A 72,089-nucleotide genomic window follows, 5' to 3' on the forward strand; every position below is an offset into this window, starting at 1 on the left:
CAGTCGTGTTTATTGAGCACTTACTATGTGCAGAGCACTGTACTAAGCACTTAGAATGTACAGTTCAGCAACAGATAGAGACATTGTGTGCAGAGCACTGTATTGAGCCCTTGGGAAAGTACCATACAACACTTAACTGCTGTGTGACCTCGGACCAGTCACTTCACTTCTCTGGGCCTCATCTGTAAAATGGAGATTGAGACTGGGAGCCCCATGCAGGACACGGACTGTGTCTAACCTGATTGGCTTGTATCCAGTCCAGCTTTTAGTACGGTGCCTGGCACATAGTAAGCGCTTAACAAATACCATTATAATTATTAACAATAAACAGTGGCATTCTCCGCCCACAAAAGGCTCACAGTCTAGAGTAGGGGAGACAGCCATCAAAACAAATAAATAAAATTACTGATACATAGATAAGTGCCTTGGGGCTGGGAGGTGGAAAGAGAAAAGCGATAAATAGAATTACAGATACGTAGATTAAAGTGTTTTGGGGCTGGGAGTTCTGACATAGGGAGTATTTCTCTAGACTATAAACTTGTTATGGGCAGGGATTGTGTCAGCTAATTCTGAATTCTGTTGTATTGTTCTCTCTCAAGCGCTTAGTACAGTGCTCAACATATAATAAGCGCTCAATAAATGCCATCGATGGATTGATTGATAGCTGGGCCGGAACATCCATTGAGGGCTAATTTTTTTAAATATTATTTGCTAAGTGCTTACTATGTGCCAGGCACTGTACTAAGTGCTGGGTTAGATACAATCTCACCAGGTTGGATACAGTCCATGTCCCACAGGGGGCTCACAGTCTTAATCCTCATTTTACAGATGAGGCAACTGATTCACAGAAAAGTTAAGTGACTTGTCCAGGGTCACAACACAGACAAGTGGCAAAATCAGGATTAGATCCCAGGTCCTTCTGATTGCTTGTGGGCAGGGTGTGCCTCTACCAACTCTATTGCATTATACTTTCCCAAGCACTTAATACAGAATTCTGCACCCAGGATGTGCTCAGCAAATGCCATTCATCAGTTGATAGCAATGATCGTGGTATTCGTTAAGTGCTTATTATGAGCCAAGCACCATTCTAAACACTGGGGTAGATACAAAAGAATCTGATCAGACACAGTCACCCTTCCACATGGGATTCACAGTCTAATGGGGAGAGAGAACTGGTATTTAGTTCCCATTGCGCAGATGAGAAAACCAAGGCACAGAAAAATTAAGTAACTTGCCCAAGGTCACACAGCGGGCAAGTGGCAGAATCGGGATTAGAACCTGGTCCCCTGACTCCTGACCCATTAGGCCTCACTGCTTCTCTAAAAACAATAATAATAATAATAATGTGGTATTTGTTAAGCGCTTACTATGTGCCAGACCCAGTACTAAGCGCTGGGTGGCTATGAGCAAACCGTGTTGCACCCTGTTCTACATGGGGCTCCCGTTCTTAATCCCCATTTTACAGATGAGGGCACGGAGGCCTAGAGAAGTGAAGTGACTTGCCCGAGATCGGACAGCAGACGGGTGGCAGAGTCGGGATTAGAACCCAGGTCCTTCTGACTCCCAGGCCCGTGCTCTAGCCACTAGGCCATGCTGCTTCTCTAGTGAACCGAGCACTTCCAAGGAGCATCACCGTATGCGTTTTCAGGTCCTCGGGTCAATACATTTCCGGTGGGGAGCAGCATATCTCCAAATCCCAAGACTATTTGCTCACACTGAGGTGGTTTGAGAAGCAGTGTGGCTTAGTGGAAAGATCCTGGGCTTGGGAATCAGGGGCCTTGGGTTCTAATCCTGGCTCCGCCATTTGTCAGCTGTGTGACTTTGGGCAAGTCACTTCTCCGTGCCTCAATCACCTAACCTGTAAAATGAGGATTAAGACTGTGAGCCCCACGTGGGACCACCTGTTAACTATGTATCTGCGGAGTGTGGGGCCCAGCCCAGTGAACCGCCGAGCCCCTGTCAACTGGGTCTCAGTCACAGGTAAGGTGGACTGACAGAACCCACGTCCTTCTGACTCCCAGGTCATTCACGGTTTAATTCCAGCTCCGCCACTTGTCTGCTGTGGGAACTTTGGCAAGTCACCTCACTTCTCCAGGCTTCAGTTACCTCGTCGGTAAAATGGGGATTAAGACTGGGAGCCCTACATGGGATGTGAGCTGTGCCCAACCTGATTTACCTACCCCAACGCTTATTATAGCATCTGGTGCATAATAAGTGTTTAACAAACACCATTAAAAAAAGAAGAGTTCAGCTCTGTGAACTCTGATCTTTGACTGAATTGCAAGAGCTAAGTAGGACAATCAAAACCATCAAAGATATTTTTGGAGTGCTTACTTTGTGCAGAGCACTGTACTAAGCGCTTGGGACCACCCTCTACCCTCAACCCACTATTGCCCCGTGCCGCTTCCTAATTGTGTCCCTGGCAAGTAGAACAGGGCCTGCTTGGGTCCTCACATTCCCTCAGGGGGAACAACACAACCTTCAATTATAATAATGCTATTTGTTATGTGCTTACTTATGTGCCAAGCACTGTGCTAAGCAGTGGGGCATACGTGGTTAACAGGTTGTCCCACGTAGGGCTCACAGTCTTAATCCCCATTTGACAGGTGAGGTAATTGAGGCACCGAGAAGTGAAGTGATTTGCCCAAAGTCACACAGCTGACAAGAGGCGGAGCAGGGATTAGAACCCAGGGCCCCTGACTCCCAAGCCCAGGATCTTTCCACTAAGCCACTCTGCTTCTCAATTCTCCTCAAACCAATCCAGTCCACCAACCTCAATCCAATCCACCTGTAACTACACTGAAGCCCAAGTCCATCCCAGGGAGGCCTTTGGGGGGACTCCATCTACCCAGCACCATCAGTCAATCAAGTAGATACAAGTTAATAATAATAATAATAATGTTAAGCAGATCAGATACAGTCCCTGTCCCATATGAGGCTCACACTCTCAATCCCCATTTTACAGATGAAGTAACTGAGACCCAGAAAAGTTTTGTGACTTGCCCAAGGTCACACAGCCGACATAGGGCAGAACAGGGATTAGAATGACTCCCAGGCCCTTGCTCTATCTACTAAACCACACTGCTTCTCAATCATTCAAGCCCATCCCAGGGCTGCCTTCGATAATAATTATAATAATAATAATTATAGTATTTGCTAAGCGCTTACAATGTGCCAAGCACTGTTCGAAGCACTGGGGTAGATAAAGGTTATCAGGTTCTCCCACGTTGGGCTCACAGTCTTAATCCCCACTTTACAGATGAGTTAACTGAGGCCCAAGGTCACACAGCAGACAACTTGCAGAGACAGGATTAGAACCCATGACCTCTGACTCCCATTCCTGGGCTCTTGCCACTAGACCATGCTGCTTCTCTTGGATGGACTAGGTCTGCCCATAACTATCAATCAATCAGTCAGTAGAATTGAGTGCTAACTACATGCAGAGCACTGTACTAAACACTTGGGAAGGGACACTGTCATAGAGTGATATTATACAACAGACTTCAAACATGTAACTTGATTAGCTTGTACCTATCCCAGGGTTTAGCACAGTGCCTGGCGTCTAGTAAGAGCTCAGTAAATACGACTGAATGAATGAATTAATTAAATGCCATTAAAAAGGGTGGAGGGGTTGGCAGTATTGCATGGTGGAAAGCACTTTGATCAAGGATTCAGAACCAAGTTCTAGTCCCAGCTCTGCCACTTGTCTGCTGTGCGTCACTTAATTGCTTAGGACAGTGTTTTGCACACAGTAAGCGCTCAGTCAATACAGTTGAATGGATGAATGAGCTTCTCTGGGCCTCAGTTTCCTCCTCTATAAACTGGGGATTAGATATTTGTCCTCCTTCCTGCTTTGAGTGAGACCTATATAAAGGTCTGTATCCAATCTGATTGTCTTGCACCTTCCCCAGCGCTTATCAATCGATCGATCGTATTTATTGAGCATTTGGCCCCTTTTGGGCACATAGAGGGCATTGAATAAATACAATCATTATTAGAACATTCCCATGGGGACCTAGAACTTCTTATAATAATAATAATAATGATGATGGTATTTGTTAAGCACTTACTATGTGCCAAGCACTGTTCTAAACGCTGATCTGTTTCTCCAGATGATTGAGGTTGTCAACATCACCCAGGCTCTGCTCAGGCCAAAAAGTTCTCAGCATGACAGTGTTACTTTACATTGCCCTGGACCCACACTTAGGCCACGAAGAGCAGCCTAGTGGATAGAAAACGGGCCAAGGAGTTAGAAAGACTTGAGTTCTAATCCTGGCTCTACCACTTTGCTGCTGTGTGACCTTGAGCAGTCACTTCACTTCTCTGGGCCTCTGTTGCCTCATCTTTAAAATGGATATTAAGACCATGAGCCCCATGTAGGATGTGGACTGTGATCATTCTGATTAGGTTGTATCTACCCCAGCGCTTAGTACTGTGCCTGGCACGAAGTAAGTGCTTAGAAAATACTATAAAAAAAGAAAAAAAAAACCCACACATGTGTGTGGAGGGAGTGGATGTGTGGAGGAGTTGGGGCAGGGAGGGGAGTTGGGGGGGACTCCATGTGTGTGTGTGTGTGTGTGTATGGGTGTACATAATAATAATAATAATGGTATTTAAGCACTTACTATGTGCCCAGCACTGTTCTAAATGCTGGGTAGATACAAGGTCAGCAGGTTGTCCCACATGGGGCTCACAGTCTTAATCCCCATTTTACAGATGAGGTCACTGAAGGACAGAGAAGTTAAGTGACTTGTCCAAAGTCACACAGCTGATAAATGGCAGAGCAGGGATTAAACCCCACGACCTCTGACTCCCAAGCCTGGGCTCTTTCCACTAAGCCACGCTGCTTCTCATGTTACTCTAACAATGGAAGAAGTCCAACTTGGCAGGTAAGGTGCATCATTCAGTTCAGCGAGCAGAGGGGAAGGAAGGTCAGTTCTGCTTCCGGGCTGGAAGAGCTACATTGTATCATCTGCATCCCAAATCCTGGTACTCACAGGCGGGCCGAACTCGGTGGTCCTGGAGCATGTGCGGTACATTCCGTCCTGGGCGGAACATCTTATCTGAGCACTTGTGCTGCCAGTCTCTCCACCCTCCCCTCCGCCTCATCACCCAGAGCCCGGGGAAGGACAGATAAGGAGGCCATGAACACTTTTCTCTCTTGTTACAAGAACATTTAGCGACTTCCTTGGGAAGTACAGTCCCTTCTGAGGCAGGAGGAAGGGATACAATCCCTCCCATCCTCCGCCTTGTTCTTGGCCACTTAGGAACCAGGCCAAATAGGGCAAAAACTCACCTTGCCCCCTCCTACCTCACCTCACTACTCTCCTATAACCTAGCCCGCACACTTTGCTCCTCTAATGCTAACCTTCTCACTGTACCTTGATCTCGTCTATCTCACCGCTGACCTCCCACCCCCATCCTGCCTCTGGCCTCTTACACCCTCCCTCCTCATATCGGACAGACAATGATTCTTCCCTCCCTTCAAAGCCTTATTGAAGGCACATTCCTCCAAGAAGCCTTCCCCGACTAATCTCCCGTTTCCTCTTCTCCTACTCCCTTCTGCATCTCACCCTGACTCACTCTCTTTACTAATCCCCCCTCTCAGCCCCGCAACAATTTTATACATATCTGTAATTTATCAATTTATATTAATGTCTTTCTCCCCTTCTGGACTGTGAGCTCATTGTGGGCCGGGAATGTGGCTCTATCAAGCGCTTCGTACGGTGCTCTGCACCCAGGAAGTCCTCAATGAATACGAGTGAATGAATTAATGAATGAAAGGGATAGCTTCATAGTTTCAGCTCATAGTTTCAGCGGAAAGTTGGCCCCTCTAGACTGTAATGTCCTTGTGGGCAGCGAACATGGGTAGCAACTGTGTTAGACTGTGCTCTGTCTCCCCCTTTTAGACTGTGAGTCTGTCGTTGGGCAGTGATCGTCTCTATCTGTTGCCGAACTGTACATTCCAAGCACTTGGTACTGGGTGCTCTGCACCCAGTAAGTGCTCAATAAATATGATTGAATGGATGAATGAATGCTCTGGTGCTCTGCACCACTAAGTGCTCAATAAACACCATAGATTGATTGATTGATTGGTCCAAGTATGTAGACCGATTGCTTCATCTTTATTTTTCTACCCCTCTAGTTTTTCCCCATAAGACATCTTTTCCCACCGTACAAAACTGAGATTTGGTCACCCACAAAGTTGTTCCCAACAATCTGGGATTCAAGTTCCTCCCAAGCACTAAGGGTCCCATTAGAGAGTTTATGACTACATAAAACTGTCAACGTACATTCAACTAGCCAACTATTCAACTAGTTAGAGAAACAGCCTGGCTTAGTGGAAAGAGCATGGGCCTGGAAGTCAGAGGTCGTGGATTCTAATATCGCCTTCACCATTTATCAGCTGTGTGACCTTGGGCAAGCCGCTTAACTTCTCTGGGCCTCAGTTACCTCATTTGTAAAATGGGGATTAAGACTGTGAGCACCATGAGGGACACCTGCTTACCTTGTATCTACCCCAGTGTTTAGAACACTGCTTGGCACATAGTAAGCGCTTAACAAATACCATAATTGTTAACTAGTCAATCAGCAGGATTTAATGAGTCCTTACACTGTGCAGAGCACTGTAATTAGTGCTTGGGAGAGGCCAATGGATTTGGTAGACACAATCCCTGCCCTCAAATTGTGAGAAGCAGTGTGGCTCAGTGGAAAGAGCACGGGCTTTGGAGTCAGAGGTCATGGGTTCGAATCTCAGTTCCGCCACTTGTCAGCTGTGTGACTGTGGTCTAGTCACTTAACTTCTCTGGGCCTCAGTTAGCTCATCTGTAAAATGGGGATTAAGACTGTGAGCCTCACATGAGACAACCTGATTCCCCTGTGTCTATCCCAGTGCTTAGAACAGTGCTCTGCACATAGTAAGCGTTTAACAAATACCAACATTATTATTATTATTTATAATCTAGAAGAAAAGTCTTGTCTTATGCTGTTGAGTCCTCTCCAACCTATAAGAACTCCATGCTCTCTCCCAGAACGCCCCACCTCCATCTGCATTTATTCATAGATTTTTCCTGGTAAAAATCTGGAAGTGGTTGACCGTTGCCTTCTTCCACACAGTAAACTTGAGCCTCTGCCCTCGACTCTCTCCCGTGCCGCTGCTGCCCAGCACAGGGGAGCTTTGACTTGTAGCAGATTGCCTTCCCCTCTCCAGCCACTGCCCAAGCTAGGAATGGAATGGGTAGGTCTCTGCTTGACTCTCCCTCCCGTAGCTGAGACTGGTAGAGGACTGGAAATTCCCCAGCTGCAATCCTGAGAGGAAAGCAGGGAAGATAGACACTGAAATAAATTTTAAATATGGGGAAGGAACAGAGTGCAAAGATATGTACATTAATGATAGCACAAAGGTGGGAGGAGAGTTGAATACCCAAGAGTTTGTGATAGAGAAGTGCCGGAGTGGTATCGTGAGGGGAAATAACAGTGGGGAGATGAAAGGTTACACAAGGAAGGCTTCCTGGAGGCACCTTCAGGTAAAACCCACCTTGGTCACCATCTGAAGTTTAGTCAAGATACTGTTTAGCATGAGATAATTGTAAACCCAGGGGAAGCAACTTGGTTTAGGGGAAAGAGTATGAGCCTACGAGTCAGAGGACCTGAGTTCTAATCCCGGATCAGCCACTTGTCTGTTATGTGACATTGGGCAAGTCACTTCACTTCTCTGTGCCTCAGTTCCCTCATTTGCAAAATGGGCATTCAATACCTGGTCTCCCCCTTACTTAGACTGTGATCCCCGCGGGGGAACTGATTATTTTGTATCCACCCCAGCACTTAATACAGTGGTTGGCACAAAGTAAGCGCTTAACAAATAGCAATTATCATTAATCCTGATTAGTCACTTCTAATATGCCTGAAACAGAGGGGCGGAGAAGCCTCTTCTGTCTACAGAAGAGAAATCCGTGACTTAACCCAAGGTGGTTTGCAATCAGAATGAGACCCCAGGTCATCCCCGGCCCCAAAAGCCTATCTGCTCTCCCTTTAAATGACTGAAATACAAGATGGAGTCTAACAATCAGTCAGTCAATCAATGGTCTTTATTGAGCACTTATAGTGTGAAGAACCCTTTACCAAGCACTTGGGAGAGTACAAAGTAACTGAGTTGACAGACCTATTTCCTGACCATAACGAGCTTACAGTCTAAAGAGGGAGATGCAGATTGTGTTGTGTTTCTAAATGCACTTGTGCTTCGCTGCCAGCTCAAGCAAACTCCCACGAAAAAGTCTGAGTATAGAAGATGGGTCTGGGAATCAGAACCTAGGTTCTAACTTCAGGTCTGCCACTTGTCTACTATGTGAACTTGGACTAACAGAATAGAATAGAATGTTGGTATTTGTTAAGCGCTTAATATGTGCCGAACACTGTTCTAAGCGCTGGGGTAGATACAGGGTAATCAGGTTGTCCCACGTGAGGCTCACAGTCTTCATCCCCATTTTACAAATGAGGTAACTGAGGCCAAGAGAAGTGAAGTGACTTGCCCAACATCACACAGCTGACAAGCGGCAGACCGGGAATTAGAACCCATGACTTTGACTCCCAAGCCCGGGCTCTTTCACTGAGTCACGCTGCTCCTCACTTCACTTCTGTGGGCCTCGGTTCCCTCATCTGTGAAATGGGGATTAAGATTGTGAGCCCTATGTGGAACAGAGACTGAATCCAACCTGATTATCTTGTATTTTGAGACTGTGAGCGCCACTTGGGACAACCTGATTACCTTGTATCTACCCCAGTGCTCAGAACAGTGCCTGGCACATAGTAAGTGCTTAACAAATACCACAATTGAGTAATCCCTAACTCTACTAATCAATGCACTTTAATGCCACAAGATTCAGGCTCTTTATCTGGATAAAATGTCATTTGCACAACACTGGCATAGGTATATAAAGCCCAAAGAACACAGGACCACATCTGTCTGTAAATACAGAGGCAAAAAGGGGGCTGAAAATTCAGTGCATGTGTGCAGTGATGGAGAAATGGGGCCAGAGAGAGGCCAGATTTCAAGGAGTTAACTGCGCGGAGGGGATGATCTCAGTGTTGGGCTCATCTGGGAACGAGTCATTTCTCTGCTTTTTAGGCAAAGAGGAGTTTTGGAGGTTTTATTTTCAATGATCCGGATTCTGCTCAGACGATTCGAAAGATGGGGTCAGTTTGGTGATTAAGAGTTGCCACCGTCGCCTGGACTTTCCCTCCAAGATCCTTCGCCGCGGCTCCATCCCCTGACAGAACGGATCGCAGGTGGTCGATGTACTTGATGGCGGCTCTGAGGGTTTCAACCTTGCTGAGTCTCTTCTCCAGGTACTCCTCGGGCAGGTGACGTCTCAGCTGGGCATACCCTTCGTTGACGCACTTCACTCTCTGTCTTTCCCTCTCGTTCCTTTTCCTAATGAAGGCCGGCCCGTAGGAGGACTCGTCCACCTCGAAATTAGAGTAAGGAGCTTGAAGAGCAAAGGGGCAGGGTTCGCTGTAGTTTTCAGGGAGGAGCGAGTCGTCCATCAGAGAGAGAAGTGGAAGATCGTCAGAATAAGGGGCCTGGACGGGAGCCTCTGGGTACAGGTGGAAGGCGACGATGGGGTCCAGGTAAAAAGGTTGAGTCGTGTGCAAGTGGGGAGAGTCGCCGCAGACAGGCAGCATTTCCGGGAGGTTAGAGAAACATTTACTATCCATTGTTTTCTATTTGATTCCCCTGGAAATGTAGGTAAGTTTATGTTAGTTCAGCCAATCAATCAACCAAATGAATTGGAGCGCTCTCCTGTGTGGGGAGCACTGTCCAAAGCACTTGTGAAGCAGGCATTATGAGGATTTTTCAAAGCAGCTGGTGTTTCTAAGTTCTCCCAACCCCAAAGTGCTTATGAACCTATCTGTAATTATGTTTATTAATGTCTGTCTCCCCCTCTAGACTGCAAGCTCATTGTGGGCAGGGAATGTATCTGTTATAGTGTACTCTCCCAAGAGCTTAGTACATTGTTTTCCACACAGCAAGAGCTTAATAAATACAACTGAATGAATGACAATGAATGAAAGACCTTCCGGCTCCGTTAGATGCACATCGCCTCGGTGCAAGTCGGCTCACTGGTGGAAAATCCTTAAGGCAAGGAATTAAATTTCCTGGTGGAAAAGTAGTACTAAGAAGTAGAGAATGCCCCGCTACCATTCTTTCTGTCACAAGGGGTGTTTTTATGCTGCCTTTTGGCTACAAAGAGATTAATAGCAGTAGGACTGGCAGCCTCTTGTGGGTATATGTATGGGGGCAGAGGCTCTGCCAGCCTTTGTGGTTGAGTGTTTCTCCCTCTGCCAGTTTGGGTGTGAGTGGGGCCTGCCCTCTGCCTATCCAACAGAAGATTGTGATGGGCATTTACTTTGTTGTGGGACAGCTAAAATGAGAGGGGTTTTCAGGGGGAAGCATGGAAGTAATAATAATAATAGCATTTGTTAAGCACTTACTACGTGCCAAGCACTGTTCTAAGCTCTGGGGTAGAGTCAAGGTGATCAGGTCATCCCACATGAAGCTCACATTCTTAATCCTCATTTTACAGATGAAGGTAACTAAGGCACACAGAAGTGAAGTGAGTTGCAGATATGGACTATACTTTCCCAAGTGCTTAGTTCGGGGCTCTGCACATAGAAAGTGCTCAATAAACACGATTGATTGAAATAATGGAAAAAGCAATGAGGGAAAAAAAGAGGGAATCATAATCATAAAATACATCAAAGAACCAACAACTTTTTGTAAATTAAAACTCAGTAATTTCCTCAAACTAGGGGACAGATGAATGCATAATACGTATAATACAACAAACCTATAAAGACCTTTCTCAATCGATCACATTTATTGAGAACTCAATGTGTGCAGAGCACTGAACCAAGTACTTGGGAGAGTACATTATACAGAGACGATAGACATGTTCCCCGCCACCATGAGCTTACAGTCCAGAGGAGGAGAGAGACATTAATATGTCAATAAATTAAATTATGGATATGTACATAAGTGCTATGGGACAGAGAGGGGTGAGTAAAGAGTGCAAATCTAAGTGCAAGGCCAATGCATAAAGGAGTGGGAGAAGAGGAAATGGGGGTTTAGTCAGGGAAGGCCTCTTAGAGGAGATGTGCTTTTACTAAGGCTTTGAAGGTGGGGAGCGTACTGTCAGTAATGAAGACATATCTCTCGGTATTTTTATACAGCTCGAGGCAGTAAATTATATTAACGGAGCATATTTGTCATGACGAAGTTTGACAACCAATTGCAGAGAGACAAGAAAAAGACCAAACAAAACACACCAACCTCCCCACCCCCAAAAACAATGCAGACAGTTCGATATTAAATCACCTATAGATTAGAAGGCCTGAAGAGGAATAGAACCTGGAACGTACTCTTCAACTAATTGTCTAGTTAAGGGAGCAGGAATCCGAGTTCAGGATCCTCCCAAAAAGTTAACAAGCAAAGCCAATATGACATCATGGAACGGGGTGAACAAATTAAGAGATGGCCATGGATTGTGTCCGATCTAATTATCTTGTATCTATCTGCCCTACTGCGTAGCCCAGTGCTCAGGACGTAAAGAGATAAATAAAAAAGGAGGGATCTAAACAAAACGCTGGACAACTGAAAAATAGAATGGGCAAATTCTAGTAGAATCAATCAATGGTGTTCATTGAGTCCTTACTGTGTACGGCAGACTGTACTGAGGGCTTGGGAGAATACACTACACAGAGCTGATAGACGTATTCCCTGCCTACATGAGTTTACAGTCTAGGTTAATTAATGTCATTCAATTAATGGTATTAGTGAGCATTTACTGAGGGCCAAGCACGCAGGAGACTAAAACAAAAGACATACATCCTCTGCCATCATTTCAGTCTGTTCTCCCAAGCGCTTAGTACAACATTCTGCACACAGTATGTGCTTGATAAATACCATTGACTGACTGACTAATTTGACTTATACTATAATGAGAGCGGGGAGAAGAGGGAGCTATTACATGAGTGCAAATGGGTCTAATTAAAAAATGTGGCAAGAAATTAAAGCTCAAATGTCTGACTGGTTTAAAATATCTCTAACAAGCAAAAAGATTTAAGGAGATTAGGAATGAACGAAGAGCCTGTTGAAAAAACCCAGATACCAAAAAACGTTTGGAAACTGAAAATTCCCATCAAGTTCTAGAGAACATTGGAGAATATACATTAGGAGCAAAAAGGAGCTTGGCAACAGAATTTGAGGGGGAAAAAAATAAAACAAAAAGCATAAAGTAACAAGAAAACTAATCTAGAGATTTTCTAGCCTAGGGTAATGATTCCAAAGAACAGTACAGGGGGCACAGAGACCAAGGAAATTTACATTATTCATGCTAATTGTTAAAGTAGCTGCTTTAGTTTGGAGTAAGAGTTTTACCCTAAAAAATGACTGCCATAAAATTATTTTAAGATCACAACTAAAGGAATTGGTAAAAGATGCTTGCCAAAATCTTTGAAAAAACCACTAATATCAGTAGAAACGGGAGAATCACAGGAAATGTTTCAGCATTTTCAATAAAATTTCATAATTACATATACTATTACCTCACTAAAGTCTAACTAATTTTACTTTCTTCTTTGTCTATTGTACCCTCAGGAAAACGGGTTGTTAAATGTACAAATTACAGAAGAGATGGATTAGAAATGCTAATCTCTTAAAAGCTCTCCATCCCCTTGCCCCCTCCTACCTCGCCTCCCTTCTCTCCTTCTCCATCCCAGCCCACACACTCCGCTCCCCTGCCAGTAACCTCCTCACTGGACCTCGTCCTGGCCTGTCCCACCGTCGACCCCTGGCCCATGTCCCACCACTGACCCGGAATGCCCTCCCTCCTCACATCTGCCAAACTAGCACACTTCCTTCCTTCAAAGCCCTACTGAGAGCTCACCTCCTCCAGGAGGCCTTCCCAGACTGAGCCTCCCTTGCCCTCTGCCCCTCGTCGCCCCACCCCCTCCCTCTGCTCAACCTCCTTCCCCTCCCCCCAGCACTTGTTTATATTTGCACATATTTATTATTCTATTGATTTTATCAATGATGTATATATATCTCTGATTCTATTTATCTATTTTGATAGTATTGATGCCTGGCTACTTGTTTTGTTTTGTTGTCTGTCTCCCCCCTTCTAGACTGTGAGCCCATTGTTGGGTAGGGCCAAATTGTACTTTCCAAGCGCTTAGTACAGTGCTCTGCACACAGTATGTGCCCAATAAATGCGACTGAATGAATGAAATACGGCAGACATTTGAAATTTTCACAGATTACATAGAGGTCTAGTGCAGTGCTCTGCACACAGTAAGTGCTCAATAAATACGATTGAATGAAAGTCTTAAGTTAACAAAGAATAGTTCAATGGTTAGAGCCAAGAGTCAGAGTTCAGACAGTTTAGACTACTGAATTACAGTGGGACTTTTGGCATGCCTGTTTCTGAGTCTGTGGCAAATGGGGAGCAATAATACTCATCATTTACTTCCTAGGGAATGGAAAGGAATCATAATAATAATGAATTTGTGATCAGAAAAATCCCGAGACCCTCGGCAGCAGCCTGCAGTCTATCTGTATAAAGCCTTGATTTTCATAGGTATCTCATAAGAATTGCTAGCAAAGAAAATGCATGTAAAACGAAAAATAATTTAAAATATTTACAAATTTTGATTCATTCACAATATCACTTCTATCCTTGTTTAACAAATAATACCAAATGCTACTTTTAAATGAATAAGGCAATTATATCAGCCAATAGAAGATAAAATGTGATTTATGTCCATCTGTGCCTAGAGATCTTTTTAGAATTGTAGTTTTATGAACACTCCCCAGCACGGTACTCTGGAGAAGAGTCTCTTACCTGAGTTTGGAAGTGAAAAGGCTGTATGTTTGGCCAGTGAGCCTTGTTCGATTTATAGGTGATTATTAGTGACAAAATGCAAAATAGTTTATAGTTAAACAGATCCGCTCGGTTCTGGATTAGCTTTTTGTTCCACCCACTTATGTAGATATGACAACAAACAGCACCACTGGACAGAAAAGTTAATTTGCTAAACATTGGACTTTAAAAATACCAGTAAGGACATCGTTAGCGGATCTTCGTGGGTACGTTCGGTTCCTCTAAACACTTTGATCGGCTTATCTGGTTTTTAAGTCTTGGTATTTTAGAGTTATTGAAAACGACCTAGAATTTGGCAAATTAGATTTTAATTCATTTCTGTTGAATGCCAGGAAAAGATTTTATATTTCACAGGACAAGATCTTACATTTTTTGCATGCAACTGAGTTAAGGCAGTATTTTTTTTTAACTCTATTACTCTAAAAATCCTAGAGCAGAGGGTGATTTTCAAAATCGCCCTACTCTGAACAATTCAGGAAGTTAGGTTTTTTCCACAATTAGTATTTGAAATTGAGCCAGTGAGAATTATGATCCATAGCTCCGCGGTTCATTTTAATAAAAAAATCCTCTGATGATACGCTAAGTGTATTTAATATGCAATTCTTCATTTTACGGCATATATGTGTTAATAATAATAATAATGTTGGTATTTGTTTAGCGCTTACTATGTGCCAAGCACTATTCTAAGCACTGGGGTAGATTCAAGGTAATCAGGTTGTCCCACGTGGGGCTCACAGTCTTCATCCCCATTTTCTAGATGAGGTAACTGAGGCATAGAGAAGTTAAGCGACTTGCCCAAGGTCACGCAGCTGACAAGTGGCAGAGCCAGGATTAGAACCCACGACCTCCGACTCCCAAGCCCGGGCTCTTTCCAAATAGCGCATATCCAATGCACGGTTCCTTCCCTGTTCCTCCCCCTCCCCCATCTCTCACCCCCAATGATCTGGCCACCTATTTCCTCACGAAAATCAACACGATCGGGTCTGAGCTCCCCAAAGTCACCCCTCCGCCTCTCCCCTCCCCCTCACCGACCCTCTCCCCTATTTTTCCATCCTTCCCTGCAGTCTCCTCAGAGGAGATCTCCTCCCTCCTCGCAAGTGCCACCCCCTCCACCTGCGCCTCGGACCCCATTCCCTCTCACCTTATTAAAACCATCGCCCCTGCCCTCCTACCTTCCTTAACTTCTATTTTTAACCACTCAATCTCCAAGGGCTCCTTCCCCTCTGCCTTCAAACACGCCCACGTCTCCCCCATCCTAAAAAAACCCGCTCTTGACCCCACTTCCCCCTCCAGTTATCACCCTATCTCCCTACTACCCTTCCTTTCCAAAATCCTAGAACGCGTCGTCTACAATCGATGCTTAGAATTCCTTAACTCCCATTCTCTCCTAGACCCCCTCCAATCTGGCTTCCGTCCCCTCCACTCTACCGAGACTGCTCTCTCTAAGGTCACCCGTGACCTCCTTCTTGCCAAATCCAATGGCTCCTACTCCATTCTGATCCTCCTTGACCTCTCTGCTGCCTTTGACACTGTCGACCATCCCCTCCTCCTCCATACCTTATCTCACCTTGGCTTCACGGACTCCGTCCTCTCCCGGTTCTCCTCTTACCTCTCTGGCCGGTCATTCTCGGTCTCCTTCACTGGCGCCTCCTCCCCCTCCAATCCTTTAACTGTTGGAGTTCCTCAAGGGTCAGTTCTTGGCCCTCTTCTGTTCTCCATTTACACTCACTCCCTCGGTGAACTCATTCGCTCTCACGGCTTTGACTACCATCTCTACGCAGATGACACGCAGATCTACATCTCCACCCCTGTCCTCTCCCCCTCCCTTCAGGCTCGCATCTCCTCCCGCCTCCAGAATGTCTCCACCTGGATGTCGGCCCGCCGCCTAAAACTCAACATGAGCAAGACTGAGCTCCTCATCTTCCCTCTCGAACCCGGTCCTCTCCCAGACTTCTCTATCACCGTGGATGGCACGACCGTCCTTCCCGTCTCTCGGGCCCGCGATCTCGGTGTCGTCTTTGACTCGTCTCTCTCGTTCACCCCATACATCCTATCCGTTACCGAGACCTGCCGGTTTCACCTTTACAATATCACCAAGATCCGCCCTTTCCTCTCCACCCAAACGGCTACCTTACTGCTACGGGCTCTCGTTATATCCCGGCTAGACTACTGTGTCGGCCTTCTCTCTGACCTCCCTTCCTCCTCTCTCGCCCCACTCCGGTCTATCCTTCACTCCGCCGCCCGGCTCATCTTCCTGCAGAAACGATCTGGGCATGTCACTCCCCTTCTTAAACAACTCCAGTGGTTGCCTATCGACCTTCGCTCCAAACAAAAACTCCTCACTCTAGGCTTCGAGGCTCTACATCACCTTGCCCCTTCCTACCTCTCCTCCCTTCTCTCTACCGCCCACCCCGCACACTCCGCTCCTCCGCCGCCCACCTCCTCACCGTCCCTCGGTCTCGCCCATCCCGCCGTCGACCCCCGGGCCGCATCCTCCCGCGGTCCCGGAACGCCCTCCCTCCTCACCTCCGCCAAACTGATTCTCTTCCCCTCTTCAAAACCCTACTTCAAACTCACCTCCTCCGAGAGGCCTTCCCGGACTGAGCTCCTCTTCTCCCTCTACTCCCTCTACCACCCCCCCTTCACCTCTCCGCAGCTAAACCCTCTTTTCCCCCTTTCCCTCTGCTCCTCCCCCTCTCCCTTCCCATCCCCTCAGCACTGTACTCGTCTGCTCAACTGTATATATTTCCATTACCCTATTTATTTTAATGAAATGTATATCGCCTCGATTCTATTTAGTCGCCATTGTTTTTACGAGATGTTCTTCCCCTCGACTCTATTTATTGTCATCGTTCTCGCCTGTCCGTCTCCCCCGATTAGACTGTAAGCCCGTCAAACGGCAGGGACTGTATCTGTTGCCGACTTGTTCATTCCAAGCGGTTAGTACAGTGCTCTGCACATAGTAAGCGCTCAATAAATACTATTGAATGACTGAATAAATGAATTTGATGACTTCTAGAGCAACTGAACAAATGGTTAATGCAGAGACTCGGAGGGCTTTTTCACTGAAAAACTTGCCCTGGGTTGAAGAAAGAATTGAACGGGAGAGTTGACGAAGCATAGACGCCAGAGTAACTTTTTCCAAAATTATTTTTATTATTCCATTCCAAAGAGGATATAGAAAGAAAAGAGCCAGTTATCCAAAACTGTAGGACCTCTCAGAGGGAGAAGTACAGAACTTCAAGTCACAGTTCAGATACATACCCGGTAAACCCAACGGCCACTATCCGCGATAACCCAAAATGCTGGAGAATACGTGTGCCACCAAACCCGAGCGAGCTCGGGTCTTACAGAAATATATCTATATATTTTCTTTTTTGCATGTTTGCCCGGACCTGAGTCTTTACCCCTAAAGATTCCAGGAGATGGTTTGGAGGAACCAAAGACCCACACACATCAGCCAGAAGACCAAGCGAGCTTAACGCCAATCCATCTACGAGCGCCCTGCTCTAGACATGAGTTTAGCTACATCAGGGGAAATCACTAAGTCAACCGCCATTTTGGACTTGACTTGCTCAGCCAGGCTCTGTGGAAGGGCACCTCTCCACCTGCACCACACACACCGTGCCGGAAAGCAACCAGGAGTGTCAGCACGTCTATGAGACATCAAACTAGGTGGCAAAATGGAGGCTTTGGGCAGAAAGCATGAAACGCAGAGGGAAACGTATATTTACAAATGTCCGCTCGGCAAAGTGGCTGAGGAGTGAAATGGAAAAACTGGGCCTTCCCACCTCTCGAACTTGAAAGAGTTACCTTAAATAGTACATACTTTGAAATCCGCACTAAGAGCTGTAGTGAGAAAGAGAGAATGCTTGCCACATATTACGCGCTTCCAGAGAACTTGCCCGAGGGCTTAATATCGTTAGTCAAAGCCACCAGAGAAGGACAGTTATTTATTGGGTTCTTTTGGCTACTGAGATGTGGGTTTCGAACATTTATAACACTTCGATATTTTATAAAGATCAAACACGTGGCTGCTACCGGCTGGGAACCATCCATCGAGAGTCTGGTCGAAATTCTTCAGCGGGAGGTAAAATAAAAATCAACAGGAAGACTTCAGCCAGCTCTTTCCAACGGTCCTTCTTACTCACTTGCCTGCGGTCGCCGTGGCGTTGGGCTCCCAATTAACTGAGCACAACGTGGCGGTCAAAGACAGATTTGCGCTGTTCTTGAACCTGGCGCTTCCAGCGCTGCTGGGCATATTCCACCTTGTTCAGCACGTTGGCCCGGCTGCGGGAACGGGCCAGCACGTCATGGGCATTTGCGAATGGCTGGTGATCCTACAAGTCAAAAAATAAAAATAAATACATCAGGGGTTGGGGCAGAGACTGGGCTTTTACATCAGTGCCACGGGAACAGGACGCCAATCTCCGGGGAATGGCAAATCCCAGGGGATTAAAGAGTCTTGCTTGCCGGTTGAACGGAAATCCAAATTTGAACAGAGTTATAGCCTGTGCAACACTGTCATCAGGATTACTGTGGGATTTGAACAATCAATCGATGGTATTTACTGAACGCTGTGTGCAGAGCACTGTACCAAACATGTGGTAAAGTACAACAGAGTTGGTAGACACATTCCCTGACCGCAATGAGCTTATGGTCTTGAGGGGCAGACGTTAATACGAATAATTTGCAATATATAATTTACAAATAAGTGCTTGAGTGCTGTGGGGCTGAAGGCGGGCGGGGGGGGGGGGGGGAGGGCAATACCAAATACCCAAAGGTCACAGATCCAGGTGCAGAGATAATGCAGAAAGGACAGCGAGCTGGGGAAAGGACGACCTAATCAGGGAAGACCGCTTGGAAGAAGTGTGACCTTAATAAGGTTTTGGAAGTGGGGAGAGTGGTGGTCTCATGTACATGGAGATTGGGAGGGGTAGTTCCAGGACAGAGGGAGAAGCAGCATGGCTTAGTGGACAGAGCCTGGGCCTGAGCGTCAGGGTCTGGGTTCTAATTCCAGCTCCACCACTTGTCTGTTGTGTGATCTTGGGCAAGGCACTTCATTCATTCTTTCATTTAAACGTATTTATTGAGTGCTGACTATGTGCAGAGCACTGCACTAAGCACTTGGAATGAACAATTCGGCCACAGATAGAAACAGTCCCTGCCCAATGACGGGCTCACAGTCCAAACAGGGAAAATGATAATTTTGGTACTTTTTAAACACTTACGATGTGCCTGGCACTGATCTAAGTGCTGAGGTAGATCCAAGTTAGTCATGATGGACACAGTCCTTGTCCCCCATGGAGCTCACACTCTTAATCCCCATTTTACAGATGGGGTAACTGAGGCACAGAGAAGTGAAGTGACTTGCCCGGGGTCGCAAAGCAGACAAGTGGTGGGGCCGGGATTAGAACCAATGACCTTCTGCCTCCCAGGCCCGTGCTCTAGCCACCAGTCCACGCTCCCTCATCTGCAAAATGGCAAGAGTGCGGGTCAGGGACTGTGTCCAACCTGATTAACCTATATCGATCCCAGGGTTTAGAACAGTGTTTGGCACATCGTACGCACTTAACAAGTACCATCATTATTATTGTTACTATTAAGAGTTCGGTAGCGAGACAGATGAGATAGGGGTAAAGCGAGCAAGCCGGTGCTAGAGGAGCAAAGTGGGTGGGCTGGGCTGGAGTGGGAGATCAGTGAGATATGATGGGGGGGGGAGGGGGGCCGAGACGATTGAGAGCTTTAAAGCTGATGGTAAGGAGTTTAAAATGTAAGCCCTGTACTGGGGGTCCATGGTCGGGCACCGTCACTGACCCACATGGGGCTCACGGTCTGAGGAGGAAAGACTAGGAGGTCTGTGGGAGGAGAGCAGTCCCTCCGTAGAGGATGGAGAGGCTGATCCTGGGTTCCTTCGAGGGAAGGAGTGGGGGCTACCGTCAACCCTGAGACCCCTCATCCAGTCCCCCTGGCAGGTAAGCGCTGGGCGAGAGGAAAGAAAAGGGCCGGTAAAGGCAGTGCTATGCCCTGAATCATCCAGTCCATCGAATCAACGGTATTTTTGGAACGCTTACTCCGTAGAGAGCTCTGTATTAAGTGCCTGGGGGAGTGCCATACAACAGACTTGGTAGGGGAGAGAAGAGAAGGCAGGGGACTATTCTTTGTAACAAAATCACAAATAATAATAATAAAGGTTATCCTGGGTAGATCTGGTTAGTATAGCACCTTTTCAAGGTCTTTTTGGCCAAGAGCAGGTATTAACTCGAGTGACAGACTCATGAAGCCCTAGGTTACGTTCACCATACCTCTAAGAACGGGCTAGAAAAGAATCTCACGCAACATTTTAAGCTGGGGAACCTCCAAGCGCCTCCCAACAAACTACCTTTGCAAAACAGTGGTCCGAGAGTCAGCTTTCCTCTTACCCACTATTGAATGCCTAACTGCCTCCCAGCGAGGATGCCCAATTTGTAAGAGAGGGGCTGCCAACCACCGAGAATGCATCTGGGGTTTTCCCCCATCTCACCTTCAAAGTGGGGCCCCGGGTCCTGAGGACACTTATAGTGACTTCTGGTGTTTTTGAATGTAAGCTCGTTACGGGCTAAGAGCAGAGCAGCGTGGCCTAGTAGAAAGAGAGCGGTCTTGGAGTCGGAGGACCTGGGTTCTAATCCCAGGCCTGGACTCATCTGCTGTGTGACCTTCGGCAAGTCATTTCACTTCTCTGGGCCTCGGTTCCCTCCTCTGGAAAATGGGGATTAAGACTGGGAGCCCCATGTGGGACATGGGCTGTGTCCAACCTCATTAGCTTCTATCTACCCCAGAGCTGAGTACAGTGCCTGGTACATAGTAAGCACTTAACAAATACCATTAAAAAAAGACAATGACGAAAATCCCGCAAAAACGTGTTTGCCAACTCTGTGGTATGGTACTCTCTCAAATGCGAAGTACAGTGCTCTGCACTCAGTAAGCGCTCACTAAATACCATTGATTGATTGACCAAGAATGAGTCAGACAGGAGCAAGGTAGAAATTCATTTGAAGGAGGCACTTTCCCTAGGCTTGCCGGGGTAGAACGAAGGGGCCTGGGTCTACTAGAAGCAGCGTGGCTCAGTGGAAAGAGCCCGGGCTTTGGAGTCAGAGGTCAGGGGTTCGAATCCCGGCTCGGCCACTTGTCAGCTGTGTGACTTTGGGCGAGTCACTTAACTTCTCGGTGCTTCAGTTACCTCATCTGTAAAATGGGGATTAAGACTGTGAGCCCCACATGGGACAACCTGATTCCCCTCTGTCCACCCCAGCGCTTAGAACAGTGCTCGGCACATAGTAAGCGCTTAACAAATACCCATATTATTATTATTACTAGAGTATGAACACTGTTTTTCCCCGTGTGGACACTGAGGCACAGACACGTTTAATGGCTTGTCTAAACACTGTGGAAGAGGAGGAACTTGAGCTCAAAATTCCTAAATTCCACTTAGCCCATACCAGGCTTCCAGGTTTGACCCACAATCTCCAAACCACTCTGTAAGGTATGTGGGCAGGGAACGTGTCTGCTAATTCTGTTATATTGTTCGTCAATTCAGTCATTAATTCAATCATAATTATTTAGCCCTTACTATGTGCAAAGCATAGTGTACTGTACAATACAACAATAAACAGACACATTCCCTGCCTACAATGAGCTCACAGACTAGCGGGAGAGACAGACATTAATATAAAGTACTGTACTTTCCTCAGTGCTTAGTACAGTGCTCTGCACAGAGTAAGCGCTCAATAAATACCACCGATGGACTAGTTTGGAAGAATTCATCTTTCAACTGAACAGATCTCTCAGAGCTGAATGTCTCAAGAGGGGTTCGCACACTTCAGAAGCCGCTGATCCCTGCCCTCGGTCTTTAAATGAGACAAACCGTGGACAACAACTCTGGGGTGATGCACCTTCCTTCTTCAGAAAGCACCAGTCAGATCGCCGGTGTTCCCCACTCCGGGACAGGGACTGAAAGATTTAATTGCTGAGCAACCCCTGTGTAATTTGTAGGCCCACACAGACCCTGAACGGGCTGGGATGAGATTGATGAGCAAAGAGCCGTCAGATAACTAGAGCTGGAAAAGCAATCGGCCTGGGGGAAGGTAAACCAAAGCAGCTCGATGTTTACTGTCATTACACCAAAAGCCACTGTGCTAAAATATCGACAAATAAGACATAAACACAGCTGCTTAAATGGCCAAAGCATTCAATTATAATTTATTGCTTTTGTTGAGCTTCCTGATCCCTTTTCTGAGAATATGGTATTTAACAACACTGCAAAATGTTCCAGTACAAAATTCCAAATCACAAGCCTGGCCCCTAGGTATCACTTTCAGGGAGGAATGTCAATTTTTTTAAAAAATACGTTTTAACAAGAGATAGTAGGAATTTCACCATTGCCTTCTCTGAGTAGCAAGGACTAATTATATATAGTTAGATCAATCCATCAATGGTATTTATTGAGCGCTTCCTGGGTGCAGAGTACTGTACTATACACTATAACAGAGTTGGAAGACACGTTCTCTGCCCACTAGGAGCTTATCAATCAATCAGTAGTATTTATTGAGATTACTGTGTGCAGGGCACTGAACTTTGTGCTTGGGAGACTACTGTACAATACAGTTGGTAGATGAGCTCCCTGCCCACAAAGAGCTTACAGTCTAGAGGAGGAGAAAGACATTAATATACAAAAGAGAATGTACTCACAGAAAAATATTCATGCAATTATGGAACACCTGGCCTGATCAGGGAAACAGTTCACATTTCTTTCTAGGTCCATATTTCAAAGACATCAAAGAGTTTTCTCCAAAAATTCCTTCCCCCATCCTGTCCAAGCAAAATCATCTACATTTCTGGTTACTGCATTGCTAGTGCACAGCCCCTTTTTATGTTTGTGATCTGAATAATGATCATGGTCAATCAGTCATTACTGGTACTGAGCTCCAAACACCCTACCAAGTGCTTGAGATAGCATAATCGATACAGCTGTAGGCATAATCTCTGCCCTCAAGAAGTTCATTCAATTGTATTTACTGAGCACTTACTGTGTGCTTGGGAGAGTACAACAATAAACAGACACATTCCCTGCCCACAACGAGCTTACAGTCTAGAAGCGATACAAATAAATAAATTAAAGGCTGGGATTGGGGGGGAAGAGCAAAGGGAGCAAATCAGGGGGACACAGAAGGGAGTGGCTCCGCTGCCCGGCTCATCTTCCTGCAGAAACGATCTGGGCATGTCACTCCCCTTCTTAAACAACTCCAGTGGTTGCCTATCGACCTCCGCTCCAAACAAAAACTCCTCACTCTAGGCTTCGAGGCTCTCCATCACCTTGCCCCTTCCTACCTCTCCTCCCTTCTCTCTTTCTACCGCCCACCCCGCACGCTCCGCTCCTCTGCCGCCCACCTCCTCACCGTCCCTCGGTCTCGCCTATCCCGCCGTCGACCCCTGGGTCACGTCCTCCCACGGTCCTGGAACGCCCTCCCTCCTCACCTCCGCCAAACCGATTCTCTTTCCCTCTTCAAAACCTTACTTAAAAATCACCTCCTCCAAGAGGCGTTCCCAGACTGAGCTCCTCTTCCCCCTCTACTCCCTCTGCCATCCCCCCTTTACCTCTCCGCAGCTAAAGCCTCATTTTCCCCTTTTCCCTCTGCTCCTCCACCTCTCCCTTCCCATCCCCACAGCACCGTACTCGTCCGCTCAACTGTATATATTTTCGTTACCCTATTTATTTTGTTAATGAATTGTACATCGCCTCGATTCTATTTAGTCGCCATCGGTTTTTACGAGATGTTCTTCCTCTTGACGCTGTTTAGTGCCATTGTTCTCGTCTGTCTGTCTCCCCCGATTAGACTGTAAGCCCGTCAAACGGCAGGGACTGTCTCTATCTGTTGCCGACTTGTTCGTCCCAAGCGCTTAGTACAGTGCTCTGCACATAGTAAGCGCTCAATAAATACTATTGAATGAATGAATGAAAGGAAAGGTGGGGCTTAGTCTGGGAAGGCCTCTTGGAGGAGATGTGCTCTCAATAAGGCTTTGAAGTGGGGGGAGTATCTAGTGGGATAATAAATGTAAAAGACGTGGATTCTAATCCTAGCCCCCGTCGCCTGTCTGCTGGGTGACCTTGGGCAAGTTACTTCACTTCTCCATGCCTCAGTTTCCTCATCTGTAAAATGGGGATAAATACCGTGAGCCCCATGTGGGGCATGGATGGTGACCAACCTTATTAGTTTGTATCTACCTCAGCATTTAGTATAGTGCCTGGCACATAATAAGCATTTACCAAATACCATTAAAAAAATTAAATTTCAAAATGGTTTACATGACTGAGGATGGTGGGGAGAGAGGGGAAAAGGGCAGGGTCATCCCTGTAAGGCACAGAGAGACAAAGGAATTGGCCACAGTCATAAAATGCATCAGGAACTGAGCAAGACCAGGAATCCTCTAGACCGTAAACTCGTTATGGGCAGGGAATGTGTCTGCTAATTCTGTTGTACCGTTCTCTCCTAAGCGCTTAGTACAGTGCTCTGCACACAGTAAGCGCTCAATAAATACCACTGATTGATTGATCCAGAGCTCATAAGCCTCAAACAATGGAGAGACCTCTCCATCACCCTGCGTGACTTAATGGATACAAAAATGATGCTGTGGGAATAGAGAGCTTTAATAAGCTTTGTGTAGAAAATATTTCCTCTGATTTGTTCCAACATAAACGGGACTGGGAAGGAGGATGTAACTCTCCTAAATCAGTCTAGTCCTGAGAATCTGTTATTTACTTTTCAAGCCAGGAGGAAAAACAAAAAAAACCACACTTCTTATGAACACATTTTTAAGGACATTACAAGCTAATTTAATCCCTTTTGCTAGCTCTTCAAACCGAGAACAGTCTGTTACTCTGCTCTATCTCAGAACAAGACAGAACCGGTTGTCTGTGGCCACGGATGCTGGCCGAACCAGAAGGCAAATAGAAATTCTCCTCTTTATGGGTTTGTTCTTTTTACACCTGATAAAATTACAGTAGAAGCAAAACATGCTTTAACTTAATGCTTTGACAATACTGCAGATGTGTCATGGATATATGATACAGTAAATAAACCAACTGCTTGGTGCGCGAGTCTTTAGCTTTCAGTCCCAGAACCTTCCTTGATTCCGCCTACAGTTCTATTTCCTTTACATAATACAGACAAATATCAATTGATGTCTTTGGGATTGGATTAAACATTTCCAAGAGGCATTTAAGTTATCTTACTGAAAGGTGGAAAAAAACCATCATATGCTTTATATTTTAGACACAAACCAGTAACACATTTGAATAGGACTTCTGCCTTTCTGATTTCTGATTTTGGGGAAATGAAAAAAAACCAACCATCCGGTTTCAGTGAAATGCATATGTGTTGCTAAGGCGTCAGGTAAACAAGCCCTCTGTTTTTTTCCCAGAGGGAGCACAATAAACTCATTTCTCCAGCCCGAACTTCTAGCAAAGTCAAACCTCTACTTGCCATGTCAGTTAAACCCACCATTTCTAGATCGAGCTGCTTAGGGTTATAAAACGAAGGAACTTAAATGCAAATTAAAGGTGAACTTTGGCTTCCAAAAATGGCTTTGGGATCCCCCAATTTTACTCACTGTGCAGCCCACGTACCTTGCAGCAGTCAAAAAAATTATTGCTGCGCACTGCCATCTGTCCACTTTACTACTATTCCAGACCATCCCTCTAAAGATCTTCAGCACAGGAATTAAGGGAAGAGGGTGTTGGACCACCAACTCCTTGCCCACATCCTCCCTCTGGGCTGGAAGTCCTGCCTATCTCCAAAGCCCTACTAAAACCACATCTCCTCCAAGAAGCCTTCCCTGACTAAGCCCTCATTTCCCCACTCTATTCACCTACGCATTTGAGTCTGTACTACCCCTCGAGAGCTTGGGTGCCCATCCTAATCCCGCCCCCCCAGATTTTACGTACAGCTCGTTGTACTCTGGGACTTCCCCTTCTCCCCCCTCTCCACAGATCAAGTGCCACTAACCCACGACCCTAGATCGTCTCCTTGCAGCGCTTCCTCCGCTCCCAAGCATGAGCTGCAGAGCACTGCCGACAGAAATCCAGACACCAGGTCAACCTCATCCATCTTATTTTCATGCTCATCTGCTTTAACTCTGCCCTTTCCTCCGGTCTGGCAACTTTATTTCTGCATCCTTATTGACTTCCATGCTTACTGCCTATGCCAGCTGTTTCACTCCTTCCTCAAACCCCTATCTGCCCACCTCATCCATCTTGACCCCAATGACCTACCCATGTATTTTACTGATAAAACTGAAACCGGCAGGTATGACCTCCCTAAAATCTCCCTGGTCCCTCCCTGACGTAGTCGATCTGATCCCCAGATCCTAAAGGTTGTACCTTCACGACATCGCTAAAATCCACCTTTTCCTCTCCATCCCTACTTCTACCTCACTGATTCGAGCACTGATCCTATCCCACCTTGAATACTTCATCAGCCTCCTGAGGGACCTCCCTGCCTCCTGTCTCTCCCCACTCCAGCCTATATTCGGTCCGCATCTCCCACTCCTTGAGAACCTTGGGCGGTTGCCCATCATCTACAGCATGACCTAGTGGAAAGCGCAAGGACAGGCAGGCAGGAGACCCTTGGGTTTAGTCCCAGTTCTGCCTCTGGCCTGCTGTGTGACCTTTGACAAGTCACATAACTTCTCTGGGCCTCACTTTGTAATACAGGGATGAAATACCTGCTTTCCTTCTTCGACTGTGAGCCCCTTGCGGGACAGGAGCTGGGTCTGATCTAATTATTTGTATCTACCCCAGCTTGGCACATAGTTTTAACTTGATATATGCCATCACCATGAATCCCCAGGAACAAACAGAGAAACAACTCTGTTTTTATGCTATTTACTTCAAAGAAATCTACTGGTAATTTCGTAAAAAGCTTTTTTTCACTGGTACTTGTTAAACACTTACTATATGCCAAGCACTGTACCTCACACTGGAGAAGGTACGAGATAACCAGGTTGGACACTGTCCCTGTCCTGCGTGACGCTCACAGTCTTAATCCCCATTTGACAGATGAGGTAACTGAGGCACAGAGAAGTGAAGTGATTTGCCCAAGGTCACCCAACAGGCCAGTGGCAGAGGGGCTATTAGAAACCAGGTCCTCTGACTCCCAGGCCCATGCTCTTTCCATTAGGCCACGCTGCTTCTCATAGTCGATGACGCTACAGTAGTAATTCAACTGGGGAGGCAAAGAGCTCTCACCTGATCTTTTATTTGGTAGAGAGAGAAAAGGGGCTGGGAAATCCCCTCTTGGCTTTGATGGCATTCATGAGAGTTGGGAAGGAAGAGCAGGGAGGGGGCCATGAAGAAGAATAGGTCTTTTCCCTTCACCATGCCGCTCTACAGAACAAGCACTTACAAGAGAAGCAGCGTGGCCTGGAATGAGCACGGGCCTGGGAGTCAGAAGAACGTGGGTTCTAATCCTGCCTCCCACCCACTTGTCTGCTGCTGTGACTTTGGTAAGTCACTTCACTTCTCTGTGCTGCAGTTACCTCATCTGTAAAATGGGGATTAAGACTGTGGGCCCAAGTGGGATAAGGCCTACGCCCAACCTGATTAGCTTGTATCTACCCCGGCGCTTTGAACAGTGCCTGGCACAGAGTAAGTGCTTAAATACGACTATTATTATTATTATTACGGTTTTACTACTACTAATAAAAAACGACTGTTCATCAATCCCCCCCTCAGGGTCACACCTGGAGAGTTTCCGGTAATAATAATAATAATGTTGGTATTTGTTAAGCGCTTACTATGTGCCAAACACTGTTCTAAGCGCTGGGGTAGACACAGGGGAATCAGGATGTCCCATGTGGGGCTCACAGTCATAATGCCCATTTTACAGTTGAGGTAACTGAGGGCCACAGAAGTGAAGTGACTTGCCCACAGTCACACAGTTGACAAGTGGCAGAGCCGGGATTCAAACTCATGACCTCTGACTCCAAAGCTCGTGCTCTTTCCACTGAGCCACGCTGCAGTATTCTACCGATCTTGACTACGGGAGGGAGAGTCAAGCAGAGACATATCCATTCCATTCCTAGCTTGGGCAGCGGCTAGCCAGTGGAAGGGAATATGCTAAAAATTCCCCTGTTCTGGACAGCGGTGGCACCGGAGAGAGTTGAGGGCAGACACTCAAGTTTACTGCGTGGAAGGAGGCGACGGTCAACCACTTCCGGATTTTTACCAAGACAACTCTGTGGCTACTCTACCAGAACAATCGCAGGTGGAGGTGGGGCGTTCTGGGAGAGATGTGTCTATGGCGTCGCCATGGGTCGGCGATGACTCGACAGCATAAGACGAGACTGTCCATCGATATGGGGCTGTCATTACAAACTATGGCTCCTTAGATAGAGACCAACCGAACGACTTGCGGGGAAAAAAACCATACATGCCATTTATTATTTTGGCACTTCTTCTGCAGACCTGCCCCACTGGGCGAATTCCCACACGAGGCGATTGGTGTTCCTCGGAGATTCACACGAGATGGTTCCAGAGCAAAGCTCGGGTCATGGGTGGCCCCGTGAGGCCTTACCCCAAACGCGGACTTACCCCAACGTCGTCGTCGCTCTGTATCAGCTGCGAGTGTCCAAAGAGGCGCCTCTTGAGGATGGGTTCTACCAGCGTGAGGTACACCATGTACAGCAGCAGGAGGCCCAGGATGGACAGATAGATTATAATGGTGACCTGGACACAGAGGGGAAAAGGAGTGACATTTTCAGCTCGGTCCGATGGACTCGGATTTGGGACGGCGATCGGAGAGTTGTTCGCAGGCGGGAAGTCTGGAGGCTGATCGACCTCGATGGGGTCAATAGATCACTGGTGTTTACGGAGCACTTATTGGGTGCAGAGCACTGGACTGAGCACTTGGGAGAGGACGATACACTAGAGTTGGTAGACACTTTCATTCAATAGTATTTATTGAGCGCTTACTATGTGCAGAGCACTGTACTAAGCGCTTGGGATGAACAAGTCGGCAACAGATAGAGACAGTCCCTGCCGTTTGACGGGCTTACGGTCTAATCGGGGGAGACGGACAGACAAGAACAATGGCACTAAACAGCGTCAAGGGGAAGAACATCTCGTAAAAACCGATGGCAACTAAATAGAATCAAGGCGATGTACAATTCATTAACAAAATAAATAGGGTAACGAAGATATATACAGTCGAGCGGACGAGTACAGTGCTGTGGGGATGGGAAGGGAGAGGTGGAGGAGCAGAGGGAAAAGGGGAAAATGAGGCTTTAGCTGCGGAGAGGTAAAGGGGGGGATGGCAGAGGGAGTAGAGGGGGAAGAGGAGCTCAGTCTGGGAACGCCTCTTGGAGGAGGTGATTTTTAAGTAAGGTTTTGAAGAGGGAAAGAGAATCAGTTTGGCGGAGGTGAGGAGGGAGGGCGTTCCAGGACCGCGGGAGCACGTGACCCAGGGGTCGACGGCGGGATAGGCGAGACCGAGGGACGGCGAGGAGGTGGGCGGCAGAGGAGCGGAGCGTGCGGGGTGGGCGGTAGAAAGAGAGAAGGGAGGAGAGGTAGGAAGGGGCAAGGTGATGGAGAGCCTTGAAGCCTAGAGTGAGGACACGTAAGCTCTTATGGGCAGATCTCGAGACTGTCCATTAGTGTGGGCAGGGAATGTGTCTGTTATATTGTTCTCCCCCAAGGGCTTAGTACAGTGCTCTGCGCACAGTAAGTGCTCGATAAATATGCTTGACTGACTGGCTGACATGTTCCCTGCCGGCAATGGAACCCTTAAACCGCATTCCTTGTGAGAAAAACAACTAGATCCGCCACAACTTTTCAACTGAGTGAAAAGGAGGAAAGAAGACATTCTATTCTTGGTCAAAGACTCCTGCTGGAGGCTTCAAAGACTCCAGGAAGCACGCAAAAGTATTACCATTCACTTTAGGACAATAATGAATCAACAGCTTCCTTTCTTGTTTTGGCACAACAACCTCGATCCCTTCAACAAACCCTCAACACGCTATCGAGGGCGGCTTCACCAACCCCTGCTCTCCATATGGTTCTCGCTCCTCTCACACACCGGAAAAAGAAAAGGACCAAAAAGGGAGATTTTTTTCTCTGGGATTCCAGCCAACTCTGTAGAAAACTTTGGTTATTTTCAAGAACGACTTTCTGGTTTAGGTTATGCTGTCAGAGTTGTTTTTCGGTGACGGCCTCAGCTCCAGCAGGCCTGCTGACTAAAGAGTCGAGATGACGCACCGTCACTTCTGGAAGCCTGTTAAATATAACATCCCACCCAGCCCTTGGTGGATTTTCCCCGAGACGAAGCACTCTGCCGACCTGAGCTAACGGTTCCACGTGCCGCTCTAGGAGACTGAGCTCGGCAGGGAACTTCTAACCGACTCATATTTCTAAAGAAGATACAGGTGGGATAGATGTGATAGAAGCAATTGAAGATGGGAGGCTGCGTGGAAAGAGCCCGGGCCTGCAAGTCGGAGGGCCTGGGTTCTAATCCCGGCTCCACCAATTTATGTGCTGGGTGACCTCGGCCAAGTCGCTTCACTCCTTTGTGCCCCATTCGTAGACTGGGGGGATTCAATACCTGTTCTCCTTCCTACTTAGACTGTCAGCCCCTTGTGGGACCTGGTTATCTTGTATCTATCCTAGCATTTAATACAGTGTTTGACACACAATAAGCCCTTGACAAGTAACGCAACTGTAATTGTTGTCATTCATTCATTCAACAGTATTTATTGAACGCTTACTATGTGCAGAGCACTGTACTAAGCGCTTGGGATGAACAAGTTGGCAACAGATAGAGACAGTCCCTGCCCTTTGACGGGCTTACGGTCTAATCGGGGGAGACGGACAGACGAGAACAATGGCAATAAATAGAGTCGAGGGGAAGAACATCTCGTAAAAACAATGGCGACTAAATAGAATCGAGGCGATGTACATTTCATTAACAAAATAAATAGGGTAATGAAAATATATACAGTTGAGCGGACGAGTACAGTGCCGAGGGGATGGGAAGGGAGAGGGGGAGGAGCAGAGGGAGATGGGGGGAAAAGAGGGTTAAGCTGCGGAGAGGTGAAGGGGGGGCGGTAGAGGGAGTAGAGGGAGAAGGGGAGCTCAGTCTGGGAAGGCCTCTCGGAGGAGGTGAGTTTTAAGTAGGGTTTTGAAGAGGGGAAGAGAATCAGTTTGGCGGAGGTGAGGAGGGAGGGCGTTCCGGGACCGCGGGAGGACGCGGCCCGGGGGTCGACAGCGGGATGGGCGAGACCGAGGGACGGTGAGGAGGTGGGCGGCGGAGGAGCGGAGCGTGCGGGGTGGGCTGTAGAAAGAGAGAAGGGAGGAGAGGTAGGAAGGGGCAAGGTGGCGTAGAGCTTCGAAGCCTAGAGTGAGGAGTTTTTGTTTGGAGCGGAGGTTGATAGGCAACCACTGCAGGTGTTTAAGAAGGGGAGTAACATGCCCAGATCATTTCTGCAGGAAGATGAGCCGGGCAGCAGAGTGAAGAATAGACTGGAGCGGGGCGAGAGAGGAGGAAGGGAGATCAGAGAGAAGGCTGACACAGTAGTCATGATTAAGTGACCTGTACCGGCTCAAACGACATTAGCGGTCACAGGTTCCCCAATTCCCACGGGTCCTCGAGTCCGCAGGGGGAGAAGGTGGCTTACTTTTATGGTGACGGAACTTCGCTCCTCGTATTTGCACTCACAGCGCAGGCAGTATGCTTCCACGTCAGGCCCCAGGACAGGCATGGGCTCCACTACATGGAGGCAGTCACTGGAAAAAAAGACAGAAAAGGTGGGCCTTTTAGAAGAGGCTTCACCCTGGGACCATTTTTACTGACATGTGGTTTGAAAACTAGAAGACAGGGCCCCACCAAAAAAATTCCTAAGAAGTTGTAGCACCATCGATCAATAAGTTTCAGCCAAGTCTTCTCATCTCCCTTCTCAACAAGATAAACATCATTCCAATTAGATTTGGCAATCCATTATGCGAAGGAAACCACACCCACACAATCCAGCAATTATATGTATTGAGCGCTTACTGTGTGCAGAGCACTGTACTAAGGGCTTGGGAGACTACAACAGAACAGAGTTAGGAGACACATTCCTTGTCCACAGTGAGCTTACCGTCCAGAGGATAGAGTAGTTTTCCTCTATGCTGTGTTCGGAGATTACACTGTGAATAGCACAAATGTGACTTAAAATGCAAAGTGCAAAATATGAATTAATTACTTAATAGATTTTGAGGTTCAGTCTAACAACTTTTTTTTTAAATATTTGTTTAGCGTTATGTTCCAGGCAAAGTACTAAGCAGTGGGGTAAATTCGAACTAATCAGGCTGGACACAGTTCACATCCCACATGGGGCTCACAGTCTTAATCCTCATTTTACAGATGAGCTAAGTGAGTCACGGAGGACAACTTCCTCAGTAGGCTCAGTTATTTAGCAAAACCTCTTTTTAGAAAAATTACTCAGTACCAAAGTCTTGCACTGATCCAGGTAGATTCCAGTTACTCGGCCATGCTGTTAAACAGTGTTCTCTTCTTTTTTTAATGCCTACATTAGCTTACTCCTGCATGTTATGGCATTAGTTTTCGATGCTAAGTCTACAAGTTAGTATATCCTGAACCCTGGAGGAGGTAGACAATGCTCAAAACCACTGAGAGGAGGGAGGGAAAAAGCCCTTGAGAGCTGTAGTTTATTTAATACACTCAGGGTTTGGTCAGAATGCATGTTTTCACCTCCTAATTTATTCATTCAATCATATTTAAAGAGTGCTTACTGTGTGCAGAGCTAGAATGCGATAGCAGGATCAGAGATCATTCTTCTGATTACGTGGATCTCTCTGGATACAGCGCAGCATGATGTCAGAGGAAGCAGTGAGCAAATGCATGTGGCCCTGGACAGGAGATGTGTACTATCTTGTGGGCTTTCCTCTATGAAGAGTTCAGTAAGCTCACTGTGAGCAGGGAACATGTCTACCAACCCTGCTGTACTCTCCCAGGTGCTTAGTTTAGTGCTCTGCACCCAGTAAGTGCTCAATAAATTCCACCAATTGATTCTGCAGGAAAATAATCCCTGAAGTTTAGGGGCACTAGGTGCCCTGAACTCCTTCCTCCCGCCCCCAATCAAGGGAGGAGCTGGCAGGAAGGGGAGGGAGGAGTGGACACGAAAACCATTTTCACAAACTAGGTTTCCCCAACAAAAATCAAGAAGAAGCAATTGTGAGTAGGCCAGCATTTCATTCATTCATTCAATAGTATTTATTGAGCGCTTACTATGTGCACAGCACTGTACTAAGCGCTTGGTATGTAAAATTCGGCAACAGATAGAGACAATCCCTGCCTAATGACGGGCTCACAGTCTAATCAGGGGAGACAGCAGAGTAAAACAGTTCAGAATCCAATCTGCCCACCCCCCAAGTGTTTTATAGATTTGCCTGCGAGGAGAGAGAACACATTAGAAAGGACGTCATCCTTCAGATGGCCACTTTCTGGCTCTGGCTGCATAAAGCCCCAGCAGAAGTAGAAGATATGAGAATGCATTTAGCCTCTTTCCCCTTCCTCCTACTGTGTGGGCCATTGCTAACAGGAGAAAGAAACTGGAATCCAGTCAGTTTAGCTTGATAATAATAATAATGATGGTATTTAGTAATAATGATAATCATGGTATTTGTTAAGAGCTTACAATGTGCCAAGCACTGTTCTAAGTGCTGGGGTAGATACAAGTTTATCAGGTTGTTCCATGTGGGGCTCACACTTTTAATCCCCATTTTACAGATGAGGTAACTGAGGCACAGAGAAGTGAAATGACTTGCCCAAGATCACACAGCAGACAAGTGGTGGAGCCGGGATTAGAACCCACGTCCTCTGACTCCCAAGCCTGTGCTCTTTCCACTAAGCCATGCTGCTCCTTACAAGTATTTGTGAAGCACTTACTACAGGTCAAGCACTATTCTAAGCGCGGGGGTAGATACAAGTTAATCAGTTTGGACAGAATCCCTGTCCCACATGGGGTTCACAGTCTTAATTCCCCCCCGTACAGATAATAATGTTATTTGTTAAGTGCTTACTATGTGCAGAGCACTGTTCTAAGTGCTGGGGTAGATACAGAGTAATCAGATTGTCCCACGTGAGGCTCACAGTTAATCCCCATTTTATAGATGAGGTAACTGAGGCACAGTGAAGTTAAGTGACTTGCCCAGTCACACAGCTGCCAAGTGGCAGAGCCGGGATTCGAACCCATGACCTCTGACTCCGAAGCCCAGGCTCTTTCCACTGAGCCACGCTGCAGATGAGGGAAGTGAGGCAGAGAGAAGTTAAACCACTTGCCCAAGGTCACAGAGTAGACCAGTGGCAGAGCCGGGATGAGAACCCAGGTCTTCTGACTCGTCTCTACCCACTCAAGCGCCATCCACTGGGCCACGCTGCTTCCCTCGCTGGCCCCAGGGGCCTGGGTCCCGACTGACCGCAGCGCAGCTCCCACCTTCCCGATGGAACCTCCCCGTTGGGGACGACGGCCGAGCCTCGGCCCTAATAACCGTACTGAGCGCTGGGGTGGATACCGGCAAATAGGCCGGTCCATCTAGATGGTTCTTTAGGAAGCAGCGTGGCTCAGTGGAAAGAGCCTGGGCTTGGGAGTCAGAGGTCGTGAGTTCTAACGCCGGCACCGCCACTTATCAGCTGTGCGGCTTTGGGCAAGTCGCTTCGCTTCTCCTTGCCTCAGCTACCTCATCTGTAAAATGGGGATTAAGACTGTGAGGCTCACGTGGGATAACTTGATAGCCTTGGATCTATCCCAGTGCTCAAAACAGTGCTTGGCACATAGTAAACACTTAAATACCATCGTTATTATTATTCTTGGGTCAGAAAAAGTCAGACACTGCCTCCCACACAGCCTATCCCCTCTTTGGGCCTCCAGGGACAGAGACCACCGGCACCCAGAGTGGGGCAGAAAGGGCAGGTGGAAGGAGCACAGGCCTGGGAGTAAGAGGACCTGAGTTCTAATCCCACCGCCACCACTTGTCTGCTGCTATGTGACTTTGGACAAGTCACTTCACTTCTATGCCTCAGTTACTTCATCTGTAAAATGGGGATTAAGACTTTCCAGCCCCATGTAGGATATATTGTGTGTCCAATCTGATTATCGTGCATCTATTCCAGCGCTTAGTAGAGTGACTGGCCCGTAGTGAACGCTTAACAAATACCATTAAAAAAACCCCCAAACCAGAGTCCAGACTGAAGCTCCTTGAAAGCAGGAACTATCTCTTTTTATATCTTTTGCAATAATAATAATAATGACATTTGTTAAGCCCTTACTATGTGCCAAGCACTGTATTTAGCGTCGGGGTGGACAAAAGCAAATCGGGTTGGACACAGTCCCTTGTCCCACGTGGGGCTCGCGGTCTCAATCCCCATTTTAAAGATGAGGGAACTGAGGCACAGGGAAGGGAAGTGACTTGCCCACGGTCACACCGCAGACAAGTGGCAGAGGTGGGATAATAATGTTAGTATTTGTTAAGTGCTTACTATGTGCAGAGCACCGTTCTAAGCGCTGGAGTAGATTCAGAGTAATCAGGTTGTCCCACATGAGGCTCACAGTCTTAATCCCCATTTTACAGATGAGGTAACTGAGGCACAGAGAAGTGAAGTGACTTGCCCAGAGTCACATAGCTGAGTGGCAGAGTCGGGATTCGAACCCATGACCTCTGACTCCCAAGCCTGTGCTCTTTCCACTGAGCCACACTGCTTCTCTAATAATGGTGGTATTTGCTAAGCACTTACTATGTGCAAAGCACTGTTCTTAGCGCTGGGGGGATACAAGGTGATCAGGTTGTCCCTCGTGGGGCTCACAGTTTTAATCCCCATTTTACAGATGAGGTAACTGAGGCACAGAGAAGTTAAGTGACTTGCTCAAAGTCACACAGCTGGCAAGCGGCGGAGTCGGGATTCGACCCCCACGACTTCTGACTCCCAAGCCTGGCCTCTTTCCACTGAGCCACGCTGATAAGAACCCGTGACCTTCTGACTCCCAGGTGGGCGCTCCATCCGCCCTGCCGTGAAGTAGACAGATGCTGAGCACAATGCTCATCAAATGGTAGTCGTTTAGTCAATGCGTTGGACGCTGATGAAGGAACGGTGAGGAATTAAACGGGCCTGAAATTCTCTGCGGAGGCTCAGGGCCTCTCCATACTTTCAGAACTAGGCAGCACCTCCCTCTCGTGCCAGAGACAGGAACTTCTCTGACTTCGACCCGTCCGTCCCTTACAAATTCCCTAACTCGCGACTTAGAGGAAAGAGCCCGGGCTTGGGAGTCGGAGGTCGTGGGTTCTAATCCCGGCTCCGCCGCTTGTCAGCTGGGTGACTTTGGGCAAGTCACTTCACTTCTCTGGCCCTCAGTTACCTCAACTGTAAAATGGGCATTAAGACTGTGAGCCTCTCGTGGGACAATCTGCTCAACTTGTATCCTCCCCAGCGCTTAGAACAAGCTAGTGCTTGGCACATACTAAGCGCTTAACAAATGCCATCATTATTATTATTGTTGTCAGCTGTGTGACTTTGGGCAAGTCTCAACTTCTCTGGGCCTCGGTTCCCTCATCTGTAAAATGGGGATGAAGCCCGTGAGCCCTATGTGGGACACTCTGATTACCTTGTATCTACCCCAGCAGCTTAGAACAGTGCTTTGCACATACTAAGCGCTTAACAGATGTCATCATTAATATTATTATAACTCACCTAATTTTACCTTTTTCTTTTTTTTTTTGGAATGGCGTTTGTTAAGCACTTACTATGTGCCAAACACTATACTAGATACAAGATATCTAGTACTAGATACTGATACAATCGAGTTCGAACTTTCAGAGGGAAATTAAGAATACAAACAATAACAAGGGAAAACACGAAAGCCTGACAGCCGACGGCAAATGTTTTCTTCTGAATGGCCTAAACGGGGGCAGCTACTTCTCTGTGTTTCACTTTCCTCAACTGTAAAATGGGGATTCAATACCTGTTCTCTCTCCTACTCAGATTGTGAGTATGCATGGCTCAGTGGAAAGAGCCCAGGCTTGGGAGCCAGAGGTCATGGGTTTGAATCCCGGCTCTGCCGCTTGTCAGCTGTGTGACCTTGGGCACGTCACTTGACTTCTCTGTGCCTCAGTTACCTCATCTGTAAAATGGGGATGAAGACTTTGAGCCCTACGTGGGACAACCTGATTACCCTGTATCTACCCCAGCACTTAGAACAGTGCTCGGCACATAGTAAGCGCTTAACAAATACCAACATTATGATTATTATTGTGAGCCCCGTGTGGGACAAGGACTGTGTCCAACCTGATTCATACTCTAGACTGTAAGTTCGTTGGAGGCAGCCAACTATGTGGTACCGCACTCTTTTAAGTGCTTAATACAGAGCTCTGTGCATCGTAAATGCTCAACAAATACCCCACACTGCTCTTTGTGCCTGCTGGACACAAAATGCTTAGCAGACACCATAATATTAAAAATAGATCTAAATCCCAGTCTCCAGCTGGGGAAAATTGTGTAGCTTCCCTGCCCGTTGTTCTTTAACACTGTTCTTCAGTGTTTATTAACACTGGCCGGATCAGTGTTAATAACTCCTGACCACCCACTGGGAGTGACTGTGGAAGCACTGGGAAAGGAGCACCCAGATACAGATATATTTGGGTGACTACTTGTTTTGCTTTGCTGTCTGTCTCCTCCTGTTAGACCGTGAGCCCGTGGTTGGGCAGGGATGGTCTCTATCTGTTGCCGAATTGGACATTCCAAGCGCTTAGTACAGTGTTCTGCACACAGTAAGCGCTCAATCAATATGACTAACTGAATGAATGAATGTATACTTAAGCTCTGGGTGCCCCTGATAAACTTAAAGTCAAGGAGGCCAGTTCTAAAATGTAAGCTTTGGCTTAACGTAAAACGTAAGCTATAAAAACTGCTCATCCTTTCCATCAACAACAAAAAACCAACCTACCTACTTTTTGGGGGGTCTGTACCCTTAGGACACTTGATAGTCACTCCACCTTCAGCCCCCCATCCATATGTAAATACCTGTAGTTTATGTATTTACACTGATTCCTGTCTCCCCTTCTAGACTGTAAGCTCTCTGTGGGCAGGGAATGTATCTACCAACTCCGCTGCATTGTAGTCTCACGAGCGCTTAGTACAGTGTTCTGGACACAGTAAGTGCTCAATAAATACCGCTGCCTGATTGACCGATTGAGTATCGAAGTCCACTTGGATGCATAAATGCCTAAATATGAAAGCTTGTGCACCAAAGGAGTAGTGCTTCCTCATTCTACCAAACTGCCTTCCTGACTAAGACCGAAAAGCTTGGATAACGGAAGGATGGTGAAATAACCAGGGCCAAACACTCGGACGGGAAGTTCATTTCTCATTCCGATAACAGACATCGAATTAGATTTCATGTCTGAATAAACCAATTGTAACTGTCCGTTATAGCCTGAATAATTTAGAGCTCCCCATTAAAGGTTGATTTGGGCTTTCTTTTATTTTATAAAGGGACCGTCTCACATAAAGACTAAATGATTGTAGAAAAATCAATCAGTAATAGGAAGAATTAAAAAGGGTATAGGAAATTACACCAAGAGGATTCGATAAATCCATTTCATAAAATGAGTTTCAACTCAGTATCTATTGTGGAAGAGTTAGAGGGTATTAAAGAAAACTCTGACAAATGCTCATCAGGGCTCTTTTCAATGCAGAAAAGACTTGGCTCTGTTGTTTACAAAGAAAAATTCCCTGCCCATACTCAGGTTTCTGGATACTCTACCATCATCTGGAAAGAGATCAGTTTCAGTTCTACAAGCCAAGATACTCACCAGTCTTTCTGGGTTATGTTCTTTTTATAAATTTGACCAGAATGGTCTTTATAAGGCGGACAGATACATTTGCATCGGACATCCTCAAAATTCTGTAACCAAAAAAAAAAAAAATGCTTAACAGAATTCATTTCCAGTTAGTTGCCAGACTGTTGTTTACGAAAGGACATTATCTACGGCATACTCTACACAACCCAAGAAAACTATTAAACATTTCACTGTTACCAAATACAATAACTGTTGCTTGCGAACTTAAGATAGTTTTTCCATAACAAGTCTGAGAAAAATTTACTTTCAAGAAAAAGTCCCTATTTTTTTTTTTCAAGATAATAGCTCAGATTATATCACATTGCTCCAAAAGGTCCCCCACAATCTCCTCCAGAATAATTGGCCAATCACTGAAAGATTTGATAGTTTCATTCTGAGACTATTTTCCAAACAGCATAATATTTCAGCTGGGCACATCCGTTCTCATCCCATCAGAGACAATAAAGGAACTAGAACCTCACAGTTGTGTCAGAAAAAAAGTGGATGCAACAGTAGGGAAGAAAGAAACCAGAGGGGAAATGAATACGAAATTCCTCAACCCAAAGCCATAGTCCTCTTCTCCAGTACTTTTTACTCTCCAACTTTTTTTTTTTGGATATACGACAGTGATTTAGGAAAGGCAGAGTGCGGATGAATAGTTTGATCGAAGGAAGTTTCAGGATAGTAACGCGCAAAGAGTCCAGGGGTAAGAAAGCTGTCGGTAGGCAATAATCGAGGACAAAGTCCCAGAAAAGTTACGCATCTGGGAGCAGCCAGTTGTTGACGACCTGACTGGAAAAGATGGAGCTGAAGTAAGACTGGTTCTACCGGGTTGGAGGGTGTCTCCGGGCCCGGCGATGACCGATAATCTTGTCTGCTCTACAATTCTCTTGCCCCTTTACGGTGGGGAAAGGGCACAGCCCTACCTTTAAAACTGGTAGCTGAGTGAAATCATCCTCAATGGTATCTATTGAGCACTTCCTGTATGCAGAGCACTGTACTAAATGCTCGGGAGAGTATAACAGAGTTGGTAGATACGTTCCCCTTCCCGCAAGCTTACTGCCTAGACAGTGAAATTAGAGTCCTTGGGGAAAGGAGCGTGGGCTAGTGGAGAGAGCATGGGCCTGAGAGTCAAAGGACCGGAATTCTAATCTCATCTCTGCCCCTCGTCATTCATTCATTCATTCAATCATATTTACTGAGCGCTTACTGTGTGCAGACCCCTCTCAGGGTGGCACCTGGAGAGTTTCCAGTCCTCTGCCGGTCTCGGCTACGGGAGGGAGAGTGAAGCAGAGGCCTGTCCGTTCCATTCCTAGCTGGGGCAGCGGTTAGGGAGGGGACGGCAATCTGCTACAAGTCAAAACTCCCCCGTGCTGGGCAGCAGCGGCACGGGAGAGAGTCGAGGGCGGAGACTCGATCTGACCACACGGAAGGCGGCGATGGTAAATCAATTCCAGATTTTTACCAAGAAAACTCTCTGGATTCACTACCAGAACGACTGCAGATGGACAGTGGGGTGTTCCGGGAGAGACGTTTCCTTTCCATGGGCCGGAAGTGACTCGAGGGCATAAGGTAAGACAGGACTGTGTGCAGAGCACTCTACTGAGTGCTTGGGAAAGTACAGTACAACAATAAACAATGACAATCTGACCTGGGGTAAGCCACTAGACTTTTCTGTGCCTCAGCTTCCTCATCTGTAAAATGGGGACTAAATCCTACTAAGACTGTGAGCCCCATGTGGGGCAAGTCTACGTCCGACCTGAAGATCCTGTACCCACCCCAGTGCTCGATTCAGTGCCTGGTACTTAGTAGGCCCTTAAATACCATCATTGTTAAGGAGAATCAGTAGGAGTGTGTGGTTTGTGGGGAGAAAACCTCTGCTGCAAAAGTCATCCCCAAACCAGGAAAGCATTTAAGCACCACAACTATTATTATTATTACTATATTCAAGGGAGTCAGGGTGGCAGAGGGGGATTTCTGGTCTGACTGGAATGAAAGAAGAGGAGTGGAGGCTGTAAGCTCATTCGGGCAGGAAACACATCTACCAACCCTGCTATATTGTGCTCCTCCAAGAGCTTAGCACAGAGCTCTGCACACAGAAAGTGCTCAATAAATACCACTGGATGAATGACTGGAGGCTCGACAGGAGACTGTAAGCCCGTCAATGGGCAGAGATTGCCTCTGTTGCCGAACTGTACATTCCAAGCGCTTAGTACAGTGCTCTGCACATAGTAAGTGCTCAATAAATACTATTGAATGAATGAATGAATGAATGAATGAATGAATGAATGAATGAATGAATGAGAGGAATTGGAAGATCAGACGAGGGATGGGCAGGCTCGTCCTCTAAACCATAAGCTCGTTGTGGGCAGGGAATGTCACAGTTAATTGTTACATGGTACTTTCCCAAGCGCTTAGTACAGTACAGTAAGTGCTCGATAAATACGACTGACTGAATAGGTCCTGTCACGAAATATTGGTGTAAGCACTTAGTACAGTGCTCTGCACAGAGTAAGTGCTCAATAAAAACAACTGAATGAATGACTGAGTGAAATATGACTGGATAATTACTTCCTTTGATGTGTATATATCTACAATTCTATTTATTTCTATTGATGCCTGGACCGCCCCAGAGTGTGAGCCCAGTGTTGGCAGGGATGATCTCTCTTTGTTGTTGAGTTGTATTTTCTCAAACGCTTAGTCCAGTGCTCTGTTCATAGTAAGCACTCAATAAATATGATTGAATGAACGAATGAATGAATAAATAAATATGATTGAATGAACGAATGAATGAACAACTGACGGACTGACTGAATGAATAAGTGGTGGTGTGATGGGGGGTGGTTTGGGATGGGGGAGGGGGATCCAATCCTGGCTCGGCCACTTGTCAGCTGTGTGACCTTGGGCAAGCCACTTCACTGTGCCTCAGTTACCTCATCTGTAAAGTGGGAATGAAGACTGTGAGCCCCGCCTGAGACAACCTGATGACCTTGCATCTCTCCCAGCACCTAGAAGAGTGCTTGGCACACAGTAAGCGCTTAACAAAAACCATCATGGCTATTATTACTTATTATTATCTTTCTCAGGGGCAGGGGGTGGGGGCTGAGGAGCCGGGGAGGGGATCCGTTCCCGAATTGGACATTCCAAGCACTTAGTCCAATGCTCTGCACACAGTAAGCGCTCCATCAGTAACACTGAATGAATGAACGGGGTAGGAAGGGGGTCTCCATCAGGAAGAGGTGGCCATGGGGTGGTGGGGGTCTCTGTCATTCATTCAGTAGTATTTATTGTCCGCTTACTATGTGCAGCACACTGTACTAAGCGCTTGGAATTCATTCATTCACTCAATCGTATTGATTGAGCGCTTGCTATGTGCAGAGCACTGTACTAAGCACTTGGAATTCATTCATTCACTCAACCGTATTGACTGAGCTCTTCCTGTGTGCACAGCACTGTACTGAGCGCTTGGAATGGACAATCGGGCAACAGAAAGAGACAATCCCTGCCCAATGACGGGCTCACAGTCTACCTGACTCCTCGGGACTAACTCTCTCATAGTAAGATAATAATAATGACACTTGTTAACTCTTACTAAGCGTTTGGAATGGACAATTGGGTCACAGATAGATTCAATCCCCGCCCAACGACGGGCTCACGGTCTAAACAGGGGAGACAGACAACAGAGCAAAGCAGAGGTGGTGTAGCTTTCAGTAGGGTTATGCGCAGAGCACTGTACTAAGCGCTTGGAATGAACAATTGGGAAACAGATAAAGACAATCCCTGCCCAACGACGGGCTCACAGTCTACCTGACTCTTTGGAACCAACTCTCTCATAGCAACACAATAATAATGATACTTACTAACTCTTACTAAGCGCTTGGAATGGAAAATTGGGCAACAGATAGAGACAATCCCCCGCCCAATGACGGGCTCACAGTCTAAACCGGGGAGACAGACAGCAAAGAAAAACAGAGATGGTGTAACTCTCAGTAAGGCTACATGCAGAGCACTGTACTAAGCGCTTGGCATGGACAATTGGGTCACAGATAAAGACAATCCCCTGCCCAATGACGGGCTCACAGTCTAAACGGGGGAGACGGACAGCAAAGCAAAACAGAGGTGGTGTAGCTCTCAATAGGGCTATGTGCAGAGCACTGTACTAAGCGCTTGGAATGACTATCTGGGCAACAGATAAAGACAATCCCCTGCTCAATGACGGCTCACAGCCTAAACGGGGAAGACGGACAGCAAAGCAAAACAGAGGCCCCCGATTAGACCGTGAGCCCGTCATTGGGCGGGGAAAGTCTCTATCTGTTACCGATTTGTACATCCCAAGCGCTTAGTACAGTGCTCTGCACACAGTAAGCGCTCAATAAATACTACTGAATGATTTGTCCTTTCCAAGCGCTCAGTACAGTGCTCTGCACACAGTAAGCACTCAATAAATACTCTTGAATGAATGAAGAGGTGGCGTAGCTCTCCGTAGGGCTATGTGCGGAGTACTGTACAAAACAGAACAGAACAAAACAAAAACAAGACCACATCATCACGATAAATAGAATCGAGGGGATCTACACCTTATTAACAAAATAAATAGGGTACCAAATAATATCTGGAATCAAGGAGATCTACACCTTATTAACGAAATAACCAGGGCAATAAATACTATATAGAATCAAGGGGATCTACACCTTATTAACAAAATAAACAGGGCAATAAATAATATTTGGAATCGAGGGGATCTACACCTTATTAACAAAATAAATAGGGTAACAATATATAAAATCGAGGGGATCTACAACTTATTAACAAAATAAACAGGGCAGTAAATATTATACAGAATCGAGGGGATCTACACCTTATTAACAAAATAAACAGGGCAGTAAATATTATATAGAATCGAGGGGATCTACATTTTATTAACAAAATAAATAGGGTAACAAATAATACATAGAATCGAGGGGATCTACACCTTATTAACAAAATAAATAGGGTAGCAAATAATACATAGAATCGAGGGGATCTACACCTTATTAACAAAATAAACAGGGTAGTAAATATTATATAGAATCGAGGGGATCTACACCTTATTAACAAAATAAACAGGGTAACAATATATAAAATCGAGGGGATCTACACCTTATTAACAAAATAAATAGGGTCGTAAATATTATGTAGAATCGAGGGGATCTACACCTTATTAACAAAATAAACAAGGCAGTAAATAGTACATAGAATCGAGGGGATCTACACCTTATAAACACAATAAATAGGGTACCAAATATATAGAATCGAGGGGATCTTACACCTTATTAACAAAATAAACAGGGTAGTAAATGTTATATAGAATGGAGGGGATCTACACCTTATTAACAAAATAAACAGGGTAGTAAATAATCTATCCAAATGAGCACAGCGCTGAAGGGCGGGGAAGGGGGAAGAGCAGATGGGGGGAGGGGGCGGAGGGAAGGAGGGGGCTCGGTCCTGGAAGGCCTCCTGGAGGCGGCGAGCTCTCAGCGGGGCTCTGCAGAGGGGAAGGGAGGCGGGTGTCACCTTGGCAGCGTGGGTCATCTGGCCGAGCAGCAGCAGCAGCAGCAGGGAGCAGGCCAGGCCCGCCGGGCCCAGCAGGGGCCACCGCCGCAGGCCGCCTCCCCGCGGCCCCGCCATCGGGCAGGGCAGGACCGGCCGGCTCGGCGGACGAGCAGGCCCGGGGGAAGGAAAGGGCAGGGCGCACCCGGCCGGGAGCCGCCGCGGCGTCTCTACTTCCGCTTCCGCCTCCGCCGCGCCCGCGCGTCACGGCCGCGCCCTGCCCTCCCGCCCCTCCTTCCGCCCGTCCTTCCGTCCGCCCCCCTCACCGCTCCCCCAGGAAACAAGCGCCCGCCCCTAGGGGGCCGCCGACACTCCGCCCCCCACAGGCCTACCGTAACCCCAGTAATAATAATGTTGGGATTTGTTAAGCGCTTGCTATGTACAGAGCACTGTTCTAAGCGCTGAGGGTAGATACAGAAGCAGCGTGGCCCAGTGGAAAGAGCCCGGGTTTGGGAGTCAGAGGTCAGGGGTTCGACTCCCGGCTCTGCCACTTGTCCGCCGGGTGACTGTGGGCGAGTCACTTCACTGGGCCTCAGTTCCCTCATCTGTAAAATGGGGATAGACTGTGAGCCCCACGTGGGACAACCTGATGACCCTGGATCTCCCCCAGCGCTTAGAACAGTGCTCTGCACAGAGTAAGCGCTTAACAAATACCAACATTATTATTATTATACAGGTTGTCCCACGTGAGGCTCACAGTCTTCATCCCATTTTACAGTTGAGGGAACGGAGGCACAGAGAGGTTAAGTGACTCTCAATAATAATAATGATGGCATTTGTTAAGCGCTTACTATGTGCCGAGCACTGTACTAAGCGCTGGAGAAGATCCAAGGTGATCAGGTTGTCCCACGAGGGGCTCACAGTCTGCATCCCCATTTTTCAGATGAGGGAACTGAGGCCCAGAGGAGCAGTGTTGCTCAGTGGAAAGAGCCCGGGCTTGGGAGTCAGAGGCCATGGGTTCGAATTCTGACTCTGCCACTTGTCAGCTGTGTGACTGGGCAAATCACTTCACTTCTCTGTGCCTCGGTTACCTCATCTGTAAAATGGGGATTAACTGTGAGCCTCCCGTGGGACAACCTGATGACCCTGTATCTCCCCCAGCGCTTAGAACAGTGCTCTGCACATAGTAAGCGCTTAACAAACACCAGTATTATTAAGTGGCTTGCCCAAGGTCACACAGCTGTTAAGAGGCTGAGCCGGGATTTGAACCCATGACCTCTGACTCCTAAACCCGGGCTTTTTCCACTGAGCCACGCTGCTTCTCTACTTCTTAAGCCTTTACTATGTGCCAAGCACTCTTCTGTCCCACGTGGGGCTCACACTTTGAATCCAGATAATAAGAATGATGGTATTGGTTAAGCGCTTAACTATGTGCCAGGCACTGCACAGAGCGCTGAGGTAAATACCAGCAAATCGGGTTGGGATGTGGTTCCTGTGCCACTTGGGGCTCACAGTCTCAACCCCCATTTTTTACGTGGTATTTCTTAAGTGCTTACTATGTGCTGAGCGCTGTTCTAAGCGCTGCGGGAGATACAGGGTAGATTGTCCCACGTGCGGCTCACAGTTTTTAATCCCCATTTTTACAGATGAGGGAACTGAGGCCCAGAGAAGTGAAGTGACTTGCCCAAGGTCACACAGCAGGCAAGTGGGGGAGCGGGATTCGAACCCACGACCTCTGACTCCCAAGCCCGGGCTTTTTCCACTAAGCCCTGCTGCTTCTCTGTGACGGAACTGAGGCCCAGTGAAATTAATTGACTTGCCCAAGACCACACAGCAAACAAGGGACGGAGTCGGGATTAGAACCCACATCCTCTGACTCCCAAGCCTGTGTTACTTGGCTTGGGAGTAACAGTTGGGCTATGTGCTAAACCCTTATTGGGTGCCAACCACTCTTCTAACCGCTAAGGTAGATACAAACGAGTCAGGTTGAACTCAGTCCCCTGTCCCCCAATGAGGCTCACACTCTTAATCCCCATTTTACAGATGAAGGAACTGAGGCCCAGAGAATCATAATAATAATAATGATATTGGTATTTGTTAAGCGCTTACTATGTGCAGAGCACTGTTCTAAGCTCTGGGGTAGATACAGGGTCATCAGGTTGTCCCACGTGAGGCTCACAGTTAATCCCCATTTTACAGATGAGGTAACTGAGGCACAGAGAAGCTAAGTGACTTCAGTCACACAGCTGACAAGTGGCAGAGCCGGGAATCGAACCCATGACCTCTGACTCCCAAGCCCGTGCTCTTTCCACTGAGCCTCGCTGCTTCCCAAAATAATGACGGTATTTGTTAAGCGCTTACTATATGCCAATCACTGTTCTAAGCAATGAGGGAGATACAAGGTAATCAGGTTATCCCTCATGGGGCTCACACTCTTAATCCCCAATTTACAGATGAGGGAATTGAGACCCAGAGAGTAATAATAATAATGATGGTATTTGTTAAATGCTTACCATATACCAAGCACTGTTCTAAGCCCTGGGGTAGATACAAGTCAATGAGGTTGTTCCCACACTGGGTTCACAGTCTTAATCCCCATTTTACAGATGAGGTACCTAGAAGTTAACTTGCCCAAAGTCACACAGCTGACAAGTGGTGGATGTCGGCATTGGAACTCACCACCTCTGATTCCTAAACCCGTGCTCTTTCCACTGAGCCCCTCTGCAAGAAGAGATTTGCCCAAGGGGGCTGGGAGTCAGGAGGACCTGGGTTCTAATCCCGCCCCGGCCATTTGTCTGCTGCTGTGTGACCTTGGGCAAGTCACTTCACTTCCCTGGACTCAGTTACCTCACCTGTAAAATGGGGATTAAAACTGTGAGTCCTATGTGGGACAGGGACTGTGTCTAACCTAATTAAGCATGTATCTAAGACAGCGCTTAGAATAGTGCCTGGCACATAGTAAATGCTTAACGGACACCTTAAAAAATGTAAGCCAATTCACTTTTCCCTCACCTGTGTTGTTGTTTCAGAGCATCTCATTCATTCATTCATTCATTCGCATTTATTGAGCGCTTACTATGTGCAGAGCACTGTACTAATCGCTTGGAATGTACAAATTAGCAACAGATAGAGACCATCCCTGCCCTTTGACGGGCTTACAGTCTAATCGGGGGAAGACAGGCAGACAAAAACAATAGCAATAAATAGAATCAAGGCGATGTACATCTCATTAACAAAATAAATAGGGTAATAAAAATATATACAAATGAGCGGACGAGCACAGTGCTGAGGGGAGGGGAAGGGAGCACCCTTCACCACTTGTACTTTCCAAGCGCTTAGTACAGTGTTCTGCACATAGTAAGCACTCAATAAATATAATTGAATAATAATAATAATAATGATGGTATTTGTTAAGCGCTTACTCTATGCCAAGCACTGTTGAATGAATGAACTAGGGGATAGTATTTTTTTAAATGTTTTGAAAATTTGAAAATCCCTGCCCAGAGGGTAGGAAAGGACAAATAACGGATGGACATAATGGCTCTTTTAATGGAGCGGTTGGTAGGAAAATAGATGAACGGAATTTGTAGACGGTCTGGGGTTAATAATATAAAATAATAGAATAATGTTGGTATTTGTTAAGTGCTTACTATGTGCAGAGCACTGTTCTAAGCAGTGGGGTAGATGCAGGATAATCAGGTTGTCCCACATGAGGCTCACAGTCTTAATCCCCATTTTACAGATGAGGGAACTGAGGCACAGAGAAGTGAAGTGACTTGCCCAAAGTCTCACAGCTGGCAAGCGGCGGAGTCAGGATTAGAACCCATGACCTCTGACTCCCAAGCCCAGGCTCTTTCCGCTGAGCCACGCTGCTTCTCTAACTGAGGTACAGAGAGTAATAATAATAATAGTAATGATAATGTTGGTATTTGTTAAGTGCTTACTATGTGCTGAGCAGTATTCTAAGCGCTGGGGTAGATACAGGGCAATTAGGTTGTCCCACATGAGGCTCACAGATGAGGTAACTGAGGCACCGAGAAATTAAGTGACTTGCCTGAAGTCACACAGCTGACAAGTGGCGGAGTGGAATTCGAACACATGACCTCTCACTCCCACCCCTGGGCTCTTTCCACTGAGCATGCTGCTTCCTAAGTCAAGTGACTTGCTCAAGGTCACACAGCAGACAAGGGACGAGGCAGGGAATTCCACCGTGAGTTTTACCACCAACAGGCAGCCAATTGGGTTGTTTTTGCAGGAGCGATGGTTTGCACTGATCTGCAAATCAGTCAGGTCCCTCATCTGTAAAATGGGAATTAAAACTTTGAGCAGCGCTTAGAACAGTGCTTTGCACATAGTAAGCGCTTATCAAATACTAACATTATTATTACTCATCTGTAAAATGAGGATTAAGAGTGTGAGCCCCATGTGGGATATGCATGGACTGTGTCCAGTCTGGTTATCTTGTAAGTACTCCCAAACTTAGTACAATGGCTAGTAGTGCTTAAAAAAATACCTCAGAAAAAAAGGAAAGGAAAAAAATATTTCTCCCCACAGAGAAGCAGCTTGGCTCAGTGGAAAGAGCCCAGGCTTGGGAGTCCGAGGTCGTGGGTTCTAATCCCAGCTCCGCCACTTATCAGCTGTGTGACTTTGGGCAAGTCACTTCACTTTTCTCTTCCTCATTACCTCGTCTGTAAAATGGGGATTAAGGCTGTGAGCCCCATGTGGGACAACCTCATTACCTTGCATCTGCCCCAGAATTTAGAACAGTGCTCGGCACATAGTAAGCACTTAACAAATATCATCATTATTAGAATTAGGCGGCTTCATAACTGGTTGAAGGATCATATTTCAATATTTATCGATGGTTCTGTCAGCCTGTGGTAAAGGTCATATCAATTAATCAATTAATTGTATTTGCTGAGCACTTACTGTTTGCAGAGCACTGTTCTAAAAGCTTGGGAAAGTAATAATAATAATGTTGGTATTTCTTAAGTGTTTACTATGTGCCGAGCACTGTTCTAAGCGCTGGGGTAGACACAGGGGAATCAGGATGTCCCACGTGGGGCTCACAGTCTTAATCCCCATTTTACAGATGAGGTAACTGAGGCACCGAGAAGTCAGGTAACTTGCCCAAAGTCACACAGCTGACAGGTGGCGGAGCCGGGATTAGAACCCACAACCTCTGACTCCTAAGGCCGTGTTCTTTCCACTGAGCCACGCCGCTTCTCTACAGCGTAACAGAGTACATCGCAAAGTACAATGTAAAGTACAATGTAACAGAGATGGTAGTCACGTTTCTGGCCCACAAGAAGTTTACAGCCTACAGGGAGAGATAGACATTAGATTAGATTAGGGATAGGGGAAATAGTAGAGTATAAGATTCATTCATTCAATTCATTCGTTTGTATTTATTGAGCGCTTACTGTGTGCAGAGCACTGGACTAAGTGCTTGGAAAGCACAATTCAACAATATAGAGAGACAATCCCTGCCCACACAGGGCTTACAGTCTAGAAGGGAGGGAGGCAGACATCAAAACAAGTCAATGGGCATCAATATAAATAAATAGAATTATAGATAGATACACATCAAAACAAGTAAACAGGCATCAATATAAGTAAATATGTACATATATACACAAGTCCTATGGGGCAGGGAGAGGGGGGATAGAGCAAAGGGAGCGAGTTGGGGCGTTGAGGAGGGGAGGGAGAGCTGAGGAAATGGGGGGTTCAGTCTGGGAAGGCCTTCCTGAGGAGGTGAGCTTTCAGTAGGGCTTTGAAGAGGGGAAGAGAGCTAGTTTGGTGGATGTGAGGAGGAAGGGCAATCCAGGTCAGAGGTAGGATCCACAGGGCCAGGGATCCACAGCGGAACAGGTGAGAACGAGGCACAGTGAGAAGGTTAGCACCAGATCAGATTATCCAAATAGGTACCCTGGTAGAGTATCAAAGTGCTTAAGGGGTAAACATCCAGGTTCATAGTTGACAAGGATCTGGTTCCAGAACTGCACTAGAAAAAAGTAACACCTTTCTATGGGCATTCTTCCCCAAAGTCAATAGAAAGGCTCAATGACCATCAAGGAAGAATGAAGTTCCTCTCTTGGACTGGGCAACCCCAAAACAATGAACAGTCTGTTTTCACTATTTCTATTCAGGCTTTTTCCCCTTCCTGAATTTCAGGAGGGCATCCAGCAACTGGCCTGTCTGTAACAGTGAAGCACTTCATTATTATATTTTTCACCCTGGCCAAATAAAAGGGTGAAAAACAAAAACAAAAACAAAATCAGAGGAGCCATCAGAAATAGCCAAAGCAATGAAACCCAACTGTGTACATTCATTTCAAAAATTCAGTGTATTTTTGGAAAAGGCCATTTTCTCGGGTAGGTCTGTCCCACACTGTTCTGGGCCCCTTCGTGCTAAAGATGTTTCTCTATCCATCACCAGCCCTAGCTTCCAGTGTTTTAAAATGCAGAGGGTTTACAGAGAGTTATGCATCCTCATCACCCAATTGTGGAACAGAGTCCCTCATTCAGTGATGTGGGCTCTTCACAAGGGATAAAACAGCACAAACACTGGCAGATCAAACACAGAAAGTACTTTTTTAAAAATGGTATTTGTTAAGCACTCACTAAGTGTCAGGCACTGTACTAGGGGGTAGATAGAAGGTAACCAGATAGGACACAGTCCCTGTCTCACATGGGGCTCACAGTCTTAATCCCCGTTCTATAGATGAGGTAACTGGCGCAGAGAAGTGAAATGACTTGCCCAAGGTCACAGCTTGTGAGCTCATCTCTAGGCTGTTAGCTCGTTGTGGGGAGGGAATGTGTAGTCTTGTGCTCTCCCAAGCACTGAGTTCAGTGCTTGGCACACAGTAAGCACTCAATAAATAAGATTGAATGAATGAATGAACAAAGTGGTGGAGCTGGGATGAGAACCCCGGTCATTCATTCATTCATTCATTCATTCATTCACTTGTATTTATTAAGTGGCTTACTGTGTGCAAAGCACTGTACTAAGCACTTGGGAGAGTACAATAGAGCAATTAACAGACACATTCCCTACCCATAACAAGCTTCGAGTCTGGTATCCCGGCTCTGCCATTTGTCAGCTGTGTGACTGTGGGCAAGTCACTTAACTTCTCTGTGCCTCATTTCCCTCATCTGTAAAATGGGGATTAAGACTGTGAGCCTCACGTGGGACAACCTGCTTACCCTGTATCTACCCCAGCGCTTAGAACAGTGCTTGGCACATAGTAAGCGCTTAACAAATACCAACTTTATCATTATTATTATTATTATTAGAGGTCCTTAAGATTCCCAGGCCCGTGGTCTATCTACTAGGCCAAGTTGTTTCTTTATCTTCATTCATTTTATTCAATCTTATTTACTGATCGCTTACTCTGTGCAGAGCACTGTACTAAGCACTTTACTCATGTGTGGTTAGTTCTAAAGGAGCATTGCGATGGGTTTGTATTTTGCCATGACAGCCAAATCCATAGTCCTCCTTAGGGCAACTTTATACTAAGAGTTCATTTCTCGGCCTCTGAAGTTACTTGTTCAGCCAAACTGTCATTTTTAGCTGTTGAGAAGCGGTGTGGCCCAGAGGATAGAGTATGGGCCTGGGAGTCAGAAGGACCTGGGTTCTAATCCTCGTTCTACCACTTGTCTGCTGGGTGACTTTGGGCCAGTCAGTTGACTTCTTTGTGTCTCAGTTACTTCATCTGTAAAATGAGGATTAAGACCACAAGCCCCATGTGGGACTGAGACTGTGTCCAAGCTGATTAGCTTGCATATACCCTAGTGCTTATTATAATGTCTGGCACATAGTAAGCACTTAACAGATACCACATTTATAGTTATTATTAGTCTAGTGGGAAAGTATCAGACAAGGAGGAGCTTAATAAATTCTACTGATGAGCATAACAATTTTTTATAGTTGTTTGTTAGGTGCTTACTATTTGCCAGAAACTATAGTAAGCGCTGAGGTAGATAGAAAATAATCAGGATGGACATAATCCAGGTCCCACATGCGGCTCGCAGTCTTACTCAGTTTTACAGAGAAGATACCCGAGGCACAGAGAAGTGAAGTGACTTGCCTAAGGTCACACAGCAGACGAATAGCAGGGCTGGAATTAGGACCCAGGTCCTCTGATTTCCAGGCCCATGCTCTTTCCACTAAACCTCGTTGCTTCTCATTAGTGAAAAGGTTTGCTTCTTACGGAGGCAGCACAAACTATTACCTAACTTTTAACGTCGTACTTTCTGGAACAGTCTTTCAATTATTTGTGGCTGCTTAGTTTGCCTACCCCAGTAAGACCTTTTTTTCTTTAATCAAGGGCTCCATATGCCTTTCCCCAGTTTCACATCTTTGAATCGATGAGCCCAGATGGGTGTAGGGAACCTCGGGGTAAAACCCTGATCTTGGTGAGTCACGTAAGGGTTTCGGGAAACCTTGCTTGTCTAGTGGAGTTTGAAGGTGGTCCTGGCTTCTTTCGTTAAGACCAAACGCTTGTTTGAAACTGCTCTGCCCTCTGAATTTAGGCTTTCGTGGGGCTCCATTTTCATCTTTCCGAGCTGATTTGAGAAATCAAAGGGTGTTCAGAGGTGCTGTCTCGGATGGCGGTCCGAATATTGCTCTTAAAGGATTGATTTTCACGTTAAGCTCCATCAGCGCTTCTGCCCACGAGGAGGAAGTGCAGCTGATGCCCTTTGCCGTCCTGAGTTTCCATGACAACAGTCCACAATCCGGATCCCTCTGAATTTCCCCAACTGCTGTGGCGAGAGTGATTCTTTCGAATCTTGAAGATGCCGCTTGTTCTGACTGAAAAGCAAGAAAATGTCTTTATGAAAAGAAGTGCAATTGAAGCAACTGTGCTTAGTGGGGATATTACAACGCTCACAACTCAAACAGGCAGAGGGGGGTCTTTTTCTCATTTCTTTTGCAATAAGAGGGTGATTTCTAAAATTGTTTATGACTGCATTTATGCTTCAGGAGTTCAATTTGTCACTAATAGGTTTCGTGGACTTGGTTCAGGGCTGTCATTGCTGAGATGCTAAGGGAGACTTGCGTCAAACAGAGGTAGACCAGAATTAGAAAAAGAATTAGACCAGGATAAAGAATGCATCCTTCAATCCGGTCAGAGATCAAGAGATTGAAACTCCATGGGCTCTCCTCAAACAGCTGATTTCCTCTTTACCATTCATTTATTCATTCCACCGTATTTATTGAGCGCTTACTGCATGCAAAGCACTGTATTAAGCGCTTGGCAGAGAACAGTATAAAAATAAGCAGACACATTTAAAATAACAGACAAATTATTGTCTGTTATACCCACAGTGAGCTTACAGTATCCCGGGATTACCGTGTCATCAGATCAAGGCTCGGCGGCCACCTACGACTCAGCAGCACAGGACGTTGAAGGAGACCAAAGGAGAGAAGCAGCTCCATTAAAAAGAATAAAAATAAAAATGACTTCATCACGGGGGCCCTTCATAAGGGGAAAGCTTCAAATATGAGCTGGCCTCACCCCAGCCTCCTGCAGCTTCCCACTGTTTTCAATCAAAGAAGAGTTACAGTGTCCTGCACGCAGTAAGCGCTCAATAAATACGACTGATTTATTTTATGATATTTGTTGAGTGCTTATTATGTGCCAGGCACAGTTCTAAACGCTGGGGTAGATAGAAGATAGGTTGGACACAGTCCCTGTCCCACCAGGGCCTCACAGTCTTCATCCCCATTTTAAAGATGAGTTAACTGAGACATAGAGAAGTGAAGTGACTTGCCTAAGGTCCCACAGCAGACAAGTGGAAGAGCCAGAATTAGAACCCAAGTCCTGTTGACTCCCTGGCCCATGCTCTACCCACTACCCACTAGTGGTCAATAAACTTCATCCATAACCACTCCAATCTCCTTCCCTAAAGGACACATCCCCCTCTCGGGGTGGCACCTGAAGAGTTTCCAGTATTCTACCAGTCATGACTATGGGAGGGAGAGTCAAGCAGAGGCCTGTCCATTCCATTCCTAGCTCGGTCAGTGGCCAGCGAGTAGAAGGCAGACTGCTACAAGGCAAAACTCACCTGCACTGGGCAGCAGTGGCACGGGAGAGAGTCGAAGGCGGAGACTCAAGTTTGGAAGGCGACAATGGAAAACCATTTCTGGATTTTTACCGAGAAAACTCTATGGATCCACTACCGGAATGACTGCAGATGGAGGTGGGGCGTTCTAGGAGAGATGCGTCCATGGTGTCACTATGGGTTGGACACGACTCGACAGCATAAGACAACAACAACAAATGACACATAGCTAATTGTGTCTTCCTGTCCTTATCCTTGCCTTGGTGTATTTCAGTAGAGTACGTGGCTACTAACCCCCAACTCAGAGTCCCTTGGAGTTGCGGGGCAGGCGGGGGCAGGGGCCCCCTAAGCAAGTGTAGGCCTTTGTGTTGTCCCAGCAGGAGCAGAACAAGAAGAGACTGAATATTTCTCAATGAAATCGTTTTCAAGGAGGCTAAAGTCCAGGTACACAGTCACAAGCCAAGTAGCGTGCCTAAGTGGATAGAGCACGGGCCTGGGAGTCAGAAGGACCTGGGTTTTAATCCTGACTCTGCCTCTTGTCTTCTGTGGGACCTTGAACAAGTCACTTCAGTTCTCTGCACCTCACTTACCTCATCTGTAAAATGGGGATTCCTCAGTAAAGTTGCTGACCACTCAATGGATCCTTCTGGGTCCCCAGCCAGCCATTCTTACTACTGCCCCACGTAGAATCTCTGGACTAACACCTGTGGCTAGCTAGCCTCTGTCTCTCACTTTGGACTTGACCAATGTCCCTCTGGACGCAAGACAAAAACCCCTGAGTTTACACCGTCTGTTCAGTTACCACTTGGGCGTCAACTCACGGGAGGACATTCATTCATTCAGTTGTATTTATTGAGCGTTTACTGTGTGCAGAGCACTGTACTAAGTGCTTGGAATGTCCAATTCAGCAACAGAGACCATCCCTGCCCAACAACGGGCTCATGGTCTAAAAGGGGGAGACAGACAATGAAACAAAACAACTAGTCAGACATCAATACCATCAAGATAAATAGAATCCTAAATAGATACAAGTCATTAATAAAATAGAGTAATAAATCATATATACAAATATGCACAAGAACAGCATGGTCTAGTGGACAGAGCACAGGCCTGGAAGTCAAAGGATCTGGGTTCTAATCCTGCCTCTGTCAAATGCTTGCTGTGTGACCTTGGGAAAGTCTTGTAACTTCTCCATGCCTTATTTTTCCTGTTCTCCCTCCTACTTAGACTGTGAGCCCCTTGTGGGACAGGGACTCTGTCCAAGCTAATTCACTTGTACCTATCCCAGCCCTTAGAACAGTGCTTGATGCATAGTAAGTTCTTAATAAATACCATTTAAAAAAAAATCTACCTTCAAGCTGTGTTGTTCTTTAGTAAAGGATCCTTAGATTTCCACCAGGTATTGGAGTCCTCACCTGATAGTGACGAACTGGATTGTTTTTTGATCAACCAGGCTGCTGTAGGACCTTGGGCAAGTCACTCAATTTTTCTGTGCCTCATTTACCTAGTAAGCACTCACTAAATACCACTAAGCACAGGCTTGGGAGTCAGAGATAGTGGGTTCTTGCCACTTGTCAGCTGTGTGACCTTGGGCAGGTCACTTAACTTCTCTGTTCCTCAGTTACTTTATCTGTAAAATGGGGATTAAGACTGTTAGCCCCGTCTGGGACAACCTGATTGCCTTATATCTACCCCAGCACTTAGAACAGTGCTTGGCACATAGTAAGCGCTTAACAAATGCCATTATTATTATTGATTGATCTGTAAAATGGGGATTAAGACTGTGAACCCTATATGAGACAGGGATTATGTCCAACCTGATTAACTTGTATCTACTCCAGCTCTTACTACAGTGCCGGCACCTTAATAAATGCCATTGGAAAAAAAATCAACAAGTCAATCAATGGTATGTATTGAGCTCTTACTGTGTGCAGAGCACTGTATTATATTTGGGTGTGTGAGTGATGTTCGCTGAGCTGAACTGTCTTGGCCGTTCTCTCTGTCACTCAGTAGCTCCCTTCATGAACAAGGCTGCCCAGTAGAAGCCCAACTGTTAAACTGCACACTTGGCCAGTGTCCTTTAGTGGAAAGAGGTTCTTATTATTATCATTATTATCATTATATTTGTTAAGCTCTTACTACGTATCAAGCACTGTTCTAAGCTCCAGGGTAGATACAAGTTAATCAACTTAGAAATAGTCCTGCTCCACATAATAATAAGCAAAATATGGTATTTGTTAAGCACTTAGTATGTGCCAGGCACTGTACTGAGTGCTGGGGTGGATACAAGCAAATCAGATTAGATGCAGTCCCTGTCCCATGTGGGGCTCACTGTCTGCATCCCCATTTTACAGATGCGGGAACTGAGGCACAGAGAAGTTAAGGGGCACCGCAGACAAGTGGCTGAGCCGGCAGTAGAACCTATGATCTTCTGACTCCCAGGCCCGGGCTCTATCCACTACGCCGTGCTGCTGGGACTCACAGACTAAGAAGGAGGGAGAATAGTACATAAATACTGTGTGGGGAGGGTGGGGTGAGTGTCAAGTGCTTAAAGGTTACAAATCCAACTGCAAAGACAACAGGAAGTTTCAGCTTTTAGAGAGGGCTTGCTTGCGTCTGGAAAGCAAATGAATTTTAGTCCATGAACTGTCACGGAACACTTCTTTTTGGCATGGTATTTGTTAAGCTAAACTTACTTTGTGCCAGGCACTGTACTAAGTTCTGAGGTAGATTCGAGCAAATCAGGTTGGACACCGTCCATATAATAATAATAATGTTGGTATTTGTTAAGCGCTTACTATGTGCAGAGCACTGTTCTAAGCGCTGGGGTAGACACAGGGGAATCAGGTTGTCCCACATGGGGCTCACAGTCTTAATCCCCATTTTACAGATGAGGTAACTGAGGCACAGAGAAGTTAAGTGACTTGCCCACAGTCACACAGCTGACAAGTGGCAGAGCTGGGATTTGAACCCATGACCTCTGACTCCAAAGCCCATGCTCTTTCCACTGAGCCACGCTGCTTCTCTATCCATATGCGTCCATATCCCACATGGGCTCGCGGTTTTAATCCCCATTTTACAGAAGAGTTAACTGAGGCCCAGAAAAGTGAAGTGACTTGTCCAAGGCCCCAAAGCAGACAGGTGGTGGAGCCAGGATTAGAACACAGGTCATTCATTCAATTGTATTTATTGAGTACTTACTAAGCGCTTGGGAGTGTACAATACAACAGTAAATAGACATATTCCCTGCCCACAACAAGCTTGCAATCTAGAGGGGGGAGACAGACGTTAATATAAATAAATAATTGCCAGATATAGATGTAAGCGCGAGGCTCACTGGAAAGAGCCCGACCTTGGGAGTCAGAGGTCGAGGGTTCTAATCCCAGCTCCGCCGCTTGTCAGTCAGCTGTGTGACCTTGGGCAAATCACTTCACTTCTCTGTGCCTCAGTTACCCTATCCGTAAAATGGGGAATAAGACTGTGAGCCCCATGTGGGACAACCTGATGACTTTGTATCTCCCCCAGTGCTTAGAACAGTGCATGGCACATAGTAAGCGCTTAAGAAATACCATCATCATCATAAGCGCTGTGGGGCTGGGAGCAGGGAAGGGCAAAGGGAGCAAGTCAGGGTGATGCAGAAGGGAGTGGGAGAAGAGGAAAGGGGGACTGAGGGAAGACCTCTTGGAGGAGCTGTGCCTTCAACAAGACTTTGAAGGGGGGGAGAGTAACCGTCTGTTGGATTTGAGGAGGTAAGGCATTCCAGGCCAGAGGCCGGATGTAGGAGAGGGGTCAGGGTGAGATAGACGAGATTGAACACAGTGAGAAGGTTAGCATTAATAATAGCAATGATGATAGAGAAGAGTGAAGTGTGCGGGCTGCGTTGTAGTAGGAGAGTACCAAGGTGAGGTAGGAGGGGGCAAGGTGATAGACTGCTTTAAAACCAATGGTGAAGAGTTTTTGTTTGATGTTGAGGTGGATGGGCAACTACCGGAGTTTTCTGAGGGGGTGGGGGAGAGACACGTTCTCAACGTTTTTGTAGAAAAAGTGAACTGGAGTGGGGAGAGACAGGAGGCTGGGAGGTCAGCAAGGAGGCTGATGAAGTAATCCAGGAGGGATAAGATGAGTGATTGATTAACATGGGAGCAGTTTGGATGGAGAGGAAATGGCAGAATTTAGCGATGTTGTGAAGGTGGGACCGACAGCATTTAGTGATGGACTGAATATGTGGGTTGAGAGGCTCTATCCACTAAGCCACACTGTTTCTCTCCATTGGTCTCCTTCAGCATCCTGAGCTGCTGGGTCACAGGGCCCTGATTTGATGCCATGGCAATTCTGTAAATTAAGGTGAAGAGAAAAAAAAATTGAGGTGGGCCCGTGGAATTTCAATCTCTTGATCTTTGACTGGATTTAAGGATGTATTTCTTAGTGTCTCCGCAAAGTTCCTTCAGATTCATCACTTATCATATCCCGGCTGGATTACTGCATCAGCATCCTTTCTGACCCCCCTACCTCCTGTCTCTCCCCGCTTCAGTCTATACTTCACTCTGCTGCCCGGATTATCTTTCTACAGAAATGCTCTGGGCACGGCACTCCCCTCCTCAAAAACCTCCAGTGGTTGCCTATCAATCTTCGCATGAAGCAAAAACTCCTCACACTTGGCTTCAAAGCTCTCCATCAACTTGCCCCCTCCTACCTCATCTCTCTCCTCTCCTCCTACAGCCCAGCCCGCACACTCGGCTCCTCTGCTGCCGCTAACCTCCTCACTGGGCCTCATTCCCGCCTGTCCCAACATCAACCCCTGGCCCACCTCCTACTACTGTCCTGGAATGCCCTCCCTCCTCACATCTGCCCAACTAGCACACTTTCCCCCATTCAAAGCTCTACTGAAAGCTCACCTCCTCTATGAGGCCTTCCCAGACTGAGCCCCCCCCATTCCTCTGCTCCTCCTCCCCACCCCACAGCACTTCCGTATATATGTACGTATTTATTATTCTATTTTATTAAGGATGTGTATATTTCTATAATTCTATCTATTTTGATGCTATTGTTGCCTGTCTTTTTGTTTTGTTTTGTTGTCTCCCCCTTCTTGCCTTTGAGCCCGTTGTTGGTAGGGATTGTCTCTATCTGTTGCCGAATTGTACTTTCCAAGTGCTTAATACAGTGCTCCACACACAGTAAGAGCTCAATAAATACAATTGAATGAATGATTCATTCATTCATCCATCGGCCCTGCTTCTTTGACCCAGCTTCTGCACTGATGGAACAATGTTAACCAAAGGGGAGAAGAAGAAGGTGTGGTTTTGAGGGTAAGCAATATATTCAAGGGTGGAAATGTTCTTAAAGAAAGTCAGAAAGTTCAAAAGTCAATACCACCTTACCAGGCTCACTTTCATGTGTTTGAAAGCTAATTTTCACCCGAAAATGGGAAGCTGCTTAGTGTCAAGATTTACTCCCCAACTCTTGTTCTCCGGCAACTAAAATGAGAGCTTATTGGAGCAAATTAAATATGTGTGAGTGGCCCTTGTTAAAAAGATGGATTTTCAGTGGGGTTCTGAGGACAGAGGTGGCTCATCTCAAAAAGAAATGGAGGGTATGGATAAGGGCTTGCCATGCCCTGCAGCATGATCTAGTGGAAATCAATCAATCCATCATACTTACTGAGCCCTTACTATGTGCTCAACACAGTATTAAGCACTTGGGAAAATATAGCAGAATTAGCAGGCACGTTCCCTGGCCATAATGATCTTACGGACTAGAGGAAAGAGCGTGGAGCTGAGAGTCAAAGGACCTTGATTCTAATTTTGGTTCTGCCACTTAGCTGCTATGTGCCCTTAGGTAAGTCACTTCACTTCTCCAGGCCTTAGTTTCCTTATCTGTAAAATGGGGATTCAAAACTTGTTCTCCTTCAGACTGTGAGCCCCATTTGGGACAAAGACCTCTTTATCTATCCCAGTGCTTGGCATATAGTAAGTGTTTGACAGATACACCATTACTGTTATTAGCCACTCTCCCAGACAAGATTCAGTCAGTCAAGAGTATTGATTGAACACATCATATTGTGTTCCAGGCCCACTGAGGGAGTTAAACAGAAAAGAGAGGATGTAACTCTTGTTCTCCAGGACTTTATTTCCTAGAAGTTTTATGTGATATTTCATAAATCTGATTTGGGTTTTTTTTTTTAATTGAATACCTCAGACAATGTGTGGAACAGTGTGTCGTTGTTTTGGGTCAGTACCTACTCACAAAAGCTTTCAAGGGGTGATAGTTTCCCCAACTTGGTTCCAGCTCTGTCAAAGGGCTCAGTGATGTCATTTTTCACAGCATTGGATCGGATATTAAATATTGGTTTATATTCTGAATTAGTTTGCCGCTAACTGTTCAACCTCCAACCATGATGACTCTGTTGTTTGTGAGGGACCCTATGGAAATTAGCTATGGCTATCGCAGATCAATCAATCGGATTTATTGAGTACTTACTGTGTGCAGGGCACTGTATTAAGTGGATGCAAATCACATGAATTGACTTATTTGGTCTGTTATTTACTCCACTAGCTAATATTAACGAGGGCTGTTTGAAGTAATACAGAGTGCTTATACGGATAAGGACTGCCTTGACATGAGGCCTGATAAAACGTTCAGGGGGATACCTTTAGCCCTGAGGACTTATTGGGGAACAGGAGTTGAATGCTCCCAGATAACTCCTTTGCTTTACCAGTAACCTTAGCAAATCCGTGGACGAGATTGGTTATGTAATGATGAATCAATCAATCCATCCATCCAACCAATCCATCATATTTAGTGAGTGCTTACTATGTGCATAGCACTGTACTAGAACAGTGCTTGGCACATAGTAAGCACTGAACAAATACCGCCATCATTATTATTATTACTAAACACTTGGGAGAGTAGCAGCATGGCTCAGTGGAAAGAGCCCGGGCTTGGGAGTCAGAGGTCATGGGTTCGAATCCCAGTTCCGTCACTTGTCAGCTGTGTGACTGTGGACAAGTCACTTCACTTCTCTGTGCCTCAGTTACCTCATCTGTAAAATGGGGATTAGCTGTGAGCCTCATGTGGGACAACCTGATTACCCTGTATCTACCCCATTGCTTAGAACAGTGCTCTGCACATAGTAAGCGCTTAACAAATACCAACATTATTATTATTATTATTACAATATAGCAGAGTTAGTAGACATGTTCCCTGCCCACAGGGAACTCACAGTCTAGAGGGGAAGACAGATATAAGACTGTAGGCTTGTTGTGGGCAGAGAACATGTCTACCAACTCTGTTTTATCATTATACTCTCTCGAGAGTTTAGTAGAGGGCTTTGCACACAGTAAGTGCTCAATAAATATGATTGATAAATAAATTAAGGATATATACCTAAGTCCTGTGGGCCTGAAGGAGGGGTGAATCAAGGGTGCAAATCCCAGTGCAAGGATGATACAGAAGGAAGTGGGAGAAGAGAAAAGAAGGGTCTAGTCGGGGAAAGCCTTTTGGAAAAGATGTGGTTTCATTAAAGCTTTGAAAGTGGGGAGAGTGATCGTCTGTCGGATATGAAGAAGGAGGGCATTTCAGGCCAGAGGCAGGACACAAGCTAGAGGTCGGTGGCGAGATAGACGAGATCGAGGTACAGGGACCAACACGGGAATGCTTGGGGTGACCTAGATGTGCCCAGCAAGGATGGAGCAAAGGTACAGAGCATTTAGAAAACTAAGTCACTATTCAATGGCTGTTCTTTTATTAACAAACCAGAGTTTAAAGGTACATATTGACAGGAGACCCAGCAGGTGAATGGGCTTTCCAGGCATGGATTAAGAGGAAGCTCACATGACTGATTTCTAACCGGCTCCAGAGTTGGCTTACAGTAAATAGCTTATTCAAGGTTTGATCAGATAGTATAGATTGGTTCAGAGCCCATATTAGTTGGCTGCTAACTGTTCAAGAGATTCTGGGTTTGTACCCCCATTTCATATACATTCACTTACGCGGTAGTGTGGCTTTTTTGCCTGCTGTGAGACCTTGGGCAAGTCATTTAACTTCTCAGGGCCTCAGTTCCTTCATTTGCCAAATGGGGATGAAAAACTTGCTCTCCCTCCTACTTAGATTATGAGCCACATGTGGGACAGGGACTGTGTCCGACCTGATTAATTCGCACTTACCCCAGTACTTAGAACAGTGCTTGACACATAGAAAGCACTTAACAAATACCATAATGATAGTGATAAGGGACAGATTGTGGTTAGATTTTATCGGTTAGAAGTAAAATTGTGTTGGCCTGAGGACCCATCTGGATTAGAGGATGAGTAGATTGTAAAACAGAAAAAACAATAGTTCCACATTTGAGGGTCTTCATCAGGATCCCATCCCCAACACCCTCAAGGCCAGATGCTCCTCAAAAACTGTTCACCGGCAAGGACACCTCGTCTGGCTTTCAACTCTCATCCCCTCCATCATTTCCTGCTCAGAGCTGACCCTCTGGTGTGCCAGGGCAGTGGTTCATGGTGGACGTATATTCGCCAGCAAAGGGAGAAACCAACCTGCCAATCTCATCTGGCCCTTCCCAGACTGAAGAGTGGCAGAGTTTTGAGGGGGCCACTGGGGCCAGACAAACCCCACTCTTTCCAGCGGGGCTCTTGGAGTTTCAAGATGGCCAAACCTCTTCTGTCCAAGCCGCCTCCGGAGATGCAACGTATGGGTGGACAATGAGTGGGCATTGTTGTGGATAAATTCAGTTATTCTATAGGAGTCTAAAGAATTCAATTCATTTCCCTTAAATGAGAGGCAAAGTTTTGTCTATGGGTAACATTTCATAAATCAATATCAATCAATCGTGTTTATCCTGCAGAAAGCCTGAATTTCAAACTCTGGTGCAATATCTGTCTTTGGAGCTATACAATCGCACATCAAATAGATTCTTCTTCTTCTTAGTAGTAGTAATAATAATAATAAGAAGATAAATAGTATTAATTAAGAGCCTACTATATGCCAAGCGTTGTACTAGGCACTAGGGTAAATTCAAGACAATTGGACCTCCATGGCGCTCACAGAGTAAGTAGGAGGAAGAAAAGGTATTGAATTCCCACCTTGCAGATGAGGGATCTGAGACACAGAGAAGTTAAGTGACTTGCCCAAGAGCACACTGCAGATAAGTGGCAGAGTCGAGATTAGAACTCCGGGCCTAAGTCCAAAGATCCAGAAAGCAGGGAAACCAATACAACACAATTAGAGAAGCAGCATGACCTAGAGGAGAGAGCACAGGCCTGGGAGTCAGAAGGACCTAGATTCTAATCCCACTATGTCACGAGACCTTGGACAAATCCCTTCACTTCTCTGGGCCTCAGTCACCTCATCAATAAAATGGGAGTTAAGACTATGAGCCCCATAACAAAGGCCATTAAAAAAAAGTGGATATTGGGAATGTCCCTTGGTTTCCCTCCCAAACTGAGAAGTGATATTCCTTGACGAGTCTTTTTTTCTTTTTTATGGTATTTGTTAAGAGCTTACTATGTGCTAGGTGCTGTACTAACGGCTGGAGATGCCGTTCCCCAGGTCATTCAGCAACATCAGCTCTGCCCACCTGGGGCCTGAGCAATGACCCCAAACCCTTCCTTCCGAAAGGACTCTGGCCTGCGCTGGATCTGAGGCAATGAGCATTTTGCTAGAATTCACAAAGGAGAAAATCAAAAGCTCAGCGTTAGGTTAGCCCATGACAACAGCCTACCAAACCACAGCCTCCCAGGTCCCCCTGAACGGGCCACCGCTTCTGACCCGTGAGATTCAGAGACCGGAGCTGAGAAGGAAGGAATCCGGGGGCCGAAAGTATGTATCAGTTGAATCGGCGGCCGGTGATGAATTCATACTAGACAGGGGACAGACTGGCGGGCCATCAGACTGCCCGAAATAAAACCGGATGATTGCTGTGACGACAAATTCCCTTCCCGGAGGAAAATTAGGAATTTGAAGCCCCTCCCTGTAAACAGTGAGGACCCTGTCAGAAATCCTCTCACTGTAAAGACTTGTCAGTGTTTGTTACCCTAACCCTTCACCCTCGATTGGATAAATAGCTTCCCCTACCCTGCTCCCACCTCAGAGATGCTGGTTTTTCTCTACAGTTTCCTGGGTCGAAACATCCTCCTCCTCAACAGCTGAAATGCCAGGGACCCCTTGGACCTCCTCTCTCTCTCCCTCTGGGGGGCCTCTGGCCTGTGCCACTTGGCATCTGGGAGCCCCGTATGCCTCTCCTAGACCAGGGAGGAAAGACTTTCATCATCTCTTCCCAGATAAATGCCACGATGGGCTTTGAGGTCATTACAGACATTAATTGAAAGGTACCAAATTAGCCAGCCGAAGATGAGTCATGTCTGCATTATCCCCGAGCAGCACACAGCGGGCATTAGAGACAGAGCTCAGTGACTTCCTCGGGCCTGAAAACCCAACCCGGTGTGAGCCAAGGCACCCATGAAAGTGATTAGGCAAAGGCTAAATAAATTAGCCATAATCGCTCATGTGTGGGGGAGGAGGGAGTAGAAGGAGGAACTGTCATTTGGCCTATCCATTGATCAGGCCCGAGGGTGGAGAAAAGGTCTAGCCATAAGCTATCTGGAGGCCCAGGATCCTCTGGCAAAATGGGGACACCCCAAGCCTGAAGAGCCTGGATACCCTGACTCTGCGGCAGAAGTGTCAAACATCTCGTGGAATTGGTAACTGAGGTTACCAACTGGCTCCCATTGCCATCCTTTTTGGGGATTTTTCGCTTGCTTGTTTTAAATGGTATTTATTACGGGTATACTAGGTCTGGCCTAATCTTGGGTTATGGCCAGGGGTTCCAGGCCCTCCTGAAGAGAAACGGAAACTGGATCTACTTTAGAAGTGACCTGGATTTCCAGGACATGGAAGGGATTGTCCTAAGGAAGGTCCTAGAGCCAGTCCGAATTCAATCTTTCTCCCTTATCCTGGGACAGAGCTGGGCGTCAGGTCTGAGGAGGATGGAGGTGAGGAAGAGAGACGGGGAACAAAGAGGGAAAATGGAGAGGATAAGGAGTCAAGTAATAATAATTGGGGTTCTTGTTAAGAGTTACTCTATGCCAAGCACTAGGTGGGAAGCCTAGTGGAAAGAGCAGGGGGCTTGGAGCCAGAGGACCTGGGTTGAAATTCCAGCTCTGCCACTTACCTTTTGTGTGACCTTGGGAAAGTCAATTCACTTTTCTGAGCCCCAATTCCCTCATCAGCAAAACTGGAATTTAATACCTGGTTCCCCTCCTACTTACTCGATGAGCCCCGTAGGTGACCTGATTATCCTATATCTGCCCCAGCTCTTAGTTCAGTGCTTAACAATAAAAATAATAATAATAATAATATTTGTTAAGTGCTGTTAGGACTGAGAGGGCCAAGGAAGGATGACAGCTTTAGCTTGTAAAATGAATATGGGGTGGAGGTCAGAGGTAAGACAACCCATAAGACAAGACATTGAGAACAAGAACAAAAGAGACCAGAGACAAAGTGGAAGGAGAAATGAAACCTCCTTACTCTCAAAGTCACATCAACATTCTCCTCACATCACTGTTTGGTTAAGAAGTCAGAGGCTGCCCCCAGACCCTTCCTATACCTTAGGCTTTATCTGCTATTTTGCCCTATTTGTAATTTAGTTTAATACCCTTCTCACTCTTTAGACTGTCAGCTTCTTGTGGGCAGGAAACTAGTCTACTAAATCTGACATACTGTACTCTCCCAAGCACTCAGAGTAATAGCTCAATAAATTCCACGGATTGAGAGGGATAAGTCCTACAAAAAACTTGTATTTCAGTTTGGCCTGGACACTGCCATTCTGCCCCATTGCCCAGGAGAGAGGAAAACTGCTGTCGTGGGAGTCAAATGCACAATCCTGTTGAGATGCCGCATCGTCTAGTGGGAGTCAGAAGGACCTGGGTTCTAATCCCAGCCTCTGACCCTTTTCTGCTCTGTAACCTTGGGCAAATCACTTCTCTGTGCCTCAGTTACTGCATCAGCAAAATGGGATGGGTCATGGATATGGACTGCGTCTAACCTGCTTAGCTTGCGTCTACCTCAGTGCTTAGTAAAGTGCCTGACACATAGTAAACACTTAACAAATAGCTTTAAAAAAATAACAAAAACCTTGTATTTCCCAAAGGGGCTAAATTGAAAAACAAGATCTTGGGGAGGAGGGCAGAGAGGAAAGAGACCAACTCGAAGTCTGCTGGTTCAGGAGCACGAGATTGGAGGTGACAATTTATGCATCTAGGATAGCACAGCCAACTTCTCCAGCTCCCTGTGGAGGCAGCTTTGATCTCCCTCTCAGCACCCCCTTCCTCCAAGACCTTAGGGGATCCGCCCCTGAAAAAAGCCACTGCTGCTTTGCAATGTGGCTTGGAACAAGTTAGAGCCAAGAAGAGGGTCGTTTAAAGACCCTTCAATCGCTTTCAAAAAATGGCTCAGGGCGACAGGCCTACTAGCTACAGTAGAAATTCTCATAGCCAGACCATTCATATCTGGAAACTCAGTTAATAATAATAATGATTCTATGTGTTAAGCACTTATTATGTGCCAAGCGATGTACTAAGCGCTGGGGTAGATATAAGATAATCAGGTTGTCCCACATGGGGCTCACAGCTTAAGTGGGAGGGAGAACAGGTATTGAATCCCCATTTTACAGATGAGGAAACTGAAGCAAAGAGGAATTAAGTTATTTGCCCAAGTTCATACAACAGGTGAGTAGCAGAGCAGGGATTAGAACTCAGGTCCTCTGACTTCCAGGCCTGTGTTGTTTCTGCTAGGCCATGCTGCTTCCCAGTTAGCTGGATTCACACAGCCCAGATCAGTGAAGCTACAAGCTCACCCAATATAGAGCAGTCATTTCTCCCGTAAGGGGTCCGCAAGGGTCTGGAGAAATGCTGAAATTAAAAAAAAACCATTTATGGGAAGCAGCATGGCCTATTGGAAAAAGCCCAGTTTTGGGAGTTAGAGGTCCTGGGTTCTAATCCTGACTCTGCTACTGGTCTGCTGGTGGACCTTGGGCAAGTCACTTAACTTTTCTGTGCCTCACTTTCCTCATCTGTAAAATGGGGATTAAACCCTACTTCCTCCTTTATAGACTGAGCCCCATGTGGGACTGAGCCCCATGTGGGGCAGGGACTTTGTTCAACCTGATTATCTTGACTCTACGCAAGTGCTTAGGACAGTACTTGAAACTTAACAAGCACCATAATAATGAGATCCATCGATCAATCAATTAATCAATGATATTTATTGAATGCTTACCATGCGCAGAGCACTGAACTATGTGCTTGGGGGAGTACAATATAACAAAGTTGGTAGACATGTTCCCTGTCCACAGTGAGTTTACAGTCTAGAGAGAGAGGCAGACCATTCATTCATTCATTAAACCATATTTACTGAGCGCTTACTGTGCACAGAGCACTGTACTAAGAGCTTGGAAAGAACAATACAGCAATAGAGACAATGAATATGAATAAATAAATTACAGGTATGTATGTAAGCACAATGGGATGAATCAGCATGGCTCAGTGGAAAGAACGAGGGCTTGGGAGTCAGAGGTCGTGGGTTCTAATCCCTGCTCTTCCACATATCAGCTGTGTGACTTTGGGCAAGTCACTTAACTTCTCTGAGCCTCAGTTACCTCATCTGGAAAATGGAGATTAAAACTGTGACCCCCACGTGGGACAACCTGATTACCTTGTATCTCCCCCTATGCTTAGAACAGTGCTTGGCACATAGCAAGCACTAAAGACCAAAATTAATAATTATTATTAAAGGGGTGTAATTCCAAGTGTAACTGTGGCACAGATGGGAATCGGAGAAGAGGAAATGAGGGGTTAGTCAGGGAAGGCCTCTTGGCGGCGATGTGCCTTCAGTAAGGCTTTGAAGAGGGGGTGGGGGGAAGGATCGACTGTCCGATAGGAAGAGTGCAAGAGAAGGCCAGAGGCAGGACGTGAGAGGTTGGCGGCAAGATAGATAATTGAGTCTATTTATCGTAATAATGTTGTCTTGTTTTTGTTTCTTTCTGTTTTGCCTTGCTGTCTGTCTCCCCCGATTAGACTGTGAGCCTGTCATTGGGCAGGGATTGTTTCTATCAGTTGCCAAATTGTACATTCCAAGCACTTAGTACAGTGCTGTGCACATAGTAAGTGCTCAATAAATACTATTGAATGAATGAATGAATGAATAAGTTAGAGGTATAGTGAGCAGGTGGCATTAGTCGAGTGATTTCACCTCTTGGAAAATGTTCTGGGTGACCCCTGACTTCTCTCAAGAGTTAGGTCTCTGATCCACGTTACCCCAGGTCAATACAGAATTGATATTGGATACTCTCATCATGGGTTCTAATCCCGGTTCCGCCACTTGTCTGCTGAGTGGCCTGGGGCAAATCGCTTCACTTCTCTGTGCCTCAGTTACCTCTTCTGTGAAATGGGGATTACGACTGTGAGTCCCACATGGGAGGGGGATTGTGTCCAACCCAATTTCCTTGTATCCTCCCCTGCACTTGGTAAGTGCCTAACAAATACCATAATTATTAGTTTCTTGAGGGAGGGGCCGGGCCTTGCACAGTGAAGGTAACCCTTTATTTAATTCAACGTTCAACATTCTCTGGGAGAGAAATACAAGTGAAAGTAGCCCCAGAGTGAACCCAACCCTGACATAAAATTGTGTGGTACCCGTGCCTGAACATCCACAATGCAACAGTGGATCAGGGGAAGCAGCGTGGCGGAGAGCTGCGGAGAGGGGCTGGGAGTCAAAAGGTCATGGGTTCTAATTTCGGTTCTGCCTCTCCTCTGTTGAGTGGCCTGGGGCAACTCACTTCACTTTTCTGTGCTTCAGTTCCCTCAACTATAGAATGGGGATTAAGACTGTGAGCCTCACATGGGACGGGGACCGTGTCCAACCCGATTTCCTTGTATCCACCCCGGCGTTTAGTACAGCGCCTGGCACGGAGTAAGCCCTGAACAAATACTGCAATAAGTAATAAGAAGAAAAAGAATGACCCCAGAACCCATCATAAAGGAGCATAAGGCGGGAGGATTTGAGGAAGAGAGTTCCAACCTCTCTCACCTTTGGAAATGAATCACTGCCCGGAGAGGAGAACATTGCGTTTGGCCACCTGACGCTGCCTGATTTAGTGCATGGAAACCACGCGGCCGCGATATCAAGGTGACTCACCCGTTACATCCTGTTTGCTTCGATCTTGCGGCGCTGAGCTTCGGAGAGCAAAGTGAGCTCGAAGAGTAAGCCTCCTTCTCTCTCTGAGAATAGATTGCTCACCCAAGGGAGCAGAATTAAACCTTTTTTAGAGCTCCTAGCAACAACTCCAACCCTGAAAGCAATTACCTATTAAGTGGTGCTCTGAAAGGATTGAGGAGTCCCCCATTGGGGTTGGTGGAGGATGTGGTGGCCTAGCAGAATAAGCACAGGTCTGGGAGTCAGAGGACCTGGGTTCTAATTCCAGCTCCTCCATTTGCCTGCTGCGTGACCTAGGGCAAGTCACTTCAATTCTCGGGTCCTCAGCTTCCTCATCCCCCCTCTAGACTGGAAACTCGTGGGCAGGGAATGTGTCTACCAACTCTGTTATAAACTACTCTCCCAAGCACCCTGCATGCAGTAAGCATTCAATAAATACAACTGATTAATTGTAAAATGGGAATTTGATGACTACAATGGGAAAGAGACTGTCTGACCTGATTATCTTTTCTTTATCCCAGAGTTTAGCACAGAGTAAGCACTTAACAAATGCCATCATTATTATGTCCCCACAGCATGGGGTGGTGGATAGAACACAGGTCTGGCAGTAAGAAGGTCATGGGTTCTAATCCCGGCTCTGCCACTTATCCACTGTGTGACCTTGGGCAAGTCATTTCACTCCTCTGGGTCTCAGTTACCTCATCTGTAAAATGGGGGTTGAGACTGTGAGCCTTGTGTGGGACAGGGACTTGCGGTCAACCCAATTTGCTTGCATCCACCTATTTAGTTGCCATTGTTTTTACGAGATGTTCTTCCCCTTTACTCTATTTATTGCCATTGTTCTCGTCTGTCCATCTCCCCCGATTAGACTGTAAGCCCGTCAAACGGCAGGGACTGTCTCTATCTGTTGCCGACTTGTTCATCCCAAGCGCTTAGTACAGTGCTCTGCACATAGTAAGCGCTCAATAAATACTATTGAATGAATCCACCCCAGTGCTTAGTACAGTGCCTGGTATATAGTAAGTGCTTAACTAATACCACAGCGATTCTTCTTCTTCTTATTTTTCTCCCCTGTGCTCCTGCCAGGAGATTGTGATGGGAATTGGGTCAGAATTGGGTCAGAAGCCCAAACTGTAAGCCACATGTGAGACAGGGATTGTGTCCAACCTCATTAACTTGCATCTACCCCTGTACCTAGGTAACGCTAGGCACATAGTAAGTGCTGAATACTACTATTATTATAAACCCAGGTGCCTAAAGAACAGGCTACATGGTGTCATATTGCCAAGCTGTTGAGTTCTTGAGTGTAAAGGTCCCTCCAGGCTCAAGGCATTAGATATACACTTCATCTCTGCACTTACAGTAACCCATTGTCATAGGATGTATTAAGCACTCACTGTGTGCAAAACACTGCCCTAAGCACCAGGAGAGAATACACAGGTGGGAATTGAATGCAGTCCCTTGGGGGGGGGGGCTCACTACCTGAGAGCACTTTTGAACACACTGGCATATGTATGCTATTTATTATTAATAGTAATAATAATAATGTTATTTATTAGGTGCTCACTATGTGCCAGGCACTGTCCTGAATGCTGTCATGGATACAAGCAAACCGGGTTGGACACAGTCCTTGTCCCACATGGGGCTCACAGACTCAATCCCAATTTTTACAAATGAGGTAACTAAGGCACAGAGAGGTGAAGTGACTTGGCCAAGGTCACACAGCAGACAAGTGGCAGAGTCGGGATCAGAGCCCATGACTTTCTGACTGTCCGCAGCATGGTTCAGTGGAAAGAACATGGGCTTGGGAGTCAGAGGCCATGGGTTCAAATCCCAGCTCCGCCACTTGTCAGCTGTGTGACTTTGGGCAAGTCACTTAACTTCTCCGTGCCTCAGTTCCCTCATCTGTAAAATGGGGATGAAGAATGTGAGCCCCATGTGGGACAATCTGATCACCTTGTATCCTCCCCAGCGCTTAGAACAGTGCTTTGCACATAGTAAGCACTTAACAAATGCCATCATTTTCATTATTATTCTCTTCTTCCTCCTATTTGTATTTTGTAGCCACCTTGCCCCCTTGATCGAAGATCTCGAGGGCAGGGTTTGTGTCTTCTAATTACTCTGCTCTCCCAAGTGCGTAGTGCAGTGTTCTGCACACAGCAGGCACTCGATAAATACTGTTAATTGATTGATTGATTGATTGGTTGGTAGACCAAACCTGGAATCTTCTTTCACACAAGCAAGTCTTCTGTGACAGAGGGTTAACTTTATTTGAGCATTAGCCCGACAGATCCAACACAGTCATATACACGGCAAGAACAAAGTGCTGAAACAATGATCCAAAGGCGGAGAAATTTAACCCCACTACCACCCAAGGAAAAGGAACCACGTCACCAGGCTGACACAGAGACGCTGAGCAAACCA

The 72,089-nt window shown here is 46.4% G+C and overlaps 2 protein-coding genes and 1 non-coding gene across 3 annotated transcripts; all 3 read right to left on the reverse strand.

The window, feature by feature from the left end:
* Nucleotides 1–7,180: 7,180 nt before the first annotated feature.
* On the reverse strand, nt 7,181–7,318 carry LOC114810784. The gene has a single exon (XR_003758477.1). It is a non-coding gene; the product is annotated as a small nucleolar RNA SNORA7 (small nucleolar RNA).
* A 1,485-nt stretch (nt 7,319–8,803) lies between these two features.
* ASCL3 (achaete-scute family bHLH transcription factor 3) lies at nt 8,804–9,716 on the reverse strand. Its single transcript, XM_001508324.4, has one exon. It carries the CDS (start codon nt 9,712–9,714, stop codon nt 9,172–9,174), a length of 543 nt encoding a protein of 180 aa, XP_001508374.1. The 5' UTR covers nt 9,715–9,716; the 3' UTR covers nt 8,804–9,171.
* A 7,353-nt stretch (nt 9,717–17,069) lies between these two features.
* On the reverse strand, nt 17,070–44,577 carry TMEM9B (TMEM9 domain family member B). Its single transcript, XM_029061187.2, has 5 exons — nt 44,410–44,577; nt 38,830–38,921; nt 31,641–31,749; nt 28,564–28,698; nt 17,070–18,277 (listed from the first exon to the last, which is right to left on the reverse strand). Exons 1-5 carry the CDS (start codon nt 44,521–44,523, stop codon nt 18,122–18,124), a joined length of 606 nt encoding a protein of 201 aa, XP_028917020.1. The 5' UTR covers nt 44,524–44,577; the 3' UTR covers nt 17,070–18,121.
* Nucleotides 44,578–72,089: the final 27,512 nt, after the last annotated feature.

The sequence above is a fragment of the Ornithorhynchus anatinus genome, chromosome 3 (genome assembly GCF_004115215.2).
Source record: "Ornithorhynchus anatinus isolate Pmale09 chromosome 3, mOrnAna1.pri.v4, whole genome shotgun sequence".
Taxonomy (NCBI): Eukaryota; Metazoa; Chordata; class Mammalia; order Monotremata; family Ornithorhynchidae; genus Ornithorhynchus; species Ornithorhynchus anatinus.

Excerpts from the sequence above, each read along its gene's own strand:
- ASCL3 (XM_001508324.4), bottom strand. The coding sequence starts at position 9,714 with ATGGATAGTAAATGTTTCTCTAACCTCCCGGAAATGCTGCCTGTCTGC.
- TMEM9B (XM_029061187.2), bottom strand. The coding sequence starts at position 44,523 with ATGGCGGGGCCGCGGGGAGGCGGCCTGCGGCGGTGGCCCCTGCTGGGC. Across the intron at positions 38,922-44,409 it reads AGATGACCCACGCTGCCAAG|AATTTTGAGGATGTCCGATG; the intron begins GTGACACCCGCC and ends TTTTGGTTACAG. Across the intron at positions 18,278-28,563 it reads AGAGCGACGACGACGTTGGG|GATCACCAGCCATTCGCAAA; the intron begins GTAAGTCCGCGT and ends TTTGACTTGTAG.